At 40.7% G+C, this 72,089-nt stretch overlaps 2 protein-coding genes and 1 non-coding gene across 3 annotated transcripts; all 3 read left to right on the forward strand.

The window, feature by feature from the left end:
• Positions 1-4,055: 4,055 nt before the first annotated feature.
• TRNAC-ACA (transfer RNA cysteine (anticodon ACA)) lies at positions 4,056-4,127 on the forward strand. The gene has a single exon. It is a non-coding gene; the product is annotated as a tRNA-Cys (tRNA).
• Positions 4,128-8,598: 4,471 nt separating this feature from the next.
• ANKUB1 (ankyrin repeat and ubiquitin domain containing 1) lies at positions 8,599-39,578 on the forward strand. The gene is made up of 6 exons (XM_005906288.3): positions 8,599-8,842; positions 10,145-10,288; positions 18,561-18,777; positions 26,646-26,760; positions 30,727-31,665; positions 37,503-39,578. The coding sequence occupies exons 1-6, from the start codon at positions 8,753-8,755 to the stop codon at positions 37,630-37,632; spliced, it is 1,635 nt and encodes a 544-aa protein (XP_005906350.2). The 5' UTR covers positions 8,599-8,752; the 3' UTR covers positions 37,633-39,578.
• A 5,690-nt stretch (positions 39,579-45,268) lies between these two features.
• COMMD2 (COMM domain containing 2) lies at positions 45,269-55,242 on the forward strand. Its single transcript, XM_005906289.3, has 5 exons — positions 45,269-45,424; positions 45,520-45,597; positions 46,214-46,296; positions 51,800-51,973; positions 54,687-55,242. The coding sequence occupies exons 1-5, from the start codon at positions 45,358-45,360 to the stop codon at positions 54,882-54,884; spliced, it is 600 nt and encodes a 199-aa protein (XP_005906351.3). The 5' UTR covers positions 45,269-45,357; the 3' UTR covers positions 54,885-55,242.
• Positions 55,243-72,089: the final 16,847 nt, after the last annotated feature.

A 72,089-nucleotide genomic window follows, 5' to 3' on the forward strand; every position in this document is an offset into this window, starting at 1 on the left:
TTTTAATTTTTACAATGTTGTGTTGGCTTCTGTCATACACCACAGCAAATCAGCCACAACTACACACATATCCCCTCCCACTTGAACCTCCCACCCCTCCAGGTCATAACAGAGCACCAGACTAGGCTGTGTTATACAGCAACTTCTCACCAGCTATCCATTTTTCATATGATAGTGTACATATGTTGATGCTATTTTCTCCATTCATCCCACTCTCTCCATCCTCCACTGTGCCCTCAAGTGCATTCTCTAGATCTTCATCTCCATTCCTTCCCTGCAAATAGGTTCATCAATACCATTTTTCTAGTTTCCATATATATATATATATTAATATACGATATTTGTTTTTCTCTTTCTGACTCCATTCTGTATAATGGGCCCTAGGTTCATCCACCTCATTAATACTGACTCAAATTTGGTTTTTTTAATGGCTGAGTAATATTCCATTGTATATATGTACCACATCTTATTTATCCATTCATTTGTGGATGGAAATCTAGGTTGCTTCCATGTCCTGGCTATTGTAAATAGTTTGCTGCAATGAACATTAGGGTACATGTGTCTTTTAGAATTATGGTTTTCTCAGGGTATATGCCCAGTAATGGGGTTGCTGGGTCATATGGTAAATTTATTCCTACTTTTTTAAGGAATCTCCATAGTGTTTTCCATAATGGCTGTATCAGTTTACATTCTCACCGATAGCATAGGAGGGTTCCCTCTTCTCCACATCCTCTCCAGCATTTATTGTTTGTAGATTTTTTGATGATGACCCTTCTGACTGGTGTGAAGTGATACCTCATTGTATTAATAGTTTTGATTTCCACTTCTCTAATAATTAGTGATGTTGAGCATCTTTTCCTGTGTTTATTGGCCATCTGCTTGTCTTTTTTGGAGAGATGTATAAGGACTTTACATTGATCTCTTCACATTTGGTGCCAAGTAAAACTTTTAATTAGGCACACTTTACGCTTAAACCTTTCCAGTCTTTCCTTTCAACATTGGCATTTCCCATATCAAACTCTCTATCCCCAGGAGATCAGTGCTCTTAAAATATTCCCAGACTTTTCCTTGTTCCCCCTGCTCCCTTCACTAATAATAATAACAATAACAGTAGTGGCAACAACACTATTTTAAGCTCTTTTATATGCTATGTTATAAATCTCATAACAACCTTAGGTCCTACTATTGTATTTCTTTTCACAGATCAGGAAACTGTAAGGTTCCAAGAAATTAAATAACTCATCCAAACACACACAGCTGTGAGAAATTAAATAGACCTCTTGGGCTCTGAAACTGGAACTTGAATGCAAGTCCATCCAAAAGGTTCAGAGCCTGAACTTTGAACTGAAATGACAAACAATGAGTAGCCAGTATAACAGGAGAGAGAGGGCTCAAGTTGGAACCAAATGACTCTCTCCTGTATAATCTGGGCCATCAATGCAACTTCTTATTCATAGATTCCACCACATTCTCTGTCTATGCCTAGCTGTCCTGCCTAATAGCACCCCTTATCTGAGCGTATGCTTCTCTCTGAATACCTAAAATTTACCTTAGATCTTCAAAGCTCCACTTCCAGTTAACTATCATTTAGAAAACTTGTTAGAAAATGAATACAGTAGTACTAGCCTTGTTGGAGTTGCATGTTTTATAAAGCAGCTTTCAAAACCACATCTTAAATGAAAACGAAATTTTAGATAATGAAAAGAATGATTGAAAAACTTGATGGTCAAGGGAAATCTTTCTGCTGCTGCTTCTGATGCTAAGTCGCTTCAGTCGTGTCCAACTCTGTGCGACCCCATAGATGGCAGCCCACCAGGTCCCCCTGTCCCTGGCATTATCCAGGCAAGAACACTGGAGTGGGTTGCCATTTCCTTCTCCAATGCAGGAAAGTGAAAAGTGAAAGTGAAGTCGCTCAGTCGTGTCCGACCCTCAGTGACCCCATGGACTGCAGCCCACCAGGCTCCTAGTACCCCTCAATTATGACATCTCGTAGACCAGTGATCCTTAAACTATTATCATAGGAACACCTGAGCATTTATCCAAATGCAGATTCTGGTTCCATCACTGTTCTGCAAAGGAGCCTGAGAGTCTATAGGTCCAGCAAGTGCCCAGGTGATACTGGTACCGCTGATCACCAGACCAAACTTCTAAATCATCCATTTCTTTTAGAGTTAAGTCCATTTTCTTTCATCTTTGATTATTTTCTTGTTTTTCTTTGCTAAATAGCAAATTTGGGAAACAGTAAGATCTGATTTTTAGTTTCCTCTTTGTCTGACCTAAGAGGATATTCCTTACTTCCTTGCAAGTTCTGTGCTTATGAAGATGTATTATATTTAGCTACATATATCTAAGGGTTTTAGGATTGCCCAAATGCACATGATTGTTTTTCCAGTTAAAATAAAAATAATCATAAATTACTTTCTTAAAAAAACTAAAACAGTACCTTAAAAGAATCAGGAATAATATAAGGACAGGAAGAATATTGAGAATTAAGAATTCTACTTCCTTTTTTCAAACTTGTTTTTATTCTCAAAAAACTGGCCCATTTGAAACATAAAGTGCAACCTGTCACTACAGACAAATGCTTTCTGTGAAAGCCTTTTTCAGTTATCAAGAGCTACTCAAAAGTGGTAGCAGTACAGTAAATCATCACGTCTATTCTTAGTTGTAACAAAGACTACTGGTTCTTAAACTTTTCAGGGGTTAAGAAATATGAAACAAGCTTTGTGGTCAAAACAAGCTTGCATCTTTTATATTTATTTTTTAATAAATATGATTTCAAAAACTCATGAATTTTAAACTTAAGGTAGCTCATTTTACTTTTATTAAACTACAAATGAAAAATGCTTATTGATATCAGTCATATAACAATGGATTTTGCTTATGTCTTTTACCATATTCAAGAAAACTAAGGAATGCAAGATTGAAATCTGTTTTGTAAAACTATTTCTAGTGAAATTTTAAATAATAGTTTTCTTGTGATTTTCTTTGTATTTAATTGGAAGGCAGCTGAATCAAAATATGTTTTCTTTATAATTACTTTTTAAAAATTCTCCATATAGCTTTTAGTTCCTTGCCATTTAAAGATTGGTCCATGAATCTGTTAGAATTGAAAATCTCAGGCCCACTTGAGAACCATTCAATGAGAATCCATATATTAAGAGGATTATCAGGTAATTCAAATGCACATTTATGCTTTCTTAATGCATAAATGAAAAGTATTAATGCATAATGTATCATTAATGCATATTAATGCATAATGAAAAGAATGGAATTCAGTAACATATTTTAAAAGTTACAACTATAAAAGCATAATTGTATATTAAAAACAGATGCTATCAGTTTTTCTCAACACATCAGCATTGAGAATTTTCAACCCAAAGCCTATACTACTAAGGTAAATTTTACTGTAGAGCACCATTGATTACTCAGCATTCCTTTACAATACTATTTACCATGTGACATTAAATATATATATATATATACACACATATATATTACTATGTCTATTTTGGGGGGCTGTGCTGGATTCTCATTGCTGTGCAAGGGCCTTCTCTAGTTGCGGTGTTGCGGTGGGAGGGAGCTACTCTCTAGTTGTGATGCACAGGCTTCTCACTGCGGTGACTTCTCTTGTAGCAGGGCTCGGGCTCTAGAATGCACAGGCTCAAGTACTTGTGGCACATAGGCTTAGATGGCCCACTGGATGTGGAATCTTCCCAGACCAGGGATTGAACCTGTGTCCCCTATATTGGCAGGCAGATAGATTCTTGACCACTAGACCACTAGGGAAGTCCTGTATTAGATATTTGAAAGTTGCTACAAGTAGATCTTAAATATTCTCACGATTAAAAGAAGTAGTGTGTGAGATGATGGATGTGTTAATTAACTTTATTGTGGTAATCATCTCAAAATCATCTCAAAATGGTATATACATATACCATTACACCTTTACATTCAATAAAGCTGGGGAAAGCCCGTGTTAGGATTTTTTTAATTTATGTTTTAAATTTATATACTAGCTCAGGAAGTTACTTTTATATTAACTTTAGAATGCTTCCCTGATGGCTCAGATGGTAAAGTATCTGCCTACAATGCAGAAGACCCAGGTTCAATCCCTGGGTTGGGAAGATCCCCTGAATAAGGGAATGGCAACCCATTCCAGTATTCTTGCCTGGAAAGTCCCCTGGACAGAAAAGCCTGGTGGGCTACAGTCCATAGGTTGAACTACAGTCCATGGTAAAAGGGTTGGACACATCTGAGCAACTAACAACTTCACTTGACTTTTCACTTTAGAAAAATTGATGACTTAATGGTTTTGAACCTTTCTTCTGAAGTCATGGTACGCAAGTCCACTTCTTCAAGTCTTTTATATTTATTGGTTAAGTTTTAAATTTTATACACTTCTTACATGTTTCCTGTTGTTTACTCCTAACATATTATCTTTTTTCCTTCTTATAAATGGAGTATTTTCTTCCATTATATTCTATATCAGTCATTTGTTTCTAGAAAACTATTAATTTCTGTGTATTAATATATATACAGCCACCTAGTTGAATTACTTTATTATTTGTAGTAGTCTTAAAAGTTCAGTACTTCCCGGGTGGTCCAGGGAAGGTGGTTAAGAATCCACCTTACAATGCAAGGAACACTGGTTTAATCCCTGGTCACGGAACTCAGCTCCTACATGCTACAGAGCAACTAAGCCCATGCACCCCAACTAGAGAGTCTGTGTACCTCAACAAAAGATCAATACCGTTTGCTGCAATTAAGATCCGACAGAGCCAAATAAATAAATAAATATTTTTAAAATTTTTGATTGCCATGATTTATTGGTTTATAATTATGTCTTCTATGATGGGGTAATTTTACTTGCCCTTTTCAATTTTATTTCTCTTGTCAGAACATTTTGGCTAAATGGTCAAGATGGTAGAGTAGGAGGACATCAGCTCCTCTCAGGAGCACATCAAAATTAAAACAATTTACAGAGCAACTACAGATGAGAAAGACTGTAATCTAGCAGAAAAGATCATCTACACCTAAAGATATAAAGAAGGAACCACAAGGAGATGGGTAGAGAGGCACTATAGTCAAAATTCAAAACCCCTGGGCAGGTGACCGACAAATGAGAGATCATGACAATTGTAGAGGTTCTCCCTGGGGAGCAAGGGTTTCCAGTCCCACATCAGGCTTCAACCCAGGGTTCCCACACTGAGAAGATGAGCCCCCAGAACATCTGGCTTTGAAGGCCAGAGGGCTTATTTTTCAGGAGAGCTAGAGGATGGTAGGAAACAGAGACTCCATTCTTAAAGCAGGTACAACAAAATCTCAACACTCCAGGACCCAGAGCAGAAGTGGTAATCTGAAAGGAGCCTGGGTCAGACCCACTTGCTGATCTTGGAGAGTCTCCCAGAGTCAGGAGCAGCTGAAGCTCACCCTGCTGATAGCCACTTTGGGAGTTCCATTCTACCAGGAGGGCCCTGGTGCTGGCAAGTGCCAATTTGGAATCCTTTCTCTAGCTTACCCAAACTGGGACCCAGCCGCAGCCACCGGTACAGTAAACACCGTACATACTAGAATGCCTCAGGCCAGGCAACTGGCTGAGCAGGAACACAGCTCCACCCACCAGCAGGGAGGCTGCCTAAAGGAACCCTTGAGTCCACAGTCTCCCTAGGACACAGCCTGGTCCATCAGAGGGCTCAGGACTCAAACCCACACACAAGTGTACCGACACTAAGCCCAGGTTCCCTACAGCCAGCAACCACAGGACTCTATTCCACCACCAAAGGACCAGCCTCACACACCAGTGGGCATGAGCCCCAGAAACCCCTGGGCCCCAGCTCTGCCCACCAGCAGGACAGCACCAGTTCCAAGACACTTTGGATCCCTCAACTAGCTGCCCTGGAATCTAGCCCAATCATCTGTAGGCCAGCACCTGCTTTAGAACACCCCAGAAGATGCAGCCAGCCATGTCAGGAAATGAGCCCACCCACCAGCAGGCTAACACTAGATCTGCCCCACAATCACTTACTTCAGAACCAGTTTTCACTCACCAGTGGGTCAGCACTGGCCCTGGGGCCTCCTGGGGCTCTTCAGCCAGCACCTCAGGACCCAGCCCACCAACCAGCAGCTGGCAGCTCCACACAAGTCAGGGCCTGGCAACCAACTAGACCAGAGGCCAATCATGCCTACCAGAGCTAAGCATTTACTCCAAAGGCCAAGTCCACAAAACTAGAAGACAAAACTATACATGGGTAAGAAAGTAAGCAGCTCAGGAAATTATAAAGTACTTGGTTGTGATTTCTTAACGCATATGAGCTTCTTTCTGTTTCCCTGGTGGCTCAGCTGTAAAGAATCCACCTGCAATGCAGGAGGTGCTGGAGAAGCAGGTTCGATTCCTGGGATGGGAAGATCCCCTGGGGAAAGGCATGACAACCCACTCCAGTGTTCTTGCTTGGAGAATCCCGTGGACAGAGAAGCCTGGTGGGCTACAGTCCACAGGGTGGCAAAGAGTTGGACACGACTGAAGTGACTTAGCATGCACACATGACCTTTAAGATTCTCTGCCCTAAGTTGGTCTCTGGAAGCAGAGCCTGAGACAGGGGTTGGGATGTGTGCCAATTACTGAGGGAGCACTCTTCAAGAAAACCTGGGACGTCTCTGGTGGCGCAGTGTATAATAATCGGCCTGCCAATGCAGGGGACATGGGTTCAATCCCTGATCCAAGAAGATTCCTCATGCAACGAAGCTGGTGAGCCACAACTACTGAGCCTATGTGCTCCAAATACTGAAGCCTGTGGGCCTAGAACTTGAGCTTCACAACGAGAAGCCTGCGCAATGCAATGGGCACCACAACAAAGAGTAGCCTCCACTTGCAGCAACTAGAGAAAAGTGAAAGTGTTAGTCACTTAGTCTGCTCTGATGATTTGTGACCCCACAGACTATAGCCCTCCAGGCCCATCTATCCATGGAATTCTCCAGGCAAGAATACTGAAGTGGGTTGCCATTCCCTTCTCTGGGGGATCTTCCCAACTCAGGGAGGGAACCTGGGTCTCCTGCATTGTAGGCAGATTCTTTACTGTCTAGACCACCAGGGAAGTGCAATTAGAGAAAACTCCATGCAAAGCAACAAAGACTCAGAGAAGCCAAAGATAAATAAATAAATAAAAAGAAAAGAAAACCTTAGAAAGGAAGAGAATTATGCAGGATTGGGAAAAAACAAAGAGCGAAGGAAAAATGTAATCTCAGTTAAAGTCCAGCTATGGCCTGTTCCGCAGGGATTCTTTGCAGAATTTTCACCCCTTGATGTAAGACAGTGGGCTACAAAATGACTTCTGAGGTCAATTATTGAAGGGAGTGCTTAGCTTTCCTGGCAAGACAGCTCCCATCAACTGTGGGAAATTCTTTGGAAAACATGGTGTAGCTATAAGCCTTTAGCAGTCAACAGTAACTGCAGCTGGAGGGGGTGAGGGAGGGTAAGCAAGATACCAAAACAGTGTTAAAACTACTTCCTGTCTTAATATTCTTTCAATCAAAATGTTGAAAGCATAAGAAGGTATCATCACATTGCAACACTTGAAACATATGAGGCAAAATAATCAGTTTGGGGATGAAATCCTTTACCATTTTATGTTTTCCGTTTTCTCAAGTTTCTTATAATTGGAACTCAGACTGGGAATCAGAATAGAATTAATCAAGAGTTAAATTTACTGAGCACCTATCATGTGACTGACATTATGCTAAGTGCTGTTAAGAATAAAAAGAAATGTAAGATAGGGATTCTGTCCCAGATTGGGAGGAATTTCAGGAAGAAAACAGGATTTATGTATATGAAAAAATGATCAGACATAATAACATTAAACAAGGTGTATAATACTGTGGATTTCAAAGGAGAGTCAGAATTAAGCTCCAGTAAAATGCTTACTCTATAAACTTGAGTAATAGTGCTTAATATGTTTGCTCATTTTTTTGAGAGGGGTTTGAAATATTTTCCACCAACACTAAGGGAAGTTGAAGGAGATAACAATGGTAAATTGTTCTAAATAACATAAGGGCAAGGACTAAAAGAAATACCAACTGTATTGTGTTGTTATTGGGCAGATCCTATTATGCAGAGAAGGGGAAACCACAGAGTCATTTGCCTACACATTCATCTCCCTGGTGCAAGTGGGTATTGTTCTGTACCCCGTGGCAGGATTAGAAATACCTCCGGGGAGCAAGTACACAAAATTGTTATGGAAACCAGAATGCTTCAGCTCAGAGTTATTTACAGAGAACTTCCAGGATGGTCACATTCAAGAAAATCAACTCTGTTTTGCTTTACTCTGTGTCAAGGCATCCCAATCAAATACCTCTTTCAAAGGGTCATTTGGTCAGTTGTACTTGGGCGACTGTGGATTCAAGGGTCAGTGGATGGTGGTCACATCACAAATTATAATTCACATGTGGCATTTTTGTGTTACATGCTTGACACCTGCTCACACTTGCCTCAACCATTGTCAAGCATGCTGGTTTCCCTAATAGAGGAACAGGTGGCTGTTGACTAATGCCATCTGCAGAGATTCATTTCCTCCACCGGAGCTGCTGCGAGTGTCACCCGAGACTGCGGCACTGCACGACTGCTCTCTCCACGTTCTCTCAGCTCGCCTTTGAGGCTGGACAGTAACAGTGGCCCCGGCCATCATTTTTAATTGTGAATTGAGATTCTCCCAGCTATACAATAGAATTTTGGGGAAAAGCTTCTTCTTTTGAGAAAATGAGAATTTTCATAGCCTTTGAGGGATCTTTTGAACCGTTTGATGTTTCAACAGACAAAACTGTGGAGGCTGTCAAGCTGATGATAAAGGTACGTATTTTGTCCCTGAGCCACTAAGATGTGTATTAATTTTAACTACGCAGTGAAGTTTAAACTGTATGTGGGGTAAAGATATTATTGGGTACATTTTCAGCAAACAGGGAAGTAAAACTACTTGAAAATATCATTGTTTGCTTACATAATCATTTGTTAGATAATGTTAACTGTAAATATGCTAGACAGGAAAATTCTCAGGGGGGGAAAAAGTTTAACTTCTCTTTATAAGATTCATAAGTTTGTGCATTGGCCAGATAGTAGTACTGCAATTCTTCATAAAAGGAGAAAAACAAAACACTACCTCTAGGCTAGGTAAGTAGAACATGCCAGTTATCAGACAATGGCTTGTGTGTAGAGCAAGCAACTATAAAGAACCAAAGGACTTGGGATGCAGAGGGGACTTTGGGGCTACAGTCTCACTTTGCATCCAGGAATAACTGCAGTTCAGAGAGGTTGACCATTTAACCTAGGATCACGGAGCCAGAATAAGAAATAATTTGGGTGCAGTACTTTTCTTAAAAGTTTCTTATAAATACTCACTCTAAAGTGGGAAATTAAGACAAATATTTAGGAACTGACCATCAAATGGTATTTAACTGGAGATGATTTATTCCCACTTGCTGAGGAGCATTTATTGAATCATAGTTATATGATATTTAGTAATTACTATGAGCTCTAAAATCTAGATCTTCTAACATAGAGGCTCTTAACCTTTATGTGTCATGGATCCCTTAGGCAGTCTGGTGAAGCCTATGGACTCCTTTTTAAATGCATAAAATAAAATGCATATCCACAAAAAGGAAACCAGTTATATTGAAATTCAATTTTCAAAAATTAGAAAACAAATTGGTGACATGTGGGTTTCCTTATTAACACAGCAAGTGTTTGAAGTGTGTCTCATAACTATTATAGTTTCAAAGGAGATCAGTATAAGTATTTTGAGATATCTGCAGCAACTATAATGGGATATGAAGCTATCTGTGATTTCTATTGGTGACAAAGTCACAGGAACAGGCAATTATGGCTACTTTAGTTTGTTGCCTATATACATAAGGAAAATTCCAATTTTATTTGGAGTTAATAAAACCCAAATACAGTTTTTCCCATCTAAATTCTATCCATAAACTTTTGGGAATATCTAAAGACTCTAAGTTAAGAACCCCTGTCTAAGACTTCTTCCTTCTCTCCTAAACAATTTTATAATACTCAGTGGAAAATGTAAAAGAAAAGAGATTACATGGCTGGTCTAGTAATGTAGAGATGTGCTGTTTTCATAATATGCTATTGATTTTAAAGGATTATTTCCACATTCCTCTCTCTGAAGATGAACAAGGCAGGAGGTATCTGGAGCTGACGTATGCTGGAGCAGCTCTAAAGGACAGCTGGAGTCTTGCTGATGTTGGAATATCTTTTTGTTCAACTCTCAAATGCTTTGTTAAGGTATGATGGATGAACAGAGTAACATTTGTCCAAGATGTCTACCTCATTTTGAATAAACTTACGGACTTCCCTCGTGGCTCAGATGGTAAAGCGTCTGCCTACGATGCAGGAGACCTGGGTTCGATTCCTGGGTGGGGAAGATCCCTTGATCCACTGGAGAAGGAAATGACAACCCACTCCAGTACTCCTGCCTGGAAAACCCCATGGACGGAGGAGCCTGGTGGGCTACAGTACATGGGGTCCCAAAGAGTTGGACATGACTGAGCGATTTCCCTTTCTTATGGATAATACAACCAAAGTGATTTCATAACTTAGGAAGAGGTTTTCTCTTCTTGCTTTGCCCTCTCTTCCACTTGTAAAACTAGTCTTAGGCAAAAATCCATGCAGTAAGGCAAACAAGGCATGGAGACTGGATAGAGTTCCCTCATTGACCCCTTTTTTCCCTTCCCTCCTCTTTCCCCGTAAGTTGCCTGCCCCAAAATAGTCATCACAGAGCAACCCCTAAACCAATATGGAAGCAAGACCGAGGAGCAGATCTAGAATACTGATGTGAGAGAAAGAAGGTTAAGCCACTTCTTTGGGCTTACAGTGGATTATGGGAATGAGGAAAGGGAAGAAATTCTCCGTAACAATAAAAATGAAGGGGCAGTTTCTACACTCAAATTCATCAGCACAGCCATTCATGAATTAGCTGTACGTACAAACAGAGACAGCATTTTCCATTTATACTGTCCATAATCAGTGGTGCTTAATTTGGGATCCATGGCTGGGCTTTAAGAACAAAATCCTAAAATGGCAAAATATGCAAAACTATGTACCTGGAGACTTTTAGGGCGAAGGATCCTTAACTTTTAACAATTTCTCAAAGAGACAAGCAATATAAGAGTTGCTCTCTAAGATAGAAATAGTATTCAGTACTAGTTCTCTACTCCATATGAAAACACCAACCTCAAGGAACATAGTAAGGTACATATTCTTGGCTAAACAGGGCACTAATTTTCTCATATTTAGCATTTAGAAAATGTTAATGGTAGCTAAAGCTAACTCTTTGGTTTCATGTATTTTACTGATAGACTAACTGGGAAGTCTATTTTTAAAAGGAATATTCTAAAATATCTACTATTATGTAGTAAAGATAAGTCACAGAAAAATAAACATTGTTTGATCCCCATTTAGGTAAATAAAAAGACCATATTTTTATATGTGTTTGTAATATCTTATAAGCATTTGTTCATATATCTTTAAAGTTTATTTTTCATTGCCACAACATTTGTTTATAATATTATATAATTTTAATGCATACAATATTATATTTCTACTTTTGTAAACTCTATAACATGCTTGTCACTAGAAATTTAGTTTCCATTCATCTCTGTACCACTGATCCCCTTTACCCATGTCATACCCCTTTACCTCCACTTCTTCCTGTCTGCTAACCACTACTCTGTTCACTGTATCTATGTCTTTGGTTTGATTTGTTCATTTTTTTGGTGTTGCTAGTTTGCTTTTTGTATTCCACATGGAGTGAAATCATATGATATTTGTCATTCTCCATCTGTCTGATTTTACTTAGCATAAAATCCTCTGGGTCCATCATGTTGTTGTAAATGGCAAGATTTAATAATTTTATGGCCAAGTAGTTCCATTGTACACACACACACACATAAATATATATACATACATATATATATACACATACATATATATATATGTATATATATATATACACATATATACACACACACAACACCACATCTTCTTTATCCATTCTTTTGTTGATGGGCATTTAGGCTTGTTTCCATATCTTGGCTATGGTAAATGATGCTGCAATGAACACGGGCAGGGGTACCTATATGTTTTTGAATTACTGTTTTGCTGTGCAGAGGCTTTTTAGTTCGATAGTTTGATGTAGTACTGTTTTCCCTTTGTTTCCCTTGCCTGAGGAGACATACCTAGAAAGATATTACTAAGACTAATGTCCAAGAGCATACTGCCTATGTTCTCTTCTATTCCATTTTATGGTTTCAGGTCCTACATTTAAGTCTTTAATCTATTTTGAGTTGACTTTTGTGCATGGTAGGAGATATTGATGTAGTTTCTTTCTTTTTTCTTTCTTCTTTTTTTGCATGTGGTTTTCCAGTTTTCTCAACATTTATTGAAGAGACCATCCTTTCTCCATTTTATATTCTTTACTCCTTTCGTGTAAATTAATTGTCCATATATGTGTGGGTTTATTTTGGAGCTCTCGAATCTATTCCATGAATCTATTTTTGTCAATACCATGCCATTTTTATTAATATAGCTTTGTAGTATAGTTTGAAACCAGAATGTGTGATATCTTCAACTTTTTTGCTCTTTTTGTCTCCAAACTGCTTTGGCTATTCAGTATCTTCTGTAGTTCCATATAAGTTTTAGGATTTTTTTGTTGTTGTTGTTCCAGTTCTATGAGAAATGTCCTTGGGACCTCGATGGAGATTGCATTGACTCTGTAGACTGTTTTAGTTATTATGAACATTTTAATAATGTTGACTTTTTTTCTAAATACTTAAGTGTGTATTATGAAGCAAGAACAACATTCTCTTACAAAACTATGGTAATACTCAAGCCAGGATTTTCAACATTGCTGAGATATAATTATCTAACATAAGAATTGGCAAAGTTTTGTTTTTTTTTCTTTGCAGAAGGTTAGATAGTAAATATTTTAGGATTTGTAGGCCATATACTCTCTGTCACAACCAGTCAACTTTAAAAAAAACTTTATTGGCGTACAGTTGATTTACAATGTTGTGTTAGTTTCAGGTGTCTGATCATACTGATTCTTAGAATTAATGGATTACCTTTCTATTTCTTTGTGTTGTCTTCAGTTTCATTCAACAGTTTTAGAGCTTTCAGTGTACAAGTCTTTCACCTCCTTGGTTAAATTTGTCCCTAGGTATTTTATCCTTTTCATTGTGATTATAAATGGGATTGCTTTCTTAATTTCTCTTTCTGCTAATTCATTGTTAGCATTTAGAAATGCAACAGATTTTTTGTCTTTTATTTGTTCTTTTTTTTTCCCTTTGGATGGTAATTGTTCTGCTGGTTTCTGCCATACAACATGAATCAGCCATAAGTATATATATATCTCCTCCCTCTTAAAGGGCAAGGAGAGGGTGGGATGAATTGAGAGAGTAGCATTTTAATATTTACTTACTTATTTGGCATTATACAGAGACATTACTTTGCCAACAAAGGTCTGTCTAGTTAAGGCTATGGTTTTTCCAGTGGTCAGGTATGGATGTGAGAGTTGGACTGTGAAGAAAGCTGAATGCCGAACAATTGATGCTTGTGAACTGTGGTGTTGGAGAAGACTCTTGAGAGTCCCTTGGACTGCAAGGACATCCAACCAGTCCATTCTAAAGGAGATCAGTCCTGGGTGTTCATTGGAAGGACTGATGTTGAAGCTGAAACTCCAATACTTTGGCCACCTGATGTGAAGAGCTGACTCATTTGAAAAGACTCTGATGCTGGGAAAGATTGGGGGCAGGAGGAGAAGGGGATGACAGAGGATGAGATGGTTGGATTGCATCACTGACTCAATGGACATGAGTTTGAGTAAACTCCGGGAATTGGTGATGAATAGGGAGGCCTGGCATGCTGCAGTCCATGTGGTTGCAAAGAGTCAGACACGACTGAGCGGCTGAACTGAACTGACTTATTTGGATGCATTGGGTCTTTAGTTGTGGCACAGCGGATCTTCACTGTGGCGTTTGGGTTCTCTTATTGTGGCACGTGAGCTTAGGTGCCTCAGGGCATGTGGGATCTTAGTTCCCCAACTAGGGATCGAACTTGCATCCCCTGAATTGCAAAGTGGATTCTCAACCACTGGACCATCAAGGAAGTCCCTAGATCTTTGAAAGTTGATTTTGTACTCTGTAACTTTGTTTATTATTTCTAATAGCTTTTTTTGTAGAGTTGATTTTTGAAAGTTGATTTTGTACTCTGTAACTTTATTATTTCTAATAGCTTTTTTTGTAGAGTCTTCAGGCTTTTCTCTATACAAAATCAAGTCATCCATAAATTGTGACAGCTTTACATCTTCCTTTCCAATTTGAATGCCTTTCATCTCTCTCTCTCTCTCTCTTTTTTTTTTTTTTTTTTTTGCTTAATTGCTCTGACTAGAGCTTCCAATACGTTGCATAAGAGTGGCAAGAGCGGGCATCCTTTTCTTGTTTCTTATTTTAGAGGTATTGTTTTTATGTTTTTGAAAGATACCTAATCATCAGAAAAGGAAATAAAAACAATTTCTTCTGCTTTTCTCCCTCTAATATTCAGAAAATAGTAGTATAATACATTTAAGCAGATTAAATTCCATGTTATTTCTTAAATGTCTTTCAAGCGACTTAGCAGCAGCAGTATAAACTACAGGGAAGGCAATGGCACCCCACTGCAGTACTCTTGCCTGGAAAATCCCATGGATGGAGGAGCCTGGTGGGCTACAGTCCATGGGGTGGCTAAGAGTCAGACACGACTGAGCGACTTCACTTTCACTTTTCACTTTCATGCATTGGAGAAGGAAATGGCAACCCACTCCAGTGTTCTTGCCTGGAGAATCCCAGGGACAGGGGAGCCTGGTGGGCTGCTGTCTATGGGGTCACATAGAGTTGGACACACTGAAGGAACTTAGCAGCAGCAGCCACAGTATCAACTAAGTATATATATACTATATAGTATAAACTTTTACTTAGCTAAGCACTGACTTTATTTTCATTACTTAAAATTTTTATTTATTTTTGACCAGGTAGTACATTCACATGGTGCTCAATTCAAATGTTACAGAAGGATATACAATAAAAAGTCTCTCTCTTACCTTTGGCCCCCAGTTTCCCTCCCCAAAGCAACCAATGTTCATAATTTTACTTACAAAAATATTTCATATCTTCTGCCAATTAAGCATCATCCATCACAGTGATACAAGCTGCCTTTGCACTGAACTCTAAACCTTCCCTAAAGTTCTAAACTACTAATGACAAGAATCAAATGTAGAGGTACAAGACTCTTCCAGAGAGTCCAGGAAGAATAGGATTACAAGTCACAGGACTGGCCAACATGAAGGGTTTAGTTAAAAACCCAAGTTCCACAGATGCTTAATGATCTTTATTTTCTCCTTCTCTGGCAGAATTATATTTAGAGAATTTCCCCTGTGGCTTAGCAGTAAAGAATTAGCCTGCAATGTAGGTTTGATTCCTGGGTCAGGAAGATCCCCTAGAGGAGGGCATGGCAACCCACTCCAGTATTCTTGCCTGGAGAATCCCATGGACAGAGGAGCCTGGTGGGCTACAGTCCATACGGTTGCAAAGAGTAACTGAGCAACTGAGCATGAACGCATGCATGAAGTAGATCTATGTATTTTCTTTACTGAAAAGTAAGACACTTTGTATGTACCTCTTACCACGGTGCCTTGGTTTGCTTGTAAAGTGGAAAATCTAATTTTACATTTGTCAATAATGGTTTGTTTATGGAATTGCTTATTTAACAGCATCTGACTTTCTTGGGTATAACTACCAGTGTTTCAACGTTCAGAACATTCAGGGAGGGATATTATATAGATAAATGCCTTTTTTATAAATAGATAAGGTGAGTCATCAAGTTGCTGTTAATCAACGGTTACCTGCTCCTTCTCTGTAAAACCAATATGAAGAAGCATCACCAATTGGTATGCCTCAGTAGAACTTAAACTGTTGTTCAGTTGCTAGTTTAGTTAGTTCAGTTCAGTCGCTCAGTCGTGTCTGACTCTTTGCCACCCCATGAATCGCAGCACACCAGGCCTCCCTGTCCATCACCAACTCCCAGAATTCACCCAAACTCAGGTGATGCCATCCAGCCATCTCATCCTCTGTCGTCCCCTTCTCCTCCTGCCCCCAATCCCTCCCAGCATCAGGGTCTTTTCCAATGAGTCAACTCTTTGAATGAGGTGGCCAAAGTATTGGAGTTTCAGCCTCAGCATCAGTCCTTCCAATAAAGTCATGTCCAGTTCTTTGTGACCCTATGGACTACAGCACACCTGGTTTCTCTATCCTTCTAAAATGGGTTAGTGAACTAAAATGGGTTAGTGAACTTAATATGGGTTTCCTACAAAAACAAAGCTATAAAATGGTAAAAATACAGAGTTAAAATAGCGCAATGAGAACTGTGTTCCAGATGTGTTATGAATTATTTATTCAATACATATTTATGGACAGTCCACTCTGTACTGGGTACTAGTCTAGGCGCTGGTGACAACAATGAACAAAACTCAAGCGATAGTTTCCAAAATACCCAGGTTAGCATGAAGGAGGCAAATATTTATTCATATTCTGAAAAGTACCTTTTAAACTTATTTTTATAACATCCAATAGCAGTTAGTTATTAAGGGTGATTTGGGGCTTTGCTGTTTTGTTGGTACATTCTGCATTTAATTCTAAATATAAATTAAAACCCAGATCAAGGGCTAACTTTAGGGAAATCAGAGTAACCATAAAAGAAATAAGAAATAAGAAATATCACATAAAATATAATTTTTCTCTCTTCCTCCCTATCTTTTTATTCAGATTTCATAGGAATTTCTTCCTGGCTATAAACGTCATATGGGTTAGGAGCCTTGATGGAGCTATAGGAAAACAGGAGCATGATGAAAGACAAAGGGTGACTCCTATGTCCTTTCAGTGTTCACTGAGGGAGTTTATGAGGAGCTGTTGAGGAAAATGGTTCTAAGCACTTAAAATTCAGCGAGCAGCTCTGCCTGCAGATTAGCTCAGCAGAAGAGAGCTGAACTGCTCCCGGTGATCTGGGTCCCTGAAATAGACCTCAGATAAGAGCACCACAGCCTAAGTGATCATCAATAACACTACTCCTTAAAGGCTCTTTCAGAGATATCTGCATGTTGCTCACATTGTGGCAATGTGTTATCTGGGAGGCGCACAACGAATTTCAGGTATTACAAACCTGAAGCAGGGAGGGGTTCCTGCAGAAACCCAAGACAGTTCTGATAGGAAGAAGGGGGAGGGGAGCAGGAGTTGGGCAAGGGAGCAGTGACGTTGGAGCAGTCCCTTGAGGAACCTGGAGGCAGGCCAGCTTCCCAGTTTTGCTCAAGGCCCTGTGAAACCAGTTACTGGGACCCTGGGTGGCAGCTCCATGAGCTGACACCTGCTGTGGCAGCATCACGCTAAAGAAAAACAAGATCTTCCTGAATCCGCTAAAGAGAAAGTAAAGCCAGTTTCTTTTTTGTTGTGGTGGTTGTAAACCGAAAATTTTAGTAACCTTTCCTTCCCACCCTTTCCCCATTGGCCCCTTTTGCTACATTTTTTTAGTTCTGGTCTGATTGATTTAACTGTCTTAACAGATTAATATTCTCCTAAACATTCCTTCTTAACTCTCAGATATCTGAGTTCCATCTTAGATTACAAAACAAAAGGAGCAAAGGAAACTTTTGTCACTTTTATTTAGTGAAAAGTGAAAGTGAAGTCGTTTAGTCATATCAGACTCTTTTCGACCCCATGATATGTAGCCTGCCACACTCCTCCATCCATGGGATTTTCCAGGCAAGAATACTGGAGTGGGTTGCCATTTCCTTCTCCAGGGGATCTTCCCGAGTACTTCCCTTTTTAAAGCAGTAAAAGTAAATACATGCAGTTATTTGGAAACAAACAAAAAAAAAAGTCAAACCATACAGAAGAAGAAGAGCATAAAATGATAAGCAAAATTCTACTCCTACCCTGAGCTCAGTCCCACTCCCCAGAGACAACCTCCTAGAAAGAATTTAATTGGCTGAGGTTTAGAATCTACAGTATTTCCATATTAAAGTACATCATGATGGAGGAACTGTTACTAAACTAACACCTCCAGAAGCAGAGCATGGGATATATGATCACCACTCCTCTTGGTATCTGGGCCCATAGGTAAAAAGTAAGAAGGGACTCAAAGCCCTGCCAAGTCTCCTTCACTTTTCTCAAAGCCATGCTAAGTCGCTTCTTTGTGACCCCATGGACTAGGCTCCTCTATCCATGGGATTCTCCAGGCAAGAATACTGGAGTGAGTTGCTATATCCTACTCCAGCAGGGCTCACAAATATCTTCAGACAAAAGCGTGATACTCAGGCCAGAAGTCAAGGCACCTCAATGGCTCTTGCTTGCAACCTTAGTACCCCTGCTGTAGGAGCTAGAGGCACTGACAGCAACACTCCAAGATGCTTGTCCCTCATCCCAACCCCCAGATAAGACGTATTCCTGAGTTCTCTCCTTTTCTCTTCCCTTAGGAGGAAGATAAGCCCACTCTCTGTGTGTTCAACGCTGTGACCCAAGAGACCATGGCCATCAGGGAGGACATTTCCCTTCTTGGTAAAAAAGTGTCTGATCTGAGAACACTGATAGCTCTGAGATGTGGCTTCCCCGTGAGTGTCTTCTGTCTTCGGACCCCAGAGGGACTGGAGATGTACGACTGCAACCTGCTCAGGGACTACCAGACAGAACTCGGTACCCCCCCACGACGTGTGATAGCACCTACTGCTCGGCACTCGGGTTCTTTGATACCAGATGCACAACAGGAGCAGGGGTTGTTTCTAAACTAAAACCTCTATAGGTGCAGTGTGGATGTAATTATCAAATTTATGTAAATTACCCCACTTCTTTGGGGGGGTATCCCTGGTGGTCCAGAGATAAAGAATCCACCTTCCAATGCAGGGACACAGGTTCCATTCCTGTGCAAGAAACTAAGAGCCCCACATGCTTTGGGGCAACTAAGTAAACCTGCTCACCACAACTAGAGAACCCTGCATGCCACACTGAAGACCCAGCACAGCGAAAAAAAAAAAAAAACAACACACCCCTCTTTGTTGTCTGGGTCTGTAGACTAAGAAATAAGAACCTTCTCACAGTCTCAAGAGATTCCCCAGTGGCTCAGCGGTAAAGAATCCCCCTACAATGCAGGAGATGCAGGAAATGCAGGTTCAATCCCTGGGTTGGGAAGATCCCCTGGAGGAGGGCATGGTAACCCACTCCAGTATTCTTGCCTGAAGAACCCTGTGGACAGAGGAGCCTGAAAGGCTACAGTCCATGGGGTCCCAAAGAGTCGGACATGACTGAGCACGCACGTACCACACTACAGAAGTGGCATTTGTCTTCAAGCAGCTTATGACCTAGTTATTTAATGAAATGACAATGGATAAATGAGAAAACCATGGTGACTTTTCTTCAGGCTTGTGCTGCTCAGGTCATGATGAGACACTTTAGAGATTGAGGAGAATTCAGAAATGGCCTGGTCCAACCTCTATTTTTGTTTTTTTTTTTTTTGGGGTTGCACCATGTGGAATGCAGGATCTTACTTCCCCATGAAGGATCAAACCTGTGCCACCTGCAATGGAATTATGGGATCCTAATCATGGGACCACCGGGGAATTCCCCCAACCCCTAATTTTTTTATAGATTTAAAGAAAACAAAAAGATTCTATATGCTTAAATTACTTGCTCAGGGTATGTCAAGGATAACACACTTTAAAATGATCCTCAAAGAAGGAGGTGCTGAAGTTGACATAAGTAGACAGGAGTCAGAAAATGATACAGAAAACTGTCAGAGTCGGAAGCAGAACAGGGATTCCGCATTGTCACAGATGATGAAGAGACTGCTGGATGCTGGTAAAAGACCAAAGATAGTGTATGATTAAAAACCTTTTGTTCTGGCTTAAAGGTCATTGGTGAGCTCAGAGAGAGCAATTCCAATAAACCGGATGGAGACAGAAAGGTTGCAGGCATTAAGAAGAAGATAAGTAATACAGGGATAAAGGGCTCTTTTGGTGATAGAATGTCTGAGAATTAACTTATCAAGCATTGATCAAAGCTAATCATTTCCTAATGTTTGTGATTTTATAATTTTATGACTTCAGGTTTAGTGACACGTTATATAGGTCCAATAGACACAAACATGCACACACACACACACACATACACCTTTTCTTGAATCAACCTATACAGGGCAGAATGACGCCATTTGGTACTTCTCACTGTGAACACCTCATGGCATGTATTCATGGCCCAGACTGAGCATATCACATCTGAGAGACTATGCCAAGAAAAGGCTCCCGTCAGCTCAGGCCTCAAAATCTAGGTGGGCTCCAGGGCCCCTCAGCCAGACTTTAGGCCAGTCAGAGACCTACTGTGCCATTTTAATTCCTTTTATATATGAGGAAAGTGAGGCTCAGAAAAGTTAAGTGACCTTGTTCAAGGTCATATGGGTAATGAGTAGTCATCTCACATTCAGGGTTGGGCTCTTTCCAACAACTTCTACTGTCAACCCAGTGTCTTTACTGATACCTATTTTATTTGTGCTCTTTAAGTTCTGATCAGTGTTCTGTTTTGATTTCCATTAAGGGAAACCCAAGCCAGAGACATGGTTTCCACGTTCAGAAAGAAAAAGCCCAAATCAGACAGGCAAATACTGTCCCCAGAGTATGCATGAGGAATCCAGGAACTTGGGATAGAGGGACCACACAGGGAGAGCATGGAGACATTCCCTAGAACGGGCACTGTTGCTTGCACTTGCTTTCCTGCGTAGGTGAGGCATGGTAGATGGGTTTGGAAGTAGAGAGTGGGTGGATCCAGGTTTTGTAAATATATACAAGTTGGGGAATCCACTTAAAAAAATTAAGAGTAAAGAATTAGACAGTTCACGTAGGAAGAGTCCTTTAAGTTCAAGTCTCATTAGTTTTACTTTTGGTTATAAATTTTAGTTGTACTTTCTGGAGCAACAGAGCACTTTAAAAATAAGTAGCTATTTTCTAACAGAATTCCTAAGCTTATGAAGGAATTTAATGTGTGACAAAGGAGGCATTACAGCTCAATTGGGATGGAAAGATTATCTAATAAATGGTACTTATTAACTCTCCTAGAAATTTGCTAGAAATGCCAAAGTTAAGCATTAAGAGAAAAACTATCTATTGTCACCTTTGATCTTTGAGAAATTAGAACTGCTTTACTACAAAAAACTGAAATTAATAGTTAGAATACCTGTAACATTTGTTCATGAAAAATACTCTGCTGGTGAGGGTCCTGGAATAGGCAGGTAAGTCTGGATTAACAATTGGTAAGATGGAAGAAGACAGAAGGTGAACCTTAGGGAGATCCAGCAGGGCCCTGGTAGGTGAATCACAGCACCAGGAATTTTTTTTGTTTTGTTGTTTGGTATTTAGTTGTCAAGTCCTGTCAGACTCTTTGAGACCCTGTGGACTATAGCATGCCAAGCTCCTCTGTCCATGGAATTTCCCAGGCAAAAATACTGGAGTGGGTTGTCATTTCCTTCTCTGGGGGATCTTCCCCACCCAGAGATCCAACCTATGTCCCCTGCATCTGAGCCACCAGGAATCAATGAATGAATGACATAACAGGTAGGAAATGAGACAAGCTGGTTGCTGACACTGGAGCCTCTGTCAACATGTAAGAGAAATCTAACCCCAGAGACTGGGATTCAGAATAAGAATTCTCCAAGTTCCAAGCTCAGAGAACAGAGATGGAATCTCAGTTCTGAAACCCCAAAGGTAGAGTAGAATAATGAGACTTGTGCTCTGAGGCATAAGATGGGGGCTTGGTCTCTTATTCCTGGAGGAATAAGGCAAGTTACTAAAACAGGACAACATCTGAGCAGGATAAACAGGAAGAGCAACTTTCCACCAAACTTCTGAGCTGCTGGTCGGCAATCTTAACAAATCCTCTGCTACTGAAATTCAGACTGTTCTAGTCATTCAAATGGAGACTATGTGGCCTCACTGTGGAGGACCAAGGGGCCTGGGGTAGACTGCTAAGCTAAAGCCTTTCAATGCTCATGTGTGAGTGATTTTCAGAAATTAAAAACATAGTAAGTCACTTAAGTCAGGAGATGATATCAATGCACTTGGAACCGTGTTTAAAGTCTCTTGTTTCTAGTGCTAGTCATAGAAATCCAATATTTTAAGATTTTCTCTTGATGTGGACCATTTTAAAAGTCTTTATTGAATTTGTTACCATACTGCTGCTGATTTTTATGTTTTGGCCACAATGTATGTGGAATCTTAGCTCCCTGACCAGGGATCAAGCCTATACTCTCCGCATTGGAAGGTGAAGTCTTAACCACTGGACTGTCAGGAAAGTCCTCAAATATTTAACAAGGAAGTTTAAATACAGCAAGAAGCTTTAGAGAAACAAATCTATTATGTCGGGGATGATCCGTGTTTTGGAAAATGTTTATTAAGGCATTTTTAGAGTGTATTTGTAGAACTTCTACTCAATCTCTACAGAATGATTCCATAATTCTCCAGTAAGAGAGTGAGTTCTCCTAGCTGAGGCCAGACTTGTGAGGGTTAAGGTAGGCTAGGAGCGTTGAGGGTATTAATGCAGATCAGGCTCTGTGAGTAAACACGTCGTCAACTAGGAATCAACCCACAAAGGACAATGAGGCCAAGGTCAAGAAATCCTAGAGCCAAGAGTAAGGGAAGAAGAGCCCCACTTCAAGACTACAGATTGTAACATTCAAAAGGGAGAGATCAAAAACAAAACAAACAACAACAACAAAACCACATGAGAGGCATCAGTAGGAAGAACATATACTTGTGTGGGTGTCTACCTGTGAAGTGGAGGCAAGAAGGGCAAGAGCAGGGAAGCAAGAAGAAAAGACAGAGAAGAAAGGTAATTGAAAAAAGGAGGCTTTCTAAGCATTCAAAAGAATCCTAGAGACATGAATTCCAAGCCAAGTTCTACTCCCAGCTCACTGAGTAATTCAGGCAATTCTCCATGGGCTAGTCTTTTAGGATCCTTTTTTTTTTTTTTTTTGGCTGTGCTGGGTATTTGAGAGGGCTTTCTCTAGTTGCAGAGAGCAAGGGCTCAGGAGATGCCCTGAGGCATGTGCGATCTTGGTTCCCTGGTCAGAGATTGAACCCATGTCCCCTGCAAATTCTATACCTGTGGACCATCAGGGAAGCCCTGGTGGATCTTCTTATCTTCAGCCTTCTGTGACTCTAAGATTACTGCGTTATGAATATTCTACCTTCCTTCTTTCTCACCTACAAGTATTTATGGTGAACTGTCTGAGCCTGAGGATGTGCATGGATGAGCCTAGTCACACACTGTCTCATCATCACTTTGGCATGCAACTTCTGGGGCCATCATATTGAGTCAAAAGCAATCAATCCATCTGCTGTCCAGCGACCTCAGCTCTCCTAGCTGAGGCAATTACAGTCTCGCTTGGAGACAAGCATAACATAGAGGACAGGAGCAAGGGCCCACGAGCCAGATTGTCCAAGTCCAACACCTGGTTCCACTACTTACTGGTTATGTAAAACCTGGGGGTCACTTCATCTTACAGTGCCTCAATTTCCTCAGCTGTCAAATGGAGAAAATAATACAACCCATCACTTAGGATTGTTGTGAATTTTAAACTGTGAAATTATTCATGTACTTAGAACATATAATAAGCATTCAGTGAATATTAGCTATTCATACTCAATATATTACTGTTATTATTATTATTAATTATCATTCTTGTGAATTCAAACTGGGAAATGTAGAGAGATAAAACTGGTTATCGGTAGGGGTGAAAAATGAAAAGCACCAAGAAGTAAGGTTGGGTTACAGCAAATCCATGTGGCATGCATGCCAAAGTTGTGATACGACAGAAACTCCAGGAATAAGCAGGGCAGCCTGTCAGTGGAGAAAGGAAGGCACACAAAGAGACCTAGAGGGCATGAGAGCGAGATCCTGGGACCCATGGGAGAGATGGCCCATTTTGAGAGGAGTCTTGGTTCCTTAGAAATCAAGATGTTGTCATTATCTCGATATAATAAGCCCCATTTTCTTGAGGGTCTCCTTGCAACCCAAGAGCATAATTAAAATAGAGCCCAGTATTAGATCATCCACCATGAGCCAGGCACGTTTCGGGAAAACAAGCACAGAGTTGTGAGCAAGAGTAGCAAGTTTCCAGGGACTTCCCTGGTGGTCCAGTGGCTAAGACCCAATGCAGGGGGCACAGGTTCGATCCCTGGTCATGAGACTAGATTCCACATGCCACATCTAAAGGTCTTGCATGCTGCAACTAAGACCAAAGCCAAATAAATAAAAGTCTTTTTTTTTTTTTTTTTTTAAGTAACAAAGTTTCTACTGTCTTCAAGATTGCTTTTCAGTGGGGAAGGCATGCATCATCCAGTAAGCAGAAAAATATCCAATTTTAAATAGAATGAAGAACTATAAAAGAAAGCAGAAGGGAATAGAGAGTGGCATGGTAAGGTGGGGAGAGGTTATTGTAGATGTTTGGCTAGACCAGGAGATGACATCTGAGCAGAGAATTGAATAAAGACGGGGAGGCTGTGGGGAGCTTCTCAAGGTAGATTTAGGTGAGAGATTATCTAGGCCTGAAATAGGATAGAGCTGGTTGAGATGGAGGTGAGAAAACAAGAGTAAAACTGTCAGGTCTTAGTCATTGTATGAACTTCCCAGGTGGCTCAGTGGTAAAGAATCTGCCTGCCAGGCAGGACACATAGCTTTAATCCTTGGGTCGGGGAGATCCCCTGGAAACGGAAATGGCAACCCATTTCAGTATTCTTGCCTGGAGAATCCCATGGACAGAGGAGCATGGTGGGCTACAGTCTATGGGGTCACAAACAGCTGGACATGACTGAGTGACTAAAGAAAAACAAGTGATTGTATAGATGTTGGGGGCATGAGAGAAAGGAAGGGATGGAGAACAACTCCCAGGTTTCCAGTTCAGGCAGCAAGGAAGGAAGATGGTGGTAACACAAACTGAGACACGGGACAGGAGGAAAAGCAGGCTGTGGGGGAAAGGTTGTCTTTCACAACAGTAGGTTCTAGCATGATCCCTTGGCTGGTGATGTCCCCGGCAGAAGAAATCTGCAGCTGGAGCAGAGGCCTGCCTGGAGTTTGCAGACTCAGGGGTGAGGGCACAGGGGTGATCAATGATGCCATCAGTGGCACTGAGGTGGCCTGTGAGTCAGCCAACAAACTTGGAGTGGGCACTTGTATCCTCACAGAGGACCATCTGTGAGCACTCAGCAAGTGGCAGGTGGTGAGGCGAGTCCTAAAGGATCTTCCTCTTTAGTAGGCCGTGAAAAAAAAAAATGTCCAAACAAGTAAAATGATTTCAAGTACTGATGATAGGGACTATGAAGAAGTAAAAGTAAGGTCATAGCATAAGGGGTTTCGGGGAGGGTGGGTTGTGGCAGAGATTGCTTTAGCCATAGTGACTGAGACGATCTTCTGTGAGGATACAATGTTGAAGGCAAAGCTGAGTAAGAAGGACACTGCCCTGTGGACCTGGATAAAGCCCCTTTGAAGCAAAAGAAATTGTAGGTCTTTCCATCCTAGGATGGGAGTGGACTTGATGTATCTGAAGAACAGGTGAAAGGCCAGAATGGCCAGAACAGAGTGAGGGAGGCAGGCCGGAGGGAGAAAGGTCTGAGTGGGTCAGATGGGGAGGAGCCCGTTTTTGTTTTTTTCTCTTTCTGGTCGCACCGCAAAGGTTGTCTTTCACAACAGTAGGGTTCTAGCATGATCCTTTGTCTGGTGATGTCCCCAGCAGGAGGAATCTGCAGCTGGAGCAGGGGCCTGGCTGGAGTCTGGACTCCAGCCAGGGGATCTTAGTTTCCCAACCAGGGATCACACCCATGCCCCCTGCAGTTGGAAGCATGGAGTTTTAACCTCTGGACTTTCAAGAAAGTTCCCAAGACTGGGTTTTATCCTGAGGGAACATGTAGAGTAAGAGCAGAAGCCTGAGGAAAGATTCTTGGGAAACACCAGCCTGAAGGACAAAGGGAATGTAGTCACAAAGCCAGGAGCAGGCAGGCTTTTTCGGAACAAGTGATAAATCCTCCAGCTGCAATGCAATTATGTTCATAACGCAGAATGGCTCCTGTTTTGTGAAGGATACAATGCAAGGATTGTTCATCTTCACCCATAGCCCACAACATAAGCTAAAGGCCAAGAAGTACATATGTCCTGCCACCATTGAGTTTCTCTTTCAACATAACAGCTTACATTTCCATGGTGATGTATAGATCAGCAAGGAATCAGTGTCCACAGGACTACTTTAAGATAGCTGCAGAAAGAAGTCCAGCATTGTATGCTTTCACTGTGCAGATGAGAAAATGCAAGTATACAGAAGTTAAAAAGTTTTTCCAAGTTAATGTAGGCCCAAGCTAAAGACAGCATCTCTCTTTCTCTCTCACTTTTAGGCATCCTCCTCTCCTTATTCAAAGGCTACTTTTCGTTTGGCACCCAGTTCAGGCCAGTTTGGAGAAAGCTATCATCAGATGTTTTTTGATCACCTAACCCTGGTGACTCTAACCGTCTCCACCTCTCTTTATCCACAGGCACAACACTTCACTTGGATGTCTGGGACGGATGGAAGGAGTTTCTGATGGGTTGTCTCCTTGGACAAAAACTTCAAGTCCAACGCTATTTATCAAATGAAGGACCAGTCCTCAAGTACGAGATAAAGCAAATGCTAAACTAATCAATTTTTTCTAAACTCTCATAGGACCTCTTTAGCTGGGGTGTTGCTCCATGAAAGTTCCCCTTAGACATTTTTATTGCAATGTATTCTAGAATAAGACAGCAAGGATGCCACCAGGGCTGAGAGCCTTTGGTGATGAATTGCAATTCAGGAAGGCTTTCCTTATACTAACAATCTAAATGGGAGACTTCACTTTGGTTTGGATATTAGACTTTTAACAGCACTTTTTAAAGGCTACCAGAATAAGTGCCTTGCTACTCTTCTATTCAATTGTTCTAAAAACCACTGATTGCTAATTGATTGGCTGAAAATATCCGTGATCTCTTCCTAAGCTATCATGTAACTTATCAAATTACTTTTAAGGCATGCTTTTAAACTTTTGCCGCACATGAAGTGTTGCCTGTGCTGCTGGAGCAATGGAGGAGGGTAGGCTCAGAGAAGCAGGTGGACATTTTAACTTATCTCTGCAGCCAGTAGCTTGCCAGGGGCATAAACTACCTTTTAGGTTTTAATGCAGTGGTATTTTTGAACAGTGCCCCCTTGTGGTGATTTAATCATACTTTACAGATGCCCACACACAGGAAGCTGTGAGGTGACAGACTGGAAAGCCAGTTTTTGAAATTTTCTAAGATATTAAAATAATTTAAATTAATTTCTATTTGGGGATAATTATGATGCTCTCTTTGCATGCTCTGAATGCAAAGAAACATTTCATTGCTTTCAACAATGCCTATTTGTTGAATACTTTGTAGCAGACATTGTGTTATACTTATTACCTTATTTTATACTTAGAACATTTCTAAGAGATTACCCATAAAAATCTTATTCTTTATCTTATTTTACAGGTAAGGAAACTGATTTAGGAAGTCTGCCCAACATCACACAGCTAGCAAAGGGCCCAATTAAGTTTTGGATCCCAACAACTTACTCCAGTGCACATGTACTTAACCATTTCCACTTAATCTTTAAATAAAATCTAAGAGCTCAGAGAATATACATAATAAGACTGAAAAACTCCTATTGCAATTCATTCACCCAATCAACAAACATCTATTGAGCGTTTACTATGTACTATGAGCAATAAGGAGAAGGCAATGGCAACCCACTCCAGTGCTCTTGCCTGGAGAATCCCATGGACGGAGGAGCCTGGTAGGCTGCAGTCCATGGGGTCGCTGGGGGTCTGACACGACTGAGCAACTTCACTTTCACTCTTCACTTTCATGCATTGGAGAAGGAAATGGCAACCCACTCCAGTGTTCTTGCCTGGAGAATCCCAGGGATGGGGGAGCCTGGTGGGCTGCCGGCTATGGGGTCGCACAGAGTCAGACACGACTGAAGTGACTTAGCAGCAGCATGAGCAATAAACAAGATATGATTCCTCCCTTTAGCAAGTTTATAGTCCAGTAGAAGACACACAAAATAAGTAACTAATTCTTGGAAGAACAGAATTGCAAAATGTTCAGGGGTACAAACTCCAGTGACAATCTACCTAGATTCATAGCCCTACTCCCTCAGTGTTTAATTGTGTACACTTGAGCAAGTAGTCATCCTGTACCTCAGTTTCCTCTTCTGTAAAATGTGAATAATAATAGCACCTATCTTATAGAACTACTTTAGAGATTAACTGAGCTAACATCAGAAGGAACTTAGAGATCAGCCTGGCACATGGTAAGGAGGATATAAATGTTAGGTGTCACTGCTGTTACCATTCAGCCTGAAAAGTATGATGACATGGGCATTGTGCAAGAAGATAAGGGACTATATAGTAGGGACAACTAGACTTACAGGAGCAGATAAAGCATCCTTAAAAAGGAACTTGAAGGGCTGATACTCAGGTAAATGATTGGGAGAAGAATTAAAACGTTCCAATGAGGGCTTTCCTGGTGGCTCAGAGGGTAAAGAATCTGTCTGCAATACAGGAGACCTGGGTTTGATCCCTGGGTTGGGAAGATCTCCTGGAGAAAGGAATGGCTACCCACTCCAGTATTTTTGCCTGGGAAATCCCATGGACAGAGGAGCCTGGAGGGCTACAGTCCACAGGGTAGCAAAGAGTCAGACACGATCGATTAACTAACACTTTCAAAACAGATGGAACCACATGTATAAAGACCCAGGGGCAAGAATAGATTTAAAAAACTGAAAGAAGTTCCACATGGTAGATTATAGAATAAGAGGAAGCTAGTGGCCAGAGGCTGGAAAGGTTAGAAGAGGCCAGCTCATGAAGGCTCTTGTAGGAATGTGAAGGAATTTGGACTTTATCTTTTGAATGGTGGGAAGACATGGAAGGTAGAGAAAGACCATGATGCAATCTGCATTTTAGAATTTTGGCTCTGGCTGCAGTATGGGGAATAGAGGCAGACAGTCAAAAGACACTGGCGGCCTGAGCTAGGCTTATGTAGCAGAGGTGGGTCTAGGAGAACAGATAGATAGTGAAAAGATCATTTAGGAGGCAGAATCAACTAGGCTCAGCAACAAGAGAGCTCTAGTTCCAACAACATGGGTATTAAGGATGAAAGCGAAGGCCAGTTGGTTGACCCAGGAGAGGCTTTTCTCCCCGAATCAGGAAAACTGATCAAATTCAGAGTTGCCGGCTTACACTAATGAATTTCAAAATAAATTGATATATGAACCAAAACACCAGTGCATTCATGTATAACTCTAGTTAGTTAGACTCTAACTGTCATAGGGCCCTAGAAACTCACATGTTCTGGGAAGATCATCTTTCTCATTCAGGAGAATTCCATGGGAAGCCAATAGACAGGAACAGATGCTGTGGTGAGCATGTAATCAGAAACAAAAGTTAGTTCTATGCAGTAGATTTTGGATGATACCAGGCTAGCTTGCTTCCATCTCTATAATGGGCTCTGATAAGCCTTGTCCAAGTGGATCTGGACAATACCTGGCAGGGCCCTGCCTAGCCTTGCCTCCCTAATTCTTATTTCTCTGAACGCTCTTCACCAATCATTTGATTTGTGCCTGATGGGGTATTGGAAGGATAGAGATGTCAGGAAGGCCAGTAAGGGTATAATACAGTGGAAGAGAAGGGGAGTTGGTGGGAAGTGATGTTAGAGACGGGCAGGGTCCTGGTGACAGGGGCCTTGTAGGCCAAAGTGAAGCATTAGAATTTCAGTTGCAGCAGGAAGCTATTAGAACAAGCTAAGCTATTGTTTAGAACAGGGCATAGGCCACCACCAACTTAAGGAAAAAGAAGATTGCTAAGCACTATGTGAGGAAAAGCCCATAGCAGGATAAGAAGGAAGTGGGAGACCAGTTAGGAGACTGTGGCACTGGTGGTCATGCTGGTGAGAGGCAATCTAGTGGTTTAGATCAGAATAGCAGTGGAGACTCTGAGAAGCCAGAAAATAAGGACAAAGCAAACAAACATACAAAACGTTCAAATTTCTAAAAATGTACTGAATCTCTTCCTGTACTTTCCCAGTTAATACAAAGCTTAATATTTTTCTCGAACATTTGATTTTCATAAAAAAGAAAACTGCTCCAAAGAAACCAGTTTGAATTATTTACATATGCACAGTAGGACGGTGTGTATAAGCAAGGCCTGTGTGATTGAACCTGCATATTGTGTGCTAAGTCACTTCAGTTGTGTCCTGACTCTTTGTGACCCCATGGATTGTAGCTCTCCAGGCTCCTCTGCCCATGGGATTCTCCAAGCAAGAATACTGGAGTGGGTTGCCATTTCATCCTCCAGGGGATCTTCCCCACCCAGGGACCGAACCCATATCTCTTGTGTCTTTTGCATTGACAGGTGGGTTCTTTACCACTAGCCCCATCTGGGAAACCTGTATATTACTATAGGCCTTTTCTGAAAACATTGTAGGTAAAAGTTAGGAAGAAATAAATATTTTAACTAGAATGCTTCAGGGGTATTTAGTGAAACTACATTTGTCTGTTTGCTCTGGCTTGTTTCATTCATTCAGGTATCAGAAAAGGGTCGCCCTGTACATCGCCGCCTTTTATGGGTACATTGAGCTCACTGAATGGGCCCTGAAACAGGGTGTGCGGCCCCACGAGACAGTCGGCGTGCACCCCTACCGAGCATGGTGCCAGGAAGCCCTGCACACAGACGTCTCTAAATGCCCCATTCATGCAGCTGCGGAAGCTGGCCAACTGTTGATTCTGAAGGCCTTTGTCAATTGCAGCGTGCTGTGCCTGGATTGCAAAAACGCAGCAGGACAAACTCCTCTGACCATTGCGTGCAAACACAAGCATAAAGACTGCGTGTTGTATTTACTGAGTAAAATGTGGTCCACGGTTTCTTTTCTGAAAATCTCAGTCTCCATGAGGATTTATATTAAAATAAAACAATGGGTACTCAGAGCTCAGAGCCACAACCTGAATAAAGGCCAGCTTTGCGGGGCAAGGGTCTTGGGGGCAAAAGTTGGAGATGTTGTGATGGTGGACGGTTTCACCAAACCCAAAATGACCTCCAAGAGCTGGCAGAAGGCTATGGACAAGGACTCACAAGGAGGCATTGAGAGCAAACTGCCGCCCCTCAGGGAGCAAACTGTGAGCAGGAAACTTGCCTGTCCTTTGGCAGTTGCACAGCAGGACATGAGAGAAGAGATAGTCAGATTTCCTCCACTGGTAGATGCAAACACATTCTCTGAATTACAAAAAAGACAACAAAGCCAGAAAAAAACTACTGCCACAACTAGGAAAAAAGAAAAGCTCATTAAAAATACATATATGCCCCAAGTCCCTCTCCCTCCAATTTCAAGAGTGGGCTATTCACACCCATCTTTTTACTATGCAACTCCCAGTGCTGACTTTTTACTCAGATCTTCCTTTGCATCTTTCTCAGAGCATAGTGGGAGGACTCCAAGGCAGAACGCCATCTACTGCTTAGCTGTGGCCAGGTAAGCTTTTCTCTTCAAACAAAGGTGAACTTTAATTGGGCAGCTCTAGGGAACAATCTTGTGGTTCAGATGGAAAAGAGTCTGCCTGCAATGCAGGAGACCTGAGTTTGATCCCTAGGTTGGGAAGCTCCTCTGGAGGAGGGCATGGCAATCCACTCCAGTATGCATGCCTGGAGAATCCCATGGGCAGAGAAGCCTGGTGGGTTACAGTCCATGGGGTCCCACAGAGTTGGACACGACTGAGTGGCTAATACACACACACACAGGGAACAAATGGTCCATGAGGCCCTAACATGCCATATGGTGTAATACAGGTTGTTCCAATGAATCAGTCCCCAGCTTCAAGGTCCTCAGCCTAACCTCATATTCAGGACAAAATGAACTGATTTTATTGGCCCATCTGTGTAGTATTCTACTCACCAAATTTTCAGGAAGAGAAGAGTTGTATCAATGAACAAGTTCCCTTGCTGCTGCTGCTGCATTTTCTTTGAACTAAAAGGAATTGCTAATTATAACTAAAGGGAGAAGGGGGAAACTTGCAATCTGGGAGATATCAAAAGTGTCAATGGAAGCCTAGATGGTAGTGAAAGTGGAAGGGAAGAAAAGAACAATTTAATGACAAACTGAGTCATAAGACTTCAGTTGACTTACAGATAAGATATACAGGCTGGGGGAGAACTATACTGGATAAGAGAATAGAATTGATATTAACATTTAAGGTAAGTTTAAAAAGTAATCCATTATGACATTTAAAGACATAAAAAAGTGTGTCAGAAGCAAATTTTTCAGGCACATTCATTTCATAAGATAAAATTTTATATGTGGGTCATCAGTTTACACTGAAAACAGAACTCTAATTAGATCTCAGGACCCATCCACGACTTATGAGGCATTCTTGGGTGCCATGATTACAGTGGAAATATAGATTTATGAATGGCTTTCCCCCTTACTCAATATCATGAGAAGGAAAGAAAAAACAAAGCTAGACTGTTTTAGTGGCCTCTCTGTATTTGTCTTTATATCAGCTAGATTGTTGCCACCTACTGGTGAGAATAATTTTAGCCCTAAAACTGTGGATGTGACTGGTGACGGAAGCAAGATCCGATGCTGTAAAGAACAATATTGCATAGCAATCTGGAATGTTAGGTCCATGAATCAAGGTAAATTGGAAGTGGTCAAATAGGAGATGGCAAGAGTGAACATTGACATTTTAGGAATCAGTGAACTAAAATGGACTAGAATGGGCGAATTTAATACAGATGACCATTATATCTACTACTGTGGGCACGAATCCCACAGGAAAATGCAGTAGACCTCGTAGTCAACAAAAAAAATCCAAAATGGAGTACTTGGGTGCAATCCCAAAAATGACAGAATGATCTCTCTTCATTTCCAAGGCAAACCATTCAATATCACAGTAATCCAACCACCAATGCCGAAGAAGCTGAAATTAAACAGTTCTATGATGGCCTACAAGACCTTCTAGATCTAACACCCAAAAAAGATGTCCTTTTCATCCCAGGGGACTTGAATGCAAAAGTAGGAAGTCAAGAGATACTTGGTGTAACAGGCAAGTTTGGCCTTGGACTACAAAATGAAGCAGGGCAAAGGCTAACAGAGTTTTGCCAAGAGAACGCACTGGTCATAGCAAATACCATCTTCCAACAACACAAAAGAAGATACCACACATGGACATCACCAGATGGTCAATACCAAAACGAGACTGATTATATTTTTTGCAGCTGAAGATGGAGAAGCTCTATACAGTCAGCAAAAGAAGACTGGGAGCTGACTGTGACTCAGATCATGAAATCCTTATTGCAAAATTCAGACTTAAATTGAAGAAAGTAGAGAAAACCACTAGACCACTCAAGTATGACCAAAATCAAATCCCTTACGATTATAGAGTGGAAGTGACAAATAGATTCAAGAGATTAGATTTTATAGACAGAGTGCCTGAAGAACTATGGACGGAGGTTCAGGACACTGTACAGGAGCAGGTGATCAAGACCATCCCCAAGAAAAAGAAATGCAAAAAGGCAAAATGGTTGTCTGAGAAGGCCTTACAAATAGCTGAGAAAAGAAGAGAAGCCAAAGGCAAAGGAGAAAGGGAAAGATTTACCCATTTGAATGCAGAGTTCCAAATAATAGCAAGGAGAGATAAGAAACCTCAGCGATCAATGCAAAGAAAGAGAGGAAAACAATAGAATGGGAAAGACTAGAGATCTCTTCAAGAAAATTAGAGATACCAAGGGAACATTTCATGCAAAGATGCACTCGATAAAGGACAGAAATGGTATGGACCTAACAGAAGCAGAAGATATTAAGAAGAGATGGCAAGAATACACAGAAGAACTACACAAAAAAAGATCTTAATGACCCAGATAACCACGATGGTGTGACCACTCACCTAGAGCCAGACATCCTGGAATGAGAAATCAAGTGGGCCTTCAGAACCATCACTTCAAACAAAGCTAGTGGAGGTGATGGAATTCCAGCTGAGCTATTTCAATTCCTAAAAGATGACGCTGTGAAAGTGCTGCACTCAATATGCCAGCAAATTTGGAAAACTCAGCAGTGGCCACAGGACTGGAAAAGGTCAGTTTTCATTCCAATCCCAAAGAAAGGCAATGCCAAAGAATGCTCAAACTACTGCACAATTGCACTCATCTTACACACTTGCCAGAGAAGGCAATGGCACCCCACTCCAGTACTCTTGCCTGGAAAATCCCATAGACGGAGGGAGGAGTCTGGTAGGCCGCAGTCCATGGGGTCGCTAAGAGTCGGACACGACTGAGAGACTTCACTTTCACTTTTCACTTTTATGCGTTGGAGAAGGAAATGGCAACCCACTCCAGTGTTATTGCCTGGAGATCCCAGGGACGGGGGAGCCTGGTGGGCTGCTGTCTATGGGGTCGCACAGAGTTGGACACGACTGAAGTGACTTAGCAGTAGCACACACTTGCAAAGTAATGCTCAAAATTCTCCAAGCGGGGCTCCAACAGTACATGAACCAAGAATTTCCAGATGTTCAAGCTGGATTTAGAAAAGCCAGAGGAACCAGAGATCAAATTGCCAACATACATTGGATCATAGAAAAAGCAAGAGAATTCCAGACAAACATCTACTTCTTCTTCATTGACTACACTAAAGCCTTTGACTATGTGGATCACAACAAAAAAATGGAAAATTCTTAAAGAGATGGGAATACCAGACCACCTTACCTGCCTCCTGAGAAATCTGTATACAGGTCAAGAAGCAACAGTTAGAACCGGACATGGAAAAACAGACCAGTTCCAAATTGGGAAAGGAGTACATCAAGGCTGTATATTGTCCCCCTGCTTATTTAACTTATATGCAAAGTACATCATGTGAAATCCCAAGCTGGATGAAGCACAAGCTGGAATCAAGATTGCCAGGAGAAACATCAATAACCTCAGATATGCAGATGACATCACCCTTATGGCAGAAAGAAAAGAGGAATTGAAGAGCCTCTTCATGAAAGTGAAAGAGGAGTGTGAAAAAGCTGGCTAAAAACTCAACATTCAAAAAATGAAGATCATGGCATCTGATCCCATCACTTCATGGCAGATAGATGGGGAAACAATGGAAACAGTGACAGACTTTATTTGGGGGGGCTCCAAAATCACTGCAGATGGTGACTGCACCCATGAAATTAAAAGACGCTTGCTCCTTGAAAGAAAAGCTATGACCAATCTAGACAGCATATTAAAAAGCAGAGACATTACTTTGCTGACAAAGGTCCGTCTAGTCAAAGCTATGGTTTTTCCAATAGTCATGTATGGATGTGAGAGTTGGACCATAAAGAAGGCTGAGCATCAAAGAACTGATGCTTTTGAACTGTGGTGTTGGAGAAGACTCTTGAGAGTCCCTTGGACTGTAAGATCAAACCAGTCAATCCTAAAGGAAATCAGTTCTGAATATTCATTGGAAGAACTGATACTGAAGCTCCAATACTTTGGCCACCTGATGGGAAGAACTCACTGGAAAAGACCCTAATGCTGGGAAAGATTGAAGGCAGGAGGATAAGAGGACAACAGAGGATGAGATGGTTGGATGGCATCACCGATTCAATGGATATGAGTTTGAGCAAGCTCTGGGAGTTGTGATGGATGGAAAGCCTGGTGTGCTGCAGACCATGGGGTCACAAAGATTCAGACTCGACTGAATGACTGAACTAAACTGAGCACAATGAGGTTGAGAATAGAAATCTTATTTCCAAACTTATTGTTTCTCATTTCCCAATATTTTCCTCTTCCTTGCATTTGTACTCTTGACTGCCTTCCCATCTGTCTTCTCCCTTTCCCACAGCATCTTTCCCAGGATGTATCCCACATTCCCCTGTTGGTGTGTTGCAGAGGGCACGGGGGAACCTGCACACCTTTTGCCCCTGAAAATCGCTCTCTGGTTTGACTCATGTCCCCCCTCACAGGAGTCATGAAAGCACTCATGTCCATCTGAAGCTGGCAGTTAAGCCTGGCAGCCAGGTGGTCTGAGCACTTTGCGCTGAAGGATCAGTTATAGCTCTTGGGCCGAAATGTGAGAAATGGACACGTTCCATCTTGATGGTGGGGTCCACCATCATCAAGCTAGTATCATAGCCAGGAGATGGGAAAGAGCCTAACTAATCCTTTGTGGTGGTGACCCAGGAGAACCGGGTCAGGGACAGTCCATTAGATGTTCCCAACTATGTGATAAATGTGATCTCCCAAACCAGGACCCCAGACATTTCATCTGGCATCATATGAGAGCATTTGCTGGACTATGTGTCATTCAGGAACTCCACATTTTTTTTGAACATTATTCATTCATTTATTTATTTTAATATTTATTATTATTTATTTATTTGGCTGTGCTCGGTCTTAGTTGCAGTACACAGAATCTTCAGTCTTTTAGTTGTGGCCTGTGGGATCTAGTTCCCTGACCAGGGATTGAACCTGGGCCCCCTGCATTGGGAGCACATAGAGTTGGCCATGAGCCCACCAGGGAAGTCTCTAGGAATGCCATCTTTAGCTTCACAAAAATATACTTGTGAGGGTTGACTCAGAGTATTGAGTTAACTCAGATCCAGTGATAATGTGGGTCTTGGGTGGTGAGTGCAGGTGGCTGGTATGGAGCTGACAGTGACTGTCTCATTCCTCAGAAGACAGTGTCAGCTTTATACACATCAAAGAATATTGCCAAGGTGTGCCTAGAAAACTGTCTTCTTTACAGCTTATTGTCTGATTCCAGTGAACTTGATGTAACCTGGAAATCCAGCTTAGTGAAGATCCAAATGTGGAGGACTGGTCCAGAAGGTTTAGGGTGCACTGAGAATAGATGGCAATCCCCAAAGATGTTTCTGATGGGCTCTTATGCTCCTGATAAAAGCAGATCTTTCTATGTTGCTTTGTTTTGTTTCATTTTGATAAAAAGTACAAAGGAGGGAATTCCCTGTTGTCCAGTGGTTAGCACCCCAGGTTTTTGCTGCCAAGGAAGTGGGTTCAATCCCTAGTTCAGAAACTAAGGTTCCTGCAAGTTGCATAGCACGGCCAAAAAAAAAAAACAAGCTTCAACCCAGCAAATTCTATGACATTGAGTGGCTTTCTGTTTCTAGCTGTGAGTGCTCACCTTTTGGTATTGCCTTGGGATGATTTTATTCCCACTGCTTCACAAGGAAATGGTTTTAGAAAGATTCCTTTTTCCTGTTTACTTCCTCATAGGATAAGACAAACCAGCCACAGAAACAACAAAATAAGCCCAAGATTTCCATCACTTTAGCTATAAATGGGGACAAGAATGGACCTCCTTATAAATTATGCCCTGTTTTCTTGCAGTGCCTTTAAAGAGAAACGATGGCTTCAGCAGTTAGGAATAGCAAGAGTCCTAGCAAAAAAGAGCATTTCTAATCTGACTATCCAAGGAGGCTTGACAGCATGTGAAAATTCTCCAGAAATTGTGCTTTGAAAAGTCACAACAACCCCAGTTTGTATGAAGACCTGGTCAGACAGAACTTCTAATTCTAATGCTAAAGTTTCTAATACCTGTTTTAATTTTGGGGCTTCTGATAACAGTTCTGATGCTACATGAATATTTAAAGTTCAATACCATGTTTTCAAAAACTCCATCACCCTAAGTGAAAATTTAGGGCATTTGTTTTTACACAAAGAGTCTGAGGTATAATTCATAAGAAACTGAGAAGAGCAGTTGCCTATGGTAGTAGGGCAACTGGGAAGGTGAGAAACAAGGACATGAGCAAGAATGTTTATTTTCTCCCTCTCTCTGCCTCTTTTATTATTATTTGCTTTCCTGGGACTTTTAAAAATGATTTTTGTTTTTTAAACATATGACTGCAGTACACAGTAGAATATTAATTCAAAAAATTCTATATAGGAAAAATATTCTATATAGGGATGAGATGGCTGGATGGCATCACCAACTCGATGCACATGAGTTTGAGCAAGTTCTAGGAGTTGGTGATGGACGGGGAACCTGGCGTGCTGCAGTCCATGGGGTGGCAAAGAGTCAGACATGACTGAGCGACTGAACTGAACTGATACAGGGAAAGTCCCTGGTAGGGTTATAAACACCATCTACGTCTAATACTGGTCTCAGATATCTTTTGAATTTCTGCTAAGACACTGCTTGCTATTAATTTTTTTAAACTGATGTAGAGTTTACCTACAGTGAATTACAAAGATCTTAAATGTAAGATTCAACAGATTGAACAAACATATACATCTGTGTAACTAATAACCTAGTCAACACATAAAGACTTCCATTACCTCAGAAAGTTCCTTCAAACTCCTAAATTTATCTTAATCCATATAGATGACTGCTATTCTGATTTCCTGATATATCTCCATGTATAACACTTTCCAATTAAAGGAATCATACAGCTGTTCACTTTGTGTCTGGCTGGGTTATTTTCTCAACTTAATCTATTGAGGCTCATTAACATTGTTGCATTATTAGTAGTACGTTCTTTTCTTTTTCTCTATGTAATATTCCTTTATTAATTGCTGATATCATTACTGGTATCTTTTGCCCTATTTTTATTTTTGCCATGGATAGTCAGTCTTGTAATGGTTTTGTCAATTTTACTAGTTTTCCACAATGGACTGCTCCTTTTGTTTACTCTTTATATTGTATATTTGTTTTCTAACTTGTTAATTTTTTTTTTTACAGTTTCTGCTGCACTGATTAAATACTTTACTAGTCTTCTAATATTTTGGACATGTTATTCATAGCTATTTTCCAGTCCAGGTCTAATAACTCCAATATTTGCACTTCCTCTACACAAGTCTTCCTTGAATCTTTTTTTACTATTGAGTAGTATTTCACTATGTGGTCACATCACAATGTATTCAGATGTATGACATTGGGTGTCTCCAGTTTTGCAATATTGTGAATAAAGCTGCTTTAAACATTATGGTAAAGGTCTTTTTCTGGACATATCCTTTCATTTATTTGGGGGCAAACAACTAGGTATGGAACTGTGTGATAATACAGTAAATATATAGTAACATTATAAGAACCTACCTAACAGTTCTCCAAAGCAGTATTATAGTTTTACACCTCTAGTAACAAGTGTTCTGGTCACTTTACAGACTCACCAAAATTTGGTGTCATTAGTACTTCTGATTTTTATTCTAGTAGGTTTGAAATGACTTCTCATTGTGGTTTTAATTTGCATTTCCTTGATGACTAATAATATTGAATGCTTTTTCATGTGATTCTTGGCTATTTGTACCATTTATTTTGTGAAGTGTCAATCAAGTTTTTGTCCATTTAAAAAATTCTGTTGTTTATCTTTTAATTATTGGTTTATTGGAGAGTTTTATATATTCATGATACAAGTTCCTTGTCAGATGTATGTACTGTAAGCATTTTTTCCTAATCTGTGGGCTCTTTCATTTTATTAATGGTGTCTTTTGATGAATGAAAATTTTTTAACTCCAATGAAGTTCAGTTTATCGTTTTTTTCTTTTATAGTTCATGCTTTCTGCTTCCTCTCTAAGAAATCTTTGCCCACCCCAAAGCCATGAAGATATTCTCAAATGTTTTCTTCTAGAAGTTTCAGAGTTCTTCAGGTCTATGTGTGTTTAGTCGCTAAGTGATGTCCATCTCTTTGTGACCCCACAGACTGTAGATCTCCATGCTGCTCTGTCGATAGGATTTCCTAGGCAAGCATGCTGGAGTGGGTCACCATTTCCTTCTCCAGGAGATCTTCCTGACCCAGAAATCTATACTGTGTCTCCTGCATTAGTAGGTGACTTTACCACTGAGGCACCAGGGAAGCCCTAGGACCTTGGCACCTTTGTCAAAAATCAATTTACAATTGATTTGTTCTTTTTCCTTGTTTGTTTTGGCTATTCTTAGCCACTTGCACTTCCAAAAAGATTTTAAAATAAATGTGTAAAAAATAATAAAAATAAAATAAACTTGCTATCCTCTATTTTTAAAAAAAAGCCTATTGGGATTTTGATTGTTCGAAACTAACTTCTTAATAATAGTGAATCTTAAAACCCACCATATATTTCACCACCCATGGTATATGTCCCCATTTATTTAAGTCTTCCTTGATTTCACTCATCAAAGTTTTTTAGTGTAGAAGTCTTACAAATCACTTATTAAATGTTTTTTAAATATTTTAAATTTTTGATTCTATTTGCTAGAAAAGTTTATAAGGTAGATCCTTATAATAGTCAGAGACACCTAAAATCTAAAACCATCTAAAAATAGGCTTCTAGTTTGATATTATAGGGTTGGGCATATAGAAAGTTGATACCAAAAAAAGGAAAGATGATGCTGAAGAAATGTAGGCAGCATGTACAGAAGTGTTAGTCATTGCAAAGACAGTAAGAGGGGATTGTAACTGGAAGAGAGCACAGCACAGGTTCTGGGGTACTGGTAACATTCTATTTCTTGATCTGGGTTAATAGATGTGTTCAATTTGAGAAAATTCGACAAGAAGTGGTTCCCCCCCCCCAACTCTGTACCCTTTTCTGAATGAATTTTATCATCCAGTTAAAAAAAGTTAACTAAAATAATGAGAAAAATTTTAGGAGCTAATTAATAAACTACTTGATGCCAGCCTCAGACTCATGAGAGGGCAGTTCATGTGATGGATGCCACCATGTTATCTTCCCCTTGACTATGTGCTGAACTGAACTGCAATTCCTTGCAGGAGATAATCAGTTCAGTTCAGTCGATCATTCATGTCCGACTCTTTGTCACCCCATGGACTGTAGCATGCCAGGCTTTCCTGTCCATTACCACCTCCTGGAACTTGCTCAAACTCATGTCCAGAGAGTCGGTGATGCCATCCGACTATCTCATCCTCTGTCATTCCTTTCTCCTCCTGTCTTAAATCTTTCCCAGCATCAGGGTCTTTTCCAATGAGTTCTTCCCATCAGGTGGCCAAGGTATTGGAGTTTCAGCTTCAGCATCAGTCCTTCCAATGAATATTCAGAACGGATTTCCTTTAGGATTGACTGGTTTGACCTCCTTGCAGTCCAAGGGACTCTCAAGAGTCTTCTCCAACACCACAGTTCAAAAGCATCAATTCTTTGACGCTCAGCCTTCTTTATGGTCCAACTCTCACATTCATACATGACTACAGGAAAAACCGTAGTGTTGACTAGATGGACCTTTGTTGGCAAAGTAACGTCTCTGCTTTTTATATGCTGTCTAGGTTGGTCATAGCTTTTCTTCCAAGGAGCAAGCATCTTTTAATTTCATGGCTGCAGTCACCATCTGCAATGATTTTGGAGCCCCAAAAAAGACAGTCTGTCACCATTTCCATTGTTTCCCCATTTATTTGCCATGAAGTGATGGGATCAGATGCCACGATCTTCATTTTTGGAATGTTGAGTTTTAAGCCAGCTTTTTCACACTCCTCTTTCACTTTCATGAAGAGGCTCTTCAATTCCTCTTTTCTTTCTGCCATAAGGGTGGTGTCATCTGCATGTCTGAGGTTACTGATATTTCTCCTGGCAATCTTGATGCTAGCTTGTGCTTCATCCAGCTTAGGATTTCACATGATGTACTCTGCATATAAGTTAAATAAGCAGGGGGACAATATATAGCCTTGATGTACTCCTTTCCCAATTTGGAACTGGTCTGTTTTTCCATGTCCAGTTCTAACTGCTGCTTCTTGACCTGTATACAGATTTCTCAGGAGGCAGGTAAGGTGGTCTGGTATTCTCATCTCTTTAAGAATGTTGCACAGTTTGTCGTGATCCACATAGTCAAAGGAGCGTAGCAACTCAAGTAGCGTAGGCAACAAAGCAGAAGTAGGTGTTTTTCTGGAATTCTCTTGCTTTTCCTATGATCCAATGTATGTTGGCAATTTGATCTCTGGTTTCTCTGCCTTTTCGAAATCCAGCTTGAACATCTAGAAGTTCTCAGTTCACATACTGCTGGAGCCTTGCTTGGAGAATTTTGAGCATTACTTTGCTAGCGTGTGAAATGAATGCAATTGTGGGGTAGTTTGAATATTCTTTGGCATTGCCTGTCTTTGGGATTGGAAAGAAAACTATTTACCTATCACTGAAACATAACCAAGGAGATGCCTGGTACAAAGTTCCTGGGGCGGGAATGCCTATGAAGAAGAAAGAAATATGAAGAAATATGAGGGGAAAGGAAGGTAGATGAGGGGGAGGATGGTAAGAAAAGAATGTGACAGCACAATTGATTCCCTGCCAGAATCAACTGAAAAACTGTTGAGTTTTTATTCTTTATTCACTTTAGCTCTAGAAGTAAGATAGTATGAAGTGATATTAAGGTCTTACTTTTTTACAATATTAAACAGTTGTCAAGCAGTATATTAGCATAGACAGGATACCGTGGGACATTTATTCCAAACCTAAATCTTACTGAAATCAAAGTTAAGCGTCACCTTCTCTTTGCTCTGGGTCATTCTGTTCTTTCCTCAGGTATTACCACTTTCACACATACAGTACGTGAAATTACTTGACTGACTCCTTTACTATCTTCTCTTAGGCAAGGACAGTGTTTTATTCATCTCTAAATTGCCAAGGAATAGCATATGCTTGAGCTTTGAATAACTGCTCTATAAATATTTGTTAAATTAAATAAATGAATTTTATGATAATCATGTACAAGACATTCTCAATGACATGTGCACACAACATCTGCTCATAAAATATAAATACTTCCACTTTCAAATCACTTGCTTAATGCTGATTTATTTAATTTGATCATCAAGATCAATTTCTTGATATGAATTTGTTAATTTGCCTGAGCATCATAGCAGCCCTGCATGGCACACTAAGGACAGTCAGCATTAAAGCACACGTTTTTACAGATGAAGAGGCTAAATTGGTAACATATAAAAACAACTTGGTGGAGGTCCTACAAGTAGTTAAGTGTCAGATTCAGATCTGGAATCCAGAGTTTTGATTTTTCAGTCAGGTAATTACTTCTAAACAACCATAAGACACTTGGTACCAGAAAGTCACTCTATAAATTATCCTAGCAAGTTCTAACTCCCAGGCTGGTTTCCCCAGCTATAACTTGGCTTTTTGACCACCTTCCTTGACCACCCCATTCTGTTCATCCTTATTTCCCATCTTCACCCCCAACCCCCATCATCTCTCCTGCTGAAGTCCCTGAGATCAGAGAGAAGAAATGCTATATTATATTGGCATAATAGTATACCTATTTGTAAATTCATTTCAGCATTCCTTATTCCCTCCATAATGGACATTCTCTCAATAATGTATGAATAAAATCTTCAGAACATACCATTTTTGCTGATCTGCAACATAGTCTAAGTAAAAATTGTATTCTCTCTGCAAATGCTGCTTCAAGACCTAACAAGTTTAAGGATCTGCCTTTCTGTGCCCCCACGTAGGAAACAGTGAAGCCTGGCATGCTGCAGTCCATGGGGAAGCAAAAAGTTGGACATGACTCAGTGACTGAACAACAACAATAGGAAACAATTTCAGTTTCAGTCATATGTAAGGGATGAGGGAGACGCAGAGAGGAGAGCTGAAAAACATTTCCAATATTCAGTTCTGCTCAGGAGATGGCATATAGATATCTTGGAGCATCAGTTCAGTTCAGTCCCTCAGTCATGTCCAACTCTTGTGACCCCATGAATCGCAGAACGCCAGGCCTCCCTGTCCATCACCAACTCCCGGAGTTCACTCAAACTCACGTCCATCAAGTCGGTGATGCCATCCAGCAATCTCATCCTCTGTCGTCCCCTTCTCCTCCTGCCCCCAATCCCTCCCAGCATCAGGGTCTTTTCCAATGAGTCAACTCTTCGCATGAGGTGGCCAAAGTATTGGAGTTTCAGCTTTAGCATCAGTCCTCCCAGTGAACACCCAGGACTGATCTCCTTCAGAATGGACTGATTGGATCTCCTTGCAGTCCAAGGGACTCTCAAGAGTCTTCTATAGTTAGCTTTTTATCTATATCCCTAGATATAACAACCATAGATGTGAAATTTGTCTTTTCCCCAAACCTTTCCTTCACTATGAGTGAGAATTAAGGAGTCATATTCTTATTAATAAGCTGTTTAATAGTCTCTTATATTTGAATCGCAGCAGGTGAGAAGAATGAGTTAGTAAAGGAACCAAATTCTCCCACTGCCCTTAACACATAAAAAATAAAGACAAGCATGGGTCATTGTCTTCCTCCTCATCTTTGTCCTAATTTATAATCACTCACGGAACTTGTTACAAACCTCCATCTTTCAGGATGCTGTGCAGAATGATGTATTTCGGAGCAGGTGGTCAAGGGCTCTGACCTTCTTCCAGCTCTATCACTGGCTGATAACACAGTGTCTGGAGCTTTGGATTCTTCATGCACAAATGATGACCAGCGCCGTACAAATGGCCTGTCGGTACAAACGATGGCATGGTTATTGAGATAAATCAAGTAAGATAATATATACAGAAGCTCTGTGCAAACTACTTAGCTCTAAAAAAAGTTACTTTCAGTTGCTTGACCTGTCTCAGTTTACTTATCTCTATCGGGGACAGTAAGGGTACCTACCTCATAAGGTTCTTGTGAGCTCTAAACAAGTTAATAAACCTAAGAACAGTTCTTGACATAGTGCTTCATAAATGTTAGCTACTAACATTATTAATGTACGGAGAAGGCAATGGCACCCCACTCCAGTACTCTTGCCTGGAAAATCCCATGGACAGAGGAGCCTGGTAGGCTGCAGTCCATGGGGTCGCTAAGAGTCGGACACGACTGAGCGACTTCACTTCCACTTTTCCCTTTCATGCACGGGAGAAGGAAATGGCAACCCACTCCAGTGTTCTTGCCTGGAGAATCCCAGGGACAGGGGAATCTCGTGGGCTGCCGTCTCTGGGGTCGCACAGAGTCGGACACGACTGAAGCGACTTAGCAGCAGCAGCAGCAACATTATTAATGTAAGCTCCGCAAGGGGGCGAGTCGAATTTTAAACTTATTTTCATCTTCCTCAGATCAAGGCATTCTGAGCCCCGCAGGCGACATCTGATTTACAAACTGAAAGATCTCCTGCTCCCAGTCTGCTCCTAGGAAGGCATTTGAGTGTAGGACGGCTTTCAGCCGGAACCCAAACCTCCGGGCGCTGAAGCGCCGGAGCCTCTTTACGCTTGGACTCAGGCCCCGGAAGTCGCGAGGGTGGGGTTGGCGCTGCACAGTGAAATTGGCTACCCAGGGAAGATGCTGCTGGACCTGTCGGAGGAGCATAAGGAGCACCTGGCCTTCCTGCCGAAAGTGGACAGCGCGGGTCAGGGCGCGCGGCGGCGGAGGGTGGTTCCCTGCGGTCTGGGGAGGGGATCGGGGGAGCGCCTGGCGCTCAGGGTCTCCTGGCTTCCGTTGCAGTGGTCGCGGAGTTTGGGCGAATTGCGGTGGAGTTCCTGAGGCGTGGCTCGAACCCCAAGATCTACGAAGGCGCTGCCAGTAAGAAACGGGGAGGCACAGCGGTGCAATCTTCTCGGGGAAGTGTGGGCCGTTCTCTATCTCCCTGGAGAGGACGGGGTTCTTGGGACAAGGGTTTTTTATCCCCCCCCCCCCCTCCCCCGTTGTGGCATAATAAAAGCAGAAGGGGTCTTAAGTCAGGGCGCAGATCCTGCCCGTGCTCTAAATACTGAGTTTTTTTTAAAGCTTGTGGTTTTTGGCGTGTAATGGACATAACACCATCTGCCAGATACACTATGATGGTTATATGCATCCAAGTGTGTGGAATAGTTCGGTGAACCATAAATACGCAACTGTTTGGCTGTTGTTCGTTGCTCAGACATCTGCTTTTACTGAACTATTTTTCCCCCAATGGACATGGGGAGGTTTTCGATATTGTGTCTTCTGTTAGGCTGGAAGTAGCTGCGCGCTCAGGAGAGAGATAGTACACCTGGTATTGTCTCCACGCATCTGTGTTTTGTAAAGAAGATTACATGGTGGGAAATAACTGAAGGCATTTGCCTGGGAATGGCGAATGAACAGGAGGTTATTACCAAAATTATTTTTTATTGCAGTGTGTGAAAACATGGAGTAATGGATAATATTTACTCTTTTTCAGGAAAACTCAGTGTGAGTAGTGACACTGTCCAACATGGTGTGGAAGGATTAATATACCTCCTCACTGAAAGTTCGAAGCTCATGGTAAGGGCTTTTGTGGGTAGTTTTGTATTACCAGGACCTTAAGGAGGTTTCAGTTCAATTCAGTCGCTCAGTGGTGTCCGACTCTTTGTGACCCCATGAATCACAGCAGGCCAGGCCTCCCTGTCCATCACCAACTCCCGGAGTTCACTCAGACTCACGTCCATCGAGTCAGTGATGCCATCCAGCCATCTCATCCTCTGTCGTCCCCTTCTCCTCCTGACCCCAAGCCCTCCCAGCATCAGAATCTTTTCCAATGAGTCAACTCCTTGCATGAGGTGGCCAAAGTAGTGGAGTTTCAGCTTTAGCATCATTCCTTCCAAAGAAAGCCCAGGGCTGATCTCCTTCAGAATGGACTGGTTGGATCTCCTTGCAGTCCAAGGGACTCTCAAGAGTCTTCTCCAACACCACAGTTCAAAAGCATCAATTCTTCGGCGCTCAGCCTTCTTCACAGTCCAACTCTCACATCCATACATGACCACAGGAAAAACCATAGCCTTGACTAGACGGACCTTTGTTGGCAAAGTAATGTCTCTGCTTTTCAATATGCTATCTAGGTTGGTCATAACTTTCCTTCCAAGGAGTAAGCGTCTTTTAATTTCATGGCTGCAATCACCATCTGCAGTGATTTTGGAGCCCAGAAAAATAAAGTCTGACACTGTTCCCCATCTATTTCCCATGTAGTGATGGGACCGGATGCCATGATCTTTGTTTTCTGAATGTTGAGCTTTAAGCCAACTTTTTCACTCTCCACTTTCACTTTCATCAAGAGGCTTTTGAGTTCCTCTTCACTTTCTGCCATAAGGGTGGTGTCATCTGCATATCTGAGGTTATTGATATTTCTCCCAGCAATCTTGATTCCAGCTTGTGTTTCTTCCAGTCCAGCGTTTCTCATGATGTACTCTGCATAGAAGTTAAATAAGCAGGGTGACAATATACAGCCTTGATGTACTCCTTTTCCTATTTGGAACCAGTCTGTTGTTCCATGTCCAGTTCTAACTGTTGCTTCCTGACCTGCATATAGGTTTCTCAAGAGGCAGATCAGGTGGTCTGGTATTCCCATCTCTTTAAGAATTTTCCACAGTTTATTGTGATCCACACAGTCCAAGTCTTTGGCATAGTCAATAAAGCAGAAATAGATGTTTTTCTGGAACTCTCTTGCTTTTTACATGATCCAGCGGATGTTGGCAATTTGATCTCTGGTTCCTCTGCCTTTTCTAAAACCAGCTTGAACATCAGGAAGTTCACGGTTCACGTATTGCTGAAGCCTGGCGTGGAGAATTTTGAGCATTATTTTACTAGCATGTGAGATGAGTGCAATTGTGCGGTAGTTTGAGCATTCTTTGGCATTGCCTTTCTTTGGGATTGGAATGAAAACTGACCTTTTCCAGTCCTGTGGCCACTGCTGAGTTTTCCAAATTTGCTGGCACATTGAGTGCAGCACTTTCACAGCATCATCTTTCAGGATTTGAAAGAGCTCAACTGGAATTCCATCACCTCCACTAGCTTTGTTCGTAGTAATGCTTTCTAAGGCCCACTTGACTTCACATTCCAGGATGTCTGGCTCTAGGTCAGTGATCACACCATTGTGATTATCTGGGTTGTGAAGATCTTTTTTGTACAGTTCTTCTGTGTATTCTTGCCACCTCTTCTTAATATCTTCTGCTTCTGTTAGGTCCATACCATTTCTGTCCTTTATTGAGTGCATCTTTGCATGAAATGTTCCCTTGGTATCTCTAATTTTCTTGAAGAGGTCTCTAGTCTTTCCCATTCTGTTGTTTTCCTTTATATCTTTGCACTGATCACTGAAGAAGGCTTTCTTATCTCTTCTTGCTATTCTTTGGAACTCTGCATTCAGATGCTTATATCTTTCCTTTTCTGCTTTGCTTTTCGCTTCTCTTCTTTTCACAGCTATTTGTAAGGCCTCCCCAGACAGCCATTTTGCTTTCTTGCATTTCTTTTCCATGGGGATGGTCTTGATCCCTGTCTCCTGTACAACGTCACGAACCTCATTCCATAGTTCATCAGGCACTCTATCTATCAGATCTAGGCCCTTAAATCTATTTCTCACTTCCACTGTAGAATCATAAGGGATTTGATTTAGGTCATACTTGAATGGTCTAGTGGTTTTCCCTACTTTCTTCAGTTTAAGTCTGAATATGGCAATAAGGAGTTCATGATCAGGGCCACAGTCAGCTCCCTGTCTTGTTTTTGTTGACTGTATAGAGCTTCTCCATCTTTGGCTGCAAAGAATATAATCAATCTGATTTCGGTGTTGACCATCTGGTGATGTCCATGTGTAGAGTCTTCTCTTGTGTTGTTGGAAGAGGGTGTTTGTTATAACCAGTGCATATACTCTATATATCAGTCCTGCTAGGATCTTCTCATTTCAGTAATGTTGTTACTGATTTATAATTGATTGAGTGAAGCCATGCATACATAATCTGACTATAATGTGACCTGCTGGCATGAATACCTCTTGTTAGTATAAATTAGAATTGCCTGTAATTCCACATGTTACTATGTGTATCCTAAGAAGAGGGAGAATGAAATGATTTAAATTTTTGTGTATTAGTAGTATCTAGCTTATTGGAGTGGAGAAGGCAATGGCACCCCACTCCAGTACTCTTGCCTGGAGAGTCCCATGGACAGAGGAGCCTGGTGGGGTCAGTCCATGGGGTCACTGCGAGTTGGACACGACTGAGTGACTTCACTTTCACTTTTCACTTTCATGCATTGGAGCAGGAAATGGCAGCCCACTCCAGTGTTCTTGCCTGGAGAATCCCAGGGATGGAGGAGTCTGGTGGGCTGCTGTCTGTGGGGTCCCACAGAGTCGGACATGACTGAAGTGACTTAGCAGCAGCAGCAGCTTGTTGGAGAATTGAGCAAACTGGGCATTTTAGCAGTTCTTTTTGTATTTTAGTAAAGTATTTTTTTCCTTTTTTCCCACATTTTTCCCTTTTTAATACTGGCTGGGAATCTTGTACCAGTGGTTGTTTCTCTGTGCTCTTAATAGAAAAAATATTTGAAAAATTACAACTGGCTACATGGGATTTCCCAGATGGTGCTAGTGGTAAAGAACCCACCTGCCAATGCAGGAGACATAAGAAACTCAGGTTCAATCCCTGGGTCAGGAGGATCCCCTGGCGGAGGGCATGGCAATCTACTCCAGTTTTCTTGCCTGGAGAATCCCATGGACAGAGGAGCCTGGTGGGCTACAGTCCAAAGGGTCGCAAAGAATCAAGCAGGACTGAAGTGAGTTCACACACACACACACACACACACACACACACACAGGGCTTAATTTACATATTGTCCATTCTCCTGTTTCTCAGACTTACCTTTTAGTGAGAATGTTGTGTGACCGTTTTAAACCAAATTCCTGGTTTCTGTCTCAAACCTGTTGAATCAGGTTTTCCAGAAGATGGGCTTGAGAATATATTTTCAAGGTGCTTTAAATGATTCTTAAGATCAGGTAAATTTGGGAAACTACCCTAAAGGCTTAACATTTTGATAGCAAATCGTCACGCTGGAAGTGATGAAAGACAGAGTGTGGCTTATTGAGTTATGGTGTTTCACCCTAATAATTAGGGTAAAATAATTAGATTATTTGAGTGGTTAACTACATAAAAATATGTTTTATAGATTCCTTTTGTCAGACTCCCTAAAATGTTAAACTTAGAGGTATTTGACAGCAAATGCTCTGTCACATAAATCTGTGTTCCATTAGTTGATATGGGGAACTCATTTTTGCTTCCCGAGGTGATCTTTTCTGGCCCTCTTCAGAGCTTTCCTGGCTGCTCTCCTCGAAATCGATCTCTAGCCTCTTGCTCTTCGATTTAGTCGAGTTGAATCTTCTGACAGACTACCTGATGTGATTGGTCAACAAACCTAACCCACCTGGCCCAAAAGACTATAAGCCCTCCTCACCAGCAATGAGCCCATTTGATTTATTCAGTTCTGTATGCCTAGCATGGGACCTATCCCATAGTAGGATCTCAGGAGATACTTGCTGAAGGGACAAGATAACCTAAGCCTATGCTATTACAAATAGAAACAAGTCTAATGACAGTGACATCCCCTCCCAAAAAGGGTGGCATGCAGAGACTGGAAAAGAACAAGGAAAGTAGAGTATTAAAGTGGCTGAGGTAAATACAATTAAGGGAAGAGAGACAAAAAAATTGTGCTTCCTCTACTTTTTCTCCGCCTGTTTATCCCTCCTCATGTTGGGCATCCAATAAGGGAGTAAAAGCAAGCCTGCTGTTGGCAGTTTCCTTTTTTCCTACTGAGAGTCATTGCCAATGTTAGGGTTGCTTGGTCCCTAATAATGTTGTTCCATTGGATAGCCAAAATCTGTGACTCCATGTCCTTCTCTCCCACTCCCTTTGCTGACCAAATACATGACTTTCCTGTGTCCAGTCAGCATCTGAATATCGCACTAAGATTTACCTAAACCGTTTTCTTCCACCTACCCCCTGCCTCTGGCAACCACCAGTCTGTTCTCTGTATCTGTGAGTTTGAGGGGCTTTTTTTGTTTTTTGTTTGTCTTAGACTTGACATGTAAGAGAGATTGTACAGTATTTCTTTTTCTGTCTGACTTAATTCACTTAGCATAATGCCCTCAAGTTCCATCCATGTTGTTGCAAACGGCAAGATTCCATTTCTTTATGGCTGGGTAATATTCCACTGTGTATGTGTGCCACAACTTCCCTATGCATTCATCGTTCAGTGGATACTTAGTTTGTTTCCATGTTTTATCCATTGTAAATAGATGCTTCAGGAACATGGGGGTGCATATGTCTGTTTGAATTTGTGTTTTTGCTTTTTTTGGATAAATATGCAGAAGTAGAATCACTAGATCATACGGTAGTTCTATTTTTAATTTTTTGAAGACCCTCCATACTGTTTTACATAGTGACTACCCCAGTTTATGTTCCTGCCAACAGTGTACAGGAGTTCCCTTTTCTCCACAGCCTTACCAACGCTTGTTTCTTGTCATTTTGATACTCTCCATTCCAGTGGATGTGAAGTGATATCTCATCATTTTGATTTACATTTCCCTGGTGATGAGTGACGTTGAGCATCTTTTCATGTGCCTGTTGGCCTTCTATATGTGTTCTTTGGAAAATGTGAATTCAGATCTTCTGCCCATGTTTTAATCAGATTGTTTATGGGTTTATTTACTTATTTATTTTGCTATTGTGTATTAGATAGGTGATTTGCAGATTTTTCTTTCATTCAGTAGGTTGCCTTTTCATTTTGTTGATGCTTTCCTATGCTGTGCAGAAGACTTTTATCCGAAGTTGTCCCATTAGTTTGTTTTTGCTTTTGTTGCTTATTTTTATTTTCATGTATCAAAAACTCGGAATAGTGGACAGGGGTTGCCTTTTACTAAGGAGTGTTGTTTCTTTTACTAGACAGAATAGAATTCATTTTTTTTTGTGTATATCCAGTATTTCAGCATTTATTAGACACATAAATTTTGATAAACTTGATTCATTTTTAGATTTCTGAACTGGATTTCCAAGACTCTGTTTTTATTCTGGGATTTCCTGAAGAATTGAACAAATTGTTGCTTCAGCTTTATCTAGACAACAGAAAGGAGATCAGAACTATCCTGAGTGAATTGGCACCAGACCTTCCCAGTTACCACAGCCTTGAATGGCGACTGGATGTACAGGTATGACTTTTTAAAAAAAATCTGACATAGAATATAAGATTTATTTTAGGCTATGTCTTCACACTTATTGTATTCTTTACCACCTTAACCAAATTCTGGTTTGAAACTTCAGTTTTTTAATGTCTGTTTTTAGACCATTTCACAAATAGTTCATTTTCTTTTTTTTTTTTTTTTTTTCTAACCACACCACAAGACTTGTGGGATTTTTTAGTTCCCCAACCAAGGATTGAACCCAGGCTCTTGGCAGTGAGAGTGGTGGGTTCTAACCACTGGACCGTCAGGAATTCCCCATTTTCTTATATTTTTAATATGTTCACATTGGTTTAATTTGTGAACTTTGTAAGAAATAGGTTATTTTGGAAAAGCAGATGGTTATCTATATTTTTAAAGTGGTGCTTAACTTTTAGAAAACCTTTTTTCTGTCTAAATAAAACACATTTATAGAAAAGTACACAGGTCAGTATATAGCCCAATGAATTATCATGTGGTAAAAACACCTATGAAACCAGCACCCATGATCAGCACTTCAGAAGCATCCTTCTTGCCTTACAAGTTACTTCCCCATCCTTCTTTTCAAAGGTAACCAGCATCCTGACTCTTAATGCACAGATTATTTTTTTCTGTTCTTTAACTTTCTATTCATGAAATGATTCAATAAATATTCTTCTATGTCTGCCTTCTTTTTATGAGATTGGGTTGTTTTTAAAGCCACGTACACAACCAAAAAGGAATTTTCAGACATTGCATGCAGCCCTTTCTCAAACAGTGACAGATAAGCTAGTTAAGAAGTGTTTATTGAATGCCATCCAATCACTGATTAGGACTGTGCTGAATGCTTTGGGAACCAGAATTGTAAGATACTTTCTCAGCTAGAAAAGATATTATTTGTTTAGTCATATTAGATGTCTCAAAATAACTAGTAATTAAAGATAGTTGTGAAATAAGGTTCTGGAGAGGAAAAAAGAATATAATTGTATAAATAAGGTACTTCTGAGTATTTCAGAAAAGCTGTATCTCATGTAGTTCAGTGTACACTGGCATGTTCCAGAAAAGCATCAATAAAAGAAGGGTAAATTTCAGAAAAAGAAATGAATGGAGAAAACCAGGGTAATATTATTGAGAGAGGAGACAGCATAAGTTGTAAAGGCCCACATGAATCTGAGAGTGAACAAATGAATATGTGGGATAGCCCCCTAGTTCCCAAACTTGACTGCACATTGAAATGATTTAGGGAGCTTTAAAAAAATTCTGATATTTGTGTTCTGCCCCAGAGGTTCTGATTTATTGGTACAGAGTTTTACCTGGGCATCAGGATTTTTTAAAGCTCCCTTGTCACCCAGGTAATTCTAATGTGTAATAACGTTTGTAAACCGCTGTAATAGTAGATTCTTCTGATTTGAGTGGTCCGAATAGGTTACAGAAATTCAGCTAGACAAGCTTAGCAATTGTATCCCAGTGTGTTGAGTGCTTGAATATATATTAACACAGGAGAAGGTATAAAGCAGATTATAGGCTCCTTGAAGGAGAAGGCAATGGCACCCCACTCCAGTACTCTTGCCTGGAAAATCCCATGGACGGAGGAGCCTGGTGGGCTGCAGTCCATGGGGTCGCTAGAAGTCAGACACGGCTAAGCGACTTCACTTTCACTTTTCACTTTCATGCATTGGAGGAGGAAATGGCAACCCACTCCAGAATTCTTGCCTGGAGAATCCCAGGGACGGGGGAGCCTGGTGGGCTGCCGTCTATGGCATCGCACAGAGTCGGACACGACTGAAGCAACTTAGCAGCAGCAGCAGCAGCAGCAGCAGGCTCCTTGAAGGCATATGCAACTTGCTTTTTTGATTAAACATTTTCTTTTTAGATTTATTGATGACAGTTCAGGTTGCTATAGTTTACTTCTTTTCCCCGTCATTTAGTAAGCATTTCATGGTATGAATATTCTCAATTTATCCATTCTGTTGGTAAAGAATATTTGAGATATGTCTAGCTTTTGGCTCTTGGAAACAAATACTGTTATGAATATGTGTATATGTGTAAGAGTTTACGATATGTACCTAGGAGTGGAATTGCTGGTAATTTATCTGTTTTCCAAAGTAATTCTCTCATCACTCTCACCAGCAGTGGATGAGTTTTCATTACCATCACTTCACAGTGCTCCTTATGGGCAGGTTTCTAATTCTTGCCAGTCTGATAAAACAGCATGATTTTATTGGCCATTTTCTAATAAAGTTGAATGTATTTCCTGTGTTTATCTATTTTTATTACTTTTGCAAAGTGCTTTCATAGATCTTCTGTACAATTTTCTTGGTTTTGTGGGGGTTTTATTAAATCAGAACACTTCTTCATACATTCTTGATACTTTTTTTTGGTTTTATGTGTTACAAAGTATCTTTTCTCAGGTTGTGGCTTGTTTTTTTCCCACTATTTTTAGATATCTTTCCAAGAAATTTTAATAATTTTAATTCATTTCAGTTTATCAGTTTTTATTTATGATTTTTGTTTTTATATCATGTTTAAGAAATCCTTGCATACTGTATGACTACCTATACATTGTAGTTTTTTTTTTTCCCCCAAAGATTTTGAAGTTTACTGTTCATTTTGAAGTCTGTGATTTATCTGAAATTCAATTTTTGTGTATGGTATAATGTCATTATTCATATGTTCAGCATGATTGTTAAATAGTCATTATGCTTTTATTCCATTTAAAATTAAGCTTGCAAGCAGAAGCCTCAGGCAACAGATTAAACCATCAGTGACTATAAAGCTCCACCTTAATCAGAATGGAGATCACAACACCCAAGTTCTGCAGACAGACCCAGCCACCCTGCTGCACTTGGTTCAGCAGTTGGAACAAGCCTTGGAGGAGATGAAAACAAACCACTGTAGGAGAGTCGTGCGCAATATCAAGTAGTCCCAATTTGTTTTCTTCCTCCTGAATCACTTGTGAATTGATGATACGCAGTAGTTATTTTTCAAAACAATTTTTTAAGTTGATAGTGATAAATGCATAGAGATTTCATAAAATTTCTTTTCCTATGTCAAGATACTGAGGTCATGATCACAGGCTAAGTGAAGTTTCTTTCTCGGTGCTAAATATGGTCAGTTTCTTGAGTTAAGATGTAGTTTGTGTCGTAAATGTGTAAATAGGATTGAATCAACTGAAAGTGAATCTATACTGTTCAAATCCTCTGTGTATATAAATGACTATATTTTTTTGATGCTTTTCCTGACTAGTTTATTGTTTTCCTCCTTATTGATCTAAACTTAAAGTTCACAGTGTAATTCTATTACTATTCATAGTATTTCTAGACAATTTAATGTTTTTGACTTTAAAGCACACCATGATGTTAATAGCCACAGAATAGTGGGAAGTGAATATGAATTTTTTAAAGGCAACATTTTTTAGGCAGTTCATGTATTTTATTTGGCTGTGAATATACTAAGTACTTACCTTGTTGTTTAAGTTTAAGTTGCCATGCTAATAAGCTTAAATAGTACTCAAATTTGTGTGAATATATTGTAGTTTATCAAGGATTAATTTTTTTCCCTATTATCAAAGCATCTAAGAGACACACTGCCATTCGACATTTATAAACAATGGATGCAGGCATACTGTAATCAGTTCTTAATTATCTTAAGAACATGGAAAAAACATGTTATGCACTTGCAAAGTAGCTATAAGCAAACTATACTCAGATAATTTTTAGTTATAGTGATAACTTGATTAATGAAGCTTTCATGTTAACAACCTCACAAATAAGAGGAAACTTTACATGTTACATGAAATTGTAGCATATGTCATCAGGTTAAAAGCATCATGCCTGCCAAGCTTATACAATAAAAATAGCTCTGTGAGGCTTCTTATTTGTCCACATTGGGTGAAGATAAGCAGGGCTGACTCCAGCCAAAATTGAAATAATATCCTTGTGTCTTCTTAGGGCAACTTTTATTCTTCCTCTATATCCACTATTCTTATCCCAAGCAAAACGACAAAGCATGTGTTAGTCTCTTTTTCTTATTTGTATCAAACTCCCCTTTTTTTAATTACACTTTATGGGGTTCTCATGGCAAATATACTGGGGTGGTTTGCCGTTCCCTTCTCCAGAGAAGAAGAGGACGACAGAGGGTGAGATAGTTGGATGGCATCACTGATGCAATGGACATGAATTTGGGCAAACTCCAGGAGATGGTGGGGGACAGGGAGGCCTGACATGCTGCAGTCCATGGGGTCATGAAGAGTCAGACAAGACTTGGTGACTGATCAAAAACCCCTTGTCCGCAGTCTCTGTGCTTTGTTATTCTTTCTGATGTTCTTTGCTTTTGGGGGCCAGAATGAGTTGGGAGCAGTCTTCCTTTTGAATCTGGGACTCACCTTTTTTTTTTTTCCCCACAGAGCATCTAATGAGCCTCTTCCTTTTCTTGTTTGAACATTCCACACCCTTACCCAGTCCTCTGCCTTGTTTGTTTTATGGAACAATTATTTTTTTGTAGTTTGTATATGAAGATATTTTCTGCAGATGCAGTCACTATTCTACTCTCCTATATGACCAGTTTCTTGACTCTGGGATATGCCTTTCCATCCGTAACTATCTAAATGTTTATTAAAACATTTTGGATTACGAGTGTGTGTATTTTTTAGGATTTGCTGTTGCATGTTTAGACTTCAGTATAATAGCTCTTAAGTCTCAAAGCCAGAATGGTAACATGTCATTTCTCAGAACAGCTCTGTGAGTAGGGAATAATCAATATATGTAATTACAAAGTCTACATATATTTCACCCATTGGAAGTCTCCTTTGTGTGTCACAAATTTCCTTGAGTTTATTTTGTTATTGATTTTCCAAGCTTGAGTAAATTTAAAACAGCAAACTAGAAAGTGATGTGGATACTATAAGAAGAAAACAGACTTTTGTGAAAACTGGAAAATGAGAACCTGATACTAAGGAAAGTTTGAAAAATCATTAACAGTGTGTAAAGCAATATTGTAAAGTAGTTAGTTCCAATTAAATTAATTTTTTTAAAAGTGTGTAAAAGATACTTGTGTGGGAACCTTTAAAATGTACAATAGTATGTTGCCCTTTAGGGTATGATCCTATGAGAAATCAGTCTTTGGGAATGGACAAAAGGATTTAAATTTAGTTTTTCTGGCTTCTTATAGATCCTTGATAAATTCTCAAAGCTTTGTTTTCTTCATCTCTAAAATAGGAATTATAACACCTATCTCATTGGCTTGTAGAGACCAGATAAAACCATGCATATAAAATGTTCAGTATAATATAGGACTTTAGAATATACTAATGTGGTCTGAGGGTCTCATTATTTTATAACCTGAATTCTGTCTAAAACACTCTATTTAAGGAACTGAGAGAAAATGTTACCTAGTGGTTTCTGGGTGGTAGGATTATGACTTTCTTTGCCTTCTTAATTTCTGTACTGAGTTTAGTTAGTTAGTTCAGTTGCTCAGTCATATCCAACTCTTTGCAACTCCATGAATCTCAGCACACCAGGCCTCCCTGTCCATCACCAACTCCCAGAGTTCACTCAGACTCATGTCCATCGAGTCATTGATGCCATCCAGCCATCTCATCCTCTGTCGTCCCCTTCTCCTCTTGCCCCCAATCCCTCCCAGCATCAGAGTCTTTTCCAATGAGTCACCTCTTCACATGAGGTGGCCAAAGTACTGGAGTTTCAGCTTTAGTATCATTCCTTCCAAAGAAATCCCAGGGCTGATCTCCTTCAGAATGGACTGTTTGGATCTCCTTGCAGTTCAAGGGACTCTCAAGAGTCTTCGCCAGCACCACAGTTCAAAAGCATCAATTCTTCGGCACTCAGCCTTGTTCACAGTCCAACTCTCACATCCGTACATGACCACAGGAAAAACCATGGCCGTGACTAGACGGACCTTTGTTGGCAAAGTAATGTCTCTGCTTTTCAATATGCTATCTAGGTTGGTCATAACTTTCCTTCCAAGGAGTAAGCGTCTTTTAATTTCATGGCTGCAGTCACCATCTGCAGTGATTTTGGAGCCCCCAAAAATAAAAGTCTGACACTGTTTCCACAGTTTCCCCATCTATTTCCCATGAAATGATGGGACCAGATGCCATGATCTTTGTTTTCTGAATGTTGAGCTTTAAGCCAACTTTTTCACTCTCCACTTTCACTTTCATCAAGAGGCTTTTAGTTCCTCTTCACTTTCTGCCATAAGGGTGGTGTCATCTGCATATCTGAGGTTATTGATATTTCTCCCAGCAATCTTGATTCCAGCTTGTGCTTCTTCCAGTCCAGCGTTTCTCATGATGTACTCTGCATAGAAGTTAAATAAGCAGAGTGACAATATACAGCCTTGATGTACTCCTTTTCCTATTTGGAACCAGTCTTTTTTTCCATGTTCAGTTCTAACTGTTGCTTCCTTACCTGCATACAGATTTCTCAAGAGGCAGATCAGGTGGTCTGGTATTCCCATCTCTTTCAGAATTTTCCACAGTTTATTGTGATCCCCACAGTCAAAGGCTTTGGCATAGTCAAGAAAGCAGAAATAGATGTTTTTCTGGAACTCTCTTGCTTTTTCCATGATCCAGCGGATGTTGGCAATTTGATCTCTGGTTCCTCTGCCTTTTCTAAAACCAGCTTGAACATCAGGAAGTTCACGGTTCACGTATTGCTGAAGCCTGGCTTGGAAAATTTTGAGCATTATTTTACTAGCATGTGAGATGAGTGCAATTGTGTGGTAGTTTGAGCATTCTTTGGCATTGCCTTTCTTTGGGATTGGAATGGAAACTGACCTTTTCCAGTCCTGTGGCCACTGCTGAGTTTTCCAAATTTGCTGGCACATTGAGTGCAGCACTTTCACAGCATCATCTTTCAGGATTTGAAAGAGCTCAACTGGAATGCCATCACCTCCACTAGCTTTGTTTGTAGTGATGCTTTCTAAGGCCCACTTGACTTCACATTCCAGGATGTCTCGCTGTAGGTCAGTGATCATACCATCGTGATTATCTGGGTTGTGAAAATCTTTTTTGTACAGTTCTTCTGTGTATTCTTGCCACCTCTTCTTAATATCTTCTGCTTCTGTTAGGCCCATACCATTTCTGTCCTTTATCGAGCCCATCTTTGCATGAAATGTTCCCTTGGTATCTCTAATTTTCTTGAAAAGATCTCTAGTCTTTCCCATTCTGTTGTTTTCCTCTATTTCTTTGAATTGATCACTGAGGGAGGCTTTCTTATCTCTTCTTGCTATTCTTTGGAACTCTGCATTCAGATGCTTATATCTTTCCTTTTCTGCTTTGCTTTTCGCTTCTCTTCTTTTCACAGCTATTTGTAAGGCCTCCCCAGACAGCCATTTTGCTTTCTTGCATTTCTTTTCCATGGGGATGGTCTTGATCCCTGTCTCGTGCACTATGTCACGACCCTCATTCCATAGTTCATCAGGCACTCTGTCTATCAGATCTAGTCCCTTAAATCTATTTCTCACTTCCACTGTAGAATCATAAGGGATTTGATTTAGGTCATACTTGAATGGTCTAGTGGTTTTCCCTACTTTCTTCAATTTCAATCTGAATTTGGTAATAAGGAGTTCATAGTCTGAGCCACAGTCAGCTCCCAGTCTAGTTTTTGTTGACTGTATAGAGCTTCTCCATCTTTGGCTGCAAGGAACGTAATCAATCTGATTTTGGTGTTGACCATCTGGTGATGTCCATGTGTAGAGTCTTCTCTTGTGTTGTTGGAAGAGGGTGTTTGCTATGACCAGTGCATTTTCTTGGCAAAACTATATTAGTCTTTGCCCCGCTTCATTCTGTACTCCAAGGCCAAATTTGCATGTTACTCCAGGTGTTTCTTAACTTCCTACTTTTGCATTCCAGTCCCCTATAATGAAAAGAACATCTTTTTGGGGTGTTAGTTCTAAAAGGTCTTGTAGGTCTTCACGGAACCATTCAACTTCAGCTTCTTCAGCGTTGCTGGTTGGGACATAGACTTGGATTACCGTGATATTGAATGGTTTGCCTTGGAGACAAACGGAGATCATTCTGTCATTTTTGAGATTGCATCCAAGTACTGCATTTCGAACTCTCTTGTTGACCATGATGGCTACTCCATTTCTTCTGAGGGATTCCTGTCCGCAGTAGTAGATATAATGGTCATCTGAGTTAAATTCACCTGTTGCAGTCCATTTGAGTTCGCTGATTCCTAGAATGTTGACATTCACTCTTGCCATCTCTTGTTTGACCACTTCCAATTTGCCTTGATTCATGGACCTGACATTCCAGGTTCCTATGCAATATTGCTCTTTACAGCATCGGACCTTGCTTTTATCACCAGTCACGTCCACAGCTGGGTATTGTTTTTGCTTTGGCTCCATCCCTTCATTCTTTCTGGAGTTATTTCTCCACTGATCTCCAGTAGCATATTGGGCACCTACTGACCTGGGGAGTTCCTCTTTCAGTATCCTATCATTTTGCCTTTTCATACTGTTCATGGGGTTCTCAAGGCAAGAATACTGAAGTGGTTTGCCATTCACTTCTCCAGTGGACCACATCCTGTCAGACCTCTCCACCATGACCTGCCCATCTTGGCTTGCCCCACGGGCATGGCTTAGTTTCATTGAGCTAGACAAGGCTGTGGTCCTAGCATAATTATATTGACTAGTTTCCTGTGAGTATGGTTTCTGTGTGTCTGCCCTCTAATGCCCTCTTGCAACACCTACCGTCTTACTTGGGTTTCTCTTACTGAGTTTAACTTGTATTAAAAAAATTTTTTTGAAGTCTAAAGAAGAATAAAGATCAGGGAACTTAAATACATTTTTAGTAGTACTTTTATTGAAAAATTTTTAATTCTTAGGGGCCTCCATTGTGGCTCAGTCATAAAGAATCCACCTGCCAGTTCAGGAGACATGGGTTCAATCCCTGATCTAGGAAGATCCCAAATTCCTTGGAGCAACTTAAGCCTGTGCACAGTTATCGAGCCTGTGCTCTAGAGCCCAGGAGCCGAAACTACTGAGCCTATGGACCCCCAAATCCTGAAGCTCAAGTGCCCTGGAGCTCTTGCTCCACAGCAAGAGAAACCACTGCAATGAGAAGCCCACACAGGGCAACTAGAGAGTAGCCGCCACTCTTCAAAACTAAAGAAAAGCCCATTCAGTAACAGAGACCCAGCACAACCAAAAGTTTAAAAAAAATTAAAACAAAATTTTAATTCTCAGAATGATACACACATAACTCTCCAGAAAACTCAGCTATTCAAAACTGCCTAGTCCCCAAAGGACTCAGGTAGACAGGCTGAGGGTTTTACCGATAGGCTTGGTCCAGAGTCCTTTTTTTTTTTTTTTTCTTCTGTCCTTTTCCCTCCATGCTAGTGAAAGAAACATGAGAATTTCAAGGCACTAGCTAAGCCAGCTCTCTTTTTTCTCGGTAATATTATATCTAAATGGAGTTTTTAATCTCCACAGGAAAACATAATACTTCTTTGTAGTTCTCACAGCCTTCATGATTAGGAAGATCTGTCCACTGTTATATTAAAGCCTTCCTACTATACTTTACATACTGTTCTCTGTACTTTTTTTTTTTTTTTTAATATATGTTTAAATCTCGCTTTAGCTTACCCTTCCATGGTTTCCACAGTGATTGGTAACTGTCATCTCTTTTCCTTTCTTTCCCTACAAGTAGAAAATACTTTGGTACAAGGGTGTAGTACTATATTGCCTCTAGTTTAAACATACTCGTTTTTAAAACCACCGTGACAGTTATGCTCAAACCTACGTACTTTCCTTTACAGCAAAACGAGCAAGCCGAGCTTCACCATTAGTGTGGTTACTTCAGTGAGCTTTGCAAACTTTGAGAACAATGTTTTAATTATAAAAGCAGAAGAAACCCACTGTTTCTCGGCTTTGCAAAATAGTGTATACTCTTTCAAGATGAGAAAACAATGATATGCTTTATGGCAATAAAACACATATATTGGGTGACTTCGTCACTTGAATATTAATGGCTCTTTATATAGTTCTAGTCTTCTCTGCCCAGGAACTCAAATGACTTAATTATGTTTGGTAGCCATGAGTCCGTAAGAGTCTACTTACTATAATAGGGAAACATGGGAAAAGTCATTTCATTTTCTTAATGGGCCTAAAATAAAAAGGAACATCAGGAATATAGATATCTGCATTAATCAATTTACAACTTTTTATAAGATAATTTTTTAAGTGTAGTGTAAATTGTTTCATTAGAAATAATTATGTAACTGTCAGAATGAGAGGCCATGCACTTTTATTGTACTTGAAGCTAAATTGATGCTTTTTAGTTGCAAAGACCACAATTTTCATCTTCCTCTACTGCCATTATCATCTCTAGTCTCACAGAACAGTCTGCCCAATGACCAGCTACAAAGAGAGGCAACACAGAGAAGGGTTTTTGCCCTTTCTCACAAACTTCGTGAGATCCTTTACCTCTTTTATTCTTTATTTTTCTTAGTCTTTACTCTTTTACTTTGAACTCTGATCCACCCATTTATGTATGGCATTGTGCTGATAGGAAAACAAAGCAAATTTTAAAACCTTTTCTAGCTCTTTTTACAAAGTCAGTGCCTCCGTTGTGTTAAATATTAAATACTTGGAATGATCTGTGTTGTGTGTTGAACAAAGGGTAAAGTTGTAAAGTTTAGAATGCTCTCAGGCCATTCCATTCTTGAAAATCATTTAATTCATAAACTCATCAGGCTACAGAAAGGAGTATCCTAGGGGGCAGGGGGCTATTCTGCAGAAGGGAAGTTCCTTTGGGTGGCTGTCTGTTGGAACCATTTTTCCTTGAAAGTCCACCTTCTTCTGGAAAGCAAAACTCCTAGTATGATTCAATAGCTAGAGCTGCAGAAATGTGCATAAGAAAAGGCACATGACTGCAGAATGCTCTGGAGTGCTTGGACATGGTTTGGATGGCAGAAATTATCTTTACTCCTTTTCTACCGAAGAGGGGTTCCCTGAGGTAACCAGAGGTGTGATGGGCAAAGCAAATGGAGTTTTTTTAATACCTGCATGCCGATGTTGTGATTGTCATAAATCCAATGAGAAGTGGATGCCTGTGGCTTTGAAGGAATGTGCTTAGTGCACAGAACGAAAAGGCTTCTCAGTTAACTCAAAGGCTAAAATCACACAGATTAAAATTCAGAGAATGAGGAAAAGAAAATCCAGGGAAGTCTTTGAGTTTCACTGGAGCAAGTATAGATGGTTAGGATTTGATTTTCTGGCATGGTCTGCAAACCATATGCTTTTAGTCCAAATAAATAAAAAGCCCTTACAAAGCTCAAGTGAGTGTAAGTCCTGCAGCAAAATAAAATTACTTGATTTGCAGCAAGACTGTTCCACAATACATAAACTAAAAGAACTGAGAAAGGCCATAGATAACTTTTTTCAGTACTTAAAAAAATGAGCGAGTCACCATGTACTTTCCAAAAGGAGAAAATTATTTGTTTCACAATATGAGCAATATAATTAAAAAATTTTTTTAATGTTTAGGACCTCAAGGGTGTAATTATTTGGTATCCCTTCCCATGCCTTTGATTCTTCCACTCTTTGCCTAGACATAAATACCAAATTCCATGCCTTTCTTAGGCACTTGGATCAATTTCTTTTCATGCCAAACCTCGAAAGCCTCCTCCCCACCCCTTTTTTTAATTTAAATTTTATTTCTTTGGCCATGTGGTGTGGTTCAATTCCCGGTTGGGAATTGAACCTGTGCCCCCTGCATTAGGAGCATGGACTCTCAACCTCTGGATGACCAGAGAAGTTCTTCCCTCCTTTTAAAAATTATTTTTTTGAGAAATAATTTAAATAACATAAAATTCACCCTTTCAAAGTGCAATTCACTGCGGTTTGGAATATTCACAAAGTTGTGCAACCATGGTCACCACTATCTGATTACAGAACATTTTCATCCCTCCAGAAAGAAACACATATCCATGAGGAATCACTCCCCACTTCCTCCTCCCTCTAGTCCCTGACAACTACTAATCTACTTTCTGCAGATTTGCCTCTTCTGGATGTTTCAAATAAGTAGAATTATACAATATATACTCCAGTGGACCACATTCTGTCAGACCTCTCCACCATGACCTGTCCGACTTGGGTGGCCCCACACGGCATGGCTTAGTTTCATTGAGTTAGACAAGGCTGTGGTCCATGTGATCAGATTGGCTAGTTTTCTGTGATTATGGTTTCAGTCTGTCTGCCCTCTGATGCCCTCTCGAAACACCTACCGTCTTACTTGGGTTTCTCTTACCTTGGACGTGGGGTATCTCTTCATGGCTGCTCCAGCAAAGCACAGCTGCTGCTCCTTACCTTGGATGAAGTCGCCCCTCCTGACCTTGAACATGGAGTAGCTCCTCTCGGCCCTCCTGTGCCCACACAGCCGCCGCTCCTCAGACGGGTCATGGTGGAGAGGTCTGACAGAATGTGGTCCACTGGAGAAGGGAATGGCAAACCACTTCAGTATTCTTGCCTTGAGAACCCTATGAACAGTATGAAAAGGCAAAATGATAGGATACTGAAAGAGGAACTCCCCAGGTCTATAGGTGCCCAATATGCTACTGGAGATCAGTGGAGAAATAACTCCAGAAAGAATGAAGGGATGGAGCCAAAGCAAAAACAATACCCAGTTGTGGATGTGACTGGTGATAGAAGCAAGGTTCAATGCTGTGAAGAGCAATATTGCATAGGAACCTGGAATGTCAGGTCCATGAATCAAGGCAAATTGGAAGTGGTCAAACAGGAGATGGCAAGAGTGAACGTAACATCAACATTCTAGGAATCAACGAACTAAAAGGGACTGGAATGGGTGAATTTAACTCAGATGACAATTATATCTACTACTGTGTGCAGGACTCCCTTAGGAGAAATGGAGTAGCCATCATGGTCAACAAAAGAGTTCGAAATGCAGTACTTGGATGCAAGCTCAAAAACGACAGAACGACAGAATGCTGAAGAAGCTGAAGTTGAACGGTTCTATGAAGACCTACAAGACCTTTTAGAACTAACACCCAAAAAAGATGTCCTTTTCATTATAGGGGACTGGAATGCAAAAGTAGGAAGTCAAGAAACACCTGGAGTAACAGGCAAATTTGGCCTTGGAGTACAGAATGAAGCAGGGCAAAGGCTAATAGAGTTTTGCCAAGAGATTGCACTGGTCATAGCAAACACCCTCTTCCAACAACACAAGAGAAGACTCTACACATGGACATCACCAGATGGTCAACACAGAAATCAGATTGATTACGTTCCTTGCAGCCAAAGATGGAGAAGCTCTATACAGTCAGTAAAAACAAGACCGGGAGCTGACTGTGACTCAGATCATGAGCTCCTTATTGCCAAATTCAGACTTAAATTGAAGAAAGTAGGGAAAACCACTAGACCATTCAAGTATGACCTAAATCAAATCCCTTATGATTCTACAGTGGAAGTGAGAAATAGATTTAAGGGACTAGATCTGATAGACAGAGTGCCTGATGAACTATGGAATGAGGTTCGTGACATTGTATAGGAGACAGGGATCAAGACCATCCCCATGGAAAAGAAATGCAAGAAAGCAAAATGGCTGTCTGGGGAGGCCTTACAAACAGCTGTGAAAAGAAGAGAAGCGAAAAGCAAAGCAGAAAAGGAAAGATATAAGCATCTGAATGCAGAGTTCCAAAGAATAGCAAGAAGAGATAAGAAAGCCTTCCTCAGTGATCAGTGCAAAGAAATAGAGGAAAACAACAGAATGGGAAAGACTAGAGATCTTTTCAAGAAAATTAGAGATACCAAGGGAATATTTCATGCAAAGATGGGCTCGATAAAGGACAGAAATGGTACGGACCTAACAGAAGCAGAAGATATAAAGAAGAGGTGGCAAGAATACACAGAAGAACTATACAAAAAAGAGCTTCATGACCCAGATAAACACGATGGTGTGATCACTGACCTAGAGCCAGACATCCTGGAATGTGAAGTCAAGTGGGCCTTAGAAAGCATCACTACAAACAAAGCTAGTGGAGGTGATGGCATTCCAGTTGAGCTCTTTCAAATCCTGAAAGATGATGCTGTGAAAGTTCTGCACTCAATATGCCAGCAAATTTGGAAAACTCAGCAGTGGTCTCAGGACTGGAAAAGGTCAGTTTTTTTCATTCCAATCCCAAAGAAAGGCAATGCCAAAGAATGCTCAAACTACCACACAATTGCACTCATCTCACGTGCTAGTAAAGTAATGCTCATCTCCAAGCCAGGCTTCAGCAATACGTGAACCATGAACTTCCTAATGTTCAACTGATTTTAGAAAAGGCAGAGGAACCAGAGATCAAATTGCCAACATCCGCTGGATCATGGAAAAAGCAAGAGAGTTCCAGAAAAACATCTATTTCTGCTTTCTTGACTATGCCAAAGCCTTTGACTGTGTGGATCACAATAAACTGTGGAAAATTCTGAAAGAGATGGGAATACCAGACCACCTGACCTGCCTCTTGAGAAATCTGTATGCAGGTCAGGAAGCAACAGTTAGAACTGGACATGGAATAACAGTCTGGTTCCAAATAGGAAAAGGAGTACATCAAGGCTGTATAGTGTCACCCTGCTTATTTAAGTTATATGCAGAGTACATCATGAGAAACCCTGGGCTGGAAGAAGCACTAGCTGGAATCAAGAGTGCCGGGAGAAATATCAATAACCTCAGATATGCAGATGACACCATCCTTATGGCAGAAAGTTAAGAAGAACTAAAAAGCCTCTTGATGAAAGAGAGTGAAGAAAAGATCTTCAGAAAGATCTTCAGGAAATGAAGATCATGGCATCTGGTCCCATCGCTTCATGGCAAATAGATGGGGAAACAGTGGAAACAGTGGTAGACTTTATTTTGGGGGGCTCCAAAATTACTGCAGATGGTGATTGCAGCCATGAAATTAAAAGACGCTTACTCCTTGGAAAGAAATTTATGACCAACCTAGATAGCATATTGAAAAGCAGAGATATTGCTTTGCCAACAAAGGTCCATCTAGTCAAGGCTATGATTTTTCCAGTGGTCATGTATGGATGCAAGAGTTGGACTGTGAAGAAAGCTGAGTGCTGAAGAATTGATGCTTTTGAACTGTGATGTTGGAGAAGACTCTTGATAATCCCTTGGACTGCAAGGAGATCCAACCAGTCTATCCTAAAGGAAATCAGTCCTGGGTGTTCTTTGGAAGGACTGATGCTGAAGCTGAAACTCCAATACTTTGGCCACCTGATGGGAAGAACTGACTCATTGAAAAAGACTCTGATGCTGGGATGGATTGAGGGCAGGAGGAGAAGGGGACGACAGAGGACGAGATGGCTGGGTGGCATCACCGACTCGATGGATGTGAGTTTGAATGAACTCCGGGCGTTGGTGATGGACAGGGAAGCCTGGCCTGCTGCGATTCATGGGGTCGCAAAGAGTCGGACACAACTGAGCAACTGAACTGAACTGAACTGATACAATATATGGCTTTTTGTGTCTGGCTGTGGCCCTATGGACTGTAGCCCACCAGGCTCCTCTGTCCCTGGGATTCTCCAGGCAGGAATACTGGGGTGGGTTGCCATTCCTCAATCCAGGAGATCTTCCCCACCCAGGGATGGAACCCATGTCTCTTACTTATGTCTGTCTCCTGCATCGGCAGGCAGGTTCTTTACCACTAGCAATGGCACCCCACTCCAGTAGTCTTGCCTGGAAAATCCCATGGACAGAGGAGCCTGGTAGGCTGCAGTCCATGGGGTTGCTAATAGTCAGGCACGACTGAAGGACTTCACTTTCACTTTTCACTTTCATGCATTGGAGAAGGAAATGGCAACCCACTCCAGTGTTCTTGCCTGGAGAATCCCAGGGACGGGGGAGCCTGGTGGGCTGCCGTCTATGGGGTCGCATAGAGTTGGACACAACTGAAGCGACTTAGCAGCAGCAGCAGCCACCTGGAAAGCAGTCTTTCAGTTAGCATAGTGTTTTCAATGTTCATGATATAGCAAGTATCAATACTTTACACTTTTTTAATGACTGAATAATGTTTATTGTATGGATATGCCTTTGCTCTTTATGGTATTTGATTTTTTTCACTCCTAGTATCCCTATGCAATTAGTCTGCTGCATTTTATTTTATTTTACAGTGGTTATGAGAGAACCTCTGACAGATCCAGTAAGGTATTTTCTACAATGATGGTTTTCTAGAATTGCATTCCCAGGTACAGCTTAGAAAAATCTGAGAATAATTTCTTCCTCACCAGTTATGAGTAGAGTTATTCTCCAGTGAATTGAACATTTCATTTCTAGCCTAATTCAAAAGTTATACCAGGTAGGGAGCTAGTTGGCCAAACTGTTGAAGGGACTTTTAGCTGAATCAGCTTGAAAGAAAATTAGATTTGTATTATATCCTTTTAAATTTTAATTTAAAACATTTTCTGCTAACATAAGGACATTATGTGGGCATTTTACAGACTTAGAGAAAATAGAAAAGCAACTAAGGATTTATGTCTTGCTGTATTCATTTTGTATGTTTTTCACATTAGAAATGTGAAAAAAGTTTTTTATACTTTTTAAATTAAAAATTTATAAAAATTTTCTATAGTGGAATGGAGAAAAATGCATTTACTTTTACCTAAATTCACTCCTCAGAGTATTTCTATATTAATTTTGAAATAGAGGATTGGGGACCTCCAGGACACCATTTTCCAGATAATACAGCTGCTGTGGCCACTGCCTTCTGGACTTGTAAGCTAGTGGAGGGAATGAAAAGCTCTGCAGACAACACTGATTCAGTCAGAGTGTGCTTAGGCATAGGTAAAGGTATGACAAATAAGGAACTCTGCGTACATATATGAGGGAGTGAGTAATTCTCACTAAGGGCATCAGGAAGGCACCTCTTTCCCCCTTGACCATTTTTGTTGTCTTGGTAATTGCACCCCAGTTTACATTTGGAGAACAATTTCTTTCCAATTGAATACAGTTTGGTGTAAGTGTCAGACAAGAGACCACGAGCCCTACACTCTTCGTGCTGAGCCCATCAGTCTCTCTCCTGGGACTTTGAAACCTGAGGACTCAGAAGGGTTGGCACAGATTCATTTTAGCAGCAGCCCTGCAAGATGCTCAATAACCTGTTCCATGGCCTCACAAAGATGCTCCTGTTCATATCCCTTAAGGACCTGGCCTCAGAGCTGCCCCTTGATTCTGCAGGGTACCTAACACATGTCCAATAAATTCCTTCTCTGCTTGAGTTAGCATCTTAATTATCCTAAATACTACAGAGGATAATGGTATAACTAGATCCATTTTATGGCATTGCATACTCTAGCTCATAAAATGGATTTTTGTAGAATAGCTCTGCACATTGTCACATATCTAAAACTCAGGCATTACTTTAGAATATGGATTGACTGCAATATAGGATCCAATTTCAGTCAATCAGTCTGATCAGGGAGACAAGTTTCAAAACGTAACATCTTAACATTTTCTTTCTAGTGCTGTAGTATTCCTTTTACTTGCTTTCTCTGTTTCCTCTATCATGTCTATAAACTGTTTGCTTAGAAACAGTTTTCCTTATGATAATCTTGTGATTTCACTGTTATCGTTTTAGTTATTATAATAGTATATTACACTTTGCTTGTAGAAATAAGATAACAACAAAGCTGTAATTGTCAAATGAAGCAGCACTTTGAATGGTACCTGATGTGTGTGTGTTAGTCACTCAGTTGTGTCCAACTCTGCAACCCCATGGACTGTAGTCTGCCAGCCTTCTCTGTCCATGGGATTCTCCAGAATCCCATGAATACTGGAGTGGGTTGTGATTCCCTTTTCCAGGGGATTTTCCTGACCCAGGATCCAATCTTCGTCTCCTGAATTGCGGGCAGATTCTTTGTCATCTGAGCCACCAAGGAAGTTCAGGGTACCAGGTACATCACAGTTTTGAAAAATTATGAACAAATGAATGTGTAAATAAGAGTGATGAGTGAATAGTATATGCTATATTCTCTGTGGAACTTCAGGTAAGGAAAAAGCACCTCAGACTGGAGTGGTCAAAAAAGTGACTCTGAGTTGCTGAGAGAAGGGCAAGATTTGAGCAGATAGATGACAAGGCAGGTATTCTGAGCAGGAGAGAAAGATGAGCAAAGGCACAAAAGCGGAAAATGGGAAGCTGCACTTTTGTAGGCTGGAGCTGTGGTGTGGATTGCGACTGCTGCTTTTGTAGGCCCCTGTGCTGGGTGAACCCCTGTCACCGCCAACTTAGATCTGCTTCTCCCATTGAGACCCCACTTCCCTTTTGCCTTTTCTAGTGGGGACTGATGCTCTCTGGAGCCTTGAGTATTTTCAGGAATGGGATAGGGCAGGGGTTTTCCAGTGTCATTTACTAACCATACCTTTCAAACTTTCTCCTTTCACCTTTGTTTCAAAGCTCTGCTTATGGGAGTTCCCTGATTGTCCAGTGGTTAGGCCCGCATTCTCTCACTCCTGCGGGCCTGCGTTCAATCCCTGGTTGGGGAATTAAGATCCCACAAGTCTCACAGTGTGAGAATATAAAAGCCCTATTTCATTAGAATTTATGCTGTTCAGCCATGGCCTTTTTATCACTGATAGCTGCCTTTCATGTGCTTCCTGGATCCTTCCTCCTTTCTTTTCATCTATACAATCCAACAAGTATTTGTTAAGTACCTAGTGTAGTCTGGGATCTGTTTAGGTGCTGAGAATAAAGGGGGGACAAGAGAAAATCACTGCCCTCGTTGAGATTACATTCTAATGGGAGAGTGGATAATTAGGAAAATATACGTGTACTGTAATTTCACATTGTGTTAAAAACTCTGAAAAAGAATTTTAGAATAGGAATTACGAGCGAGGAGTCAGAGTTGAGAGCTACTATTTTAGATAGACTGATCAGAGAAGATTCTGAAGAAGTGATACAGGAGCATAAACCTGACTTAAGTGACAGGCTGAGGATTGCTAGGGTGTTTGCTCATCAGAAGGTGAAACGAAGTGTCCTCTTCACTGACCCGTGGAGACTGTGCTCTGGAAGGCATCACAAAGCTTTCTGGCATGAATCATATATTGTGGAAGTGACTACTCAGATTTGTCTGTGTTTAGTAACAATTAAGAAACTGCACAGTTTAGAATAGGAAAAATGTACTCTATAGATATACGGTTTGAGTTTAGGAATGTTTCAGTGAATCACAGTAAAATAAGACATAGAGATTTATAATAGCTATCAAGAACAACTTTTTGGAAATCACTCGTCTGTGATAGAAAACAATTTTAGAGTATTAAATTGCTTTATCATGGATTTAGAAGTGAACTACACTGGGAAAAAATGTGAAGTATTTGGAAGAAGAAGGAAAAGTATATGCAAAAGCCCTGATGTGAGAATGAGCTTCACACATCTGATGGTGTGCAAAGAGGGTGATGTGGCTGGAGTTGAGGATAGAAATGATCAGAGGAATGGGCAGTGGCAAGATCATGTGGGGCCTTTAGCTTCCAAGTTTCCAAATTGGGATTTTCCAAATTGGGAAAGGAGTACATCAAGGTTGTATATTGTCACCCTGCTTATTTACCTTATATGCAGAGTACATCATGTGAAATGCTAGGCTGGATGAAGCACAAGCTGGAATCAAGATTTCCAGGAGAAATATCAATAACCTCAGATATGCAGATGACACCACCCTTATGGCAGAAAGAAAGAGGAACTAAAGAGTCTTTTGATGAGTGTGAAAGAGGAGAGTGAAAAAGCTGGCTTAAAACTCAATGTTCAAAAAACGAAGATCATGTCATCCAGCCATCACTTCATGGCAAATAGATGGGGAAGCAGTGGAAACAAGTGACAGACTATTTTCTTGGGCTCCAAAATCACTGCAGATGGTGACTGTAGCCATAAAATTAAAAGACACTTGCTCCTTGGAAGAAAAGCTATGACCAATCTAGACAGCATATTAGAAAGCAGAGACATTACTTTGTCAACAAAGGTTGGTCTAGTCAAGGCTATGGTTTTTCCAGTGGTCATGTATGGATGTGAGAGTTGGACTACAAAGAAAGCTGAGTGCTGAAAAATTGATGCTTTTGAACTGTGGTGTTGGAGAATACTCTTGCGAGTCCCTTGGATTGCAAGGAGATCCAACCAGTCCA

Source organism: Bos mutus, chromosome 1 (assembly GCF_027580195.1).
Source record: "Bos mutus isolate GX-2022 chromosome 1, NWIPB_WYAK_1.1, whole genome shotgun sequence".
Lineage (NCBI taxonomy): Eukaryota > Metazoa > Chordata > Mammalia > Artiodactyla > Bovidae > Bos > Bos mutus.

Excerpts from the sequence above, each read along its gene's own strand:
- ANKUB1 (XM_005906288.3), top strand. The coding sequence starts at position 8,753 with ATGAGAATTTTCATAGCCTTTGAGGGATCTTTTGAACCGTTTGATGTT. Across the intron at positions 18,778-26,645 it reads GGACTACCAGACAGAACTCG|GCACAACACTTCACTTGGAT; the intron begins GTACCCCCCCAC and ends CTTTATCCACAG. Across the intron at positions 31,666-37,502 it reads TACTGCTTAGCTGTGGCCAG|TGCCTTTAAAGAGAAACGAT; the intron begins GTAAGCTTTTCT and ends GTTTTCTTGCAG.
- COMMD2 (XM_005906289.3), top strand. The coding sequence starts at position 45,358 with ATGCTGCTGGACCTGTCGGAGGAGCATAAGGAGCACCTGGCCTTCCTG. Across the intron at positions 45,425-45,519 it reads GCCGAAAGTGGACAGCGCGG|TGGTCGCGGAGTTTGGGCGA; the intron begins GTCAGGGCGCGC and ends CTTCCGTTGCAG. Across the intron at positions 46,297-51,799 it reads CTGAAAGTTCGAAGCTCATG|ATTTCTGAACTGGATTTCCA; the intron begins GTAAGGGCTTTT and ends ATTCATTTTTAG.